We start from the raw sequence: 72,089 nt of genomic DNA, 5'->3' as shown, positions 1-72,089 counted from the left end.
AACAAATAGAAGTACCACAACTTAAAGTAATACTGTATTAGTAATAAACAAATGGGAACTAAATAAGACAAACAATTGTGCCAAAATGGCACTTGAGGACCACTGATTTCAGGAAAGGGTGGGGAGATTGGATGGGAGAAAACTCCTGAAGGGCAAGTGAGAAGAGGAAATCAGATAGAGAAGGAAGGCAAAGAAAAACCATATAATTTATGAAGGAAAAAAACTTCAATAAGGAGAAGTGATCCTTAATATCAAATATAGGAAGGAGGTCCAATAAAATTAGAATTTAAAAATATCTAGTTAATTTGTTGAATAAGAAATTGTGGGTAAAAATGCAATATTTCCAGAATTTCTTGACTGTCCTTAGTACATCTCCATATCAATAGGTGTTTCCAAAGGGTGGAGAGAAGTAGTCCATCTCCATATCAATAGGTGATTACAAGGGTGAACTAGGGCTTATCTGGACCAGAGAGGTTGGGTGGAGTGCTCTTCTTTGGCAACCCGGGTGGGGGGTGGGGGGGCAACGCATGACCTGCTTGTAAGAAATAAATGGGTTTGTTCCACTTTATTTCTCCCTTTGACTGATCTTGGTTTTGAAGGTATTTTGCCCTGGGATTTTACCCCTGGAGTTACAGAAATCTACCAACGAGTTTCAGTGAAATGGTGAAAACAATTGTAATGAATTAGAAGTCAAAAGGAAGTAAAATAACTTGGGAGAAGATATGCAAAATATCTGTGGTATAATAGGAAAATATTTCACTTTTGTCCCTGATTCCTGGCATAGAGCTCCTAAAACCCTTGGAACGTCCTGATAGAAGTATCTTTTGTTATTCAGATGAAATCCCTTTTAATCACACTTGAGTTTATGCTAATGAGTTGACTCAGAGTTGCACCCCAAAGAACCTCAGGATGGTGCTGGTCAACAGAAACACCAAACACTTGTGATTAGAGAGTGAGAATTCTTAGCCAGACTCCTTAATTCAAGGGAGAGAAGGAGGCCTGGGGATTGGGTTATAAAACCTCCTTTGGAGACCTTCCAGTTGGTGGTATACCTGACTCCACAGGGACAGACATTCTTTCACTCAAGACCTTTCCAGATCTTGCCCTATGTTAGTTCTTCACCTGGCTATTCATTTGCTTCATTTATAAAAGCCAGGAAATGTAAGTAAAATACCTTCCTATATCCTGGGATTCATTCTAGAAAATCATTAAACCTTAGGAGAGGGTTACTGGAACCCATTATTTACTGGTCAGAAAAGTGGCCTAAGGGTTTTGATTGGGGTTCAAATTTGGGGCAGTATCTTGCCTGAGGGTTTCAGCCCTGAGCAAATTCACTATGGATTCAATGAGACTGAGGAATGACAATGGAAATTCCTGGGGTAAAAGGGTTTTACACCTGGCTTTATTCTCCCAGCAATAGGTCGATAGGTTGAGCACTAGAATCAAGTCTGCATCCATCAGTCTCCAAGTCTGTAATTCTCCTTCTTCTCTGCCTCTCCCAGAGCACTGGGAAGAGCTCTTTATATAGAGATTCAGTCAATAATAGCTTATTGCCTAGGGTGTGGAGGCATTAGCCTAGCAGGAGGCCAATTACATCAACAAGTAGCTTAGGGTAAGATGAGGATTCTGGCTGTAGAAACTTCCATTTTCCCCACAAGCAGTCTTGTGAAACTGAGCCCTTAACCTGTGGGTTCTGTGGTAACTCCAGGTAGTTAATGTCAGAACTGAGCTGTTAGACATCAGCTGATGTCAGAGAATTAATTGGTGTTAGAAAATACATCACAGTATCCCATCCAAGAAGTTTCTCTGAGATAAAGTGAAAAGAGACCAGTTAGTAACTGGTGGGTTAAGGAAGTGCTTTTTCTAAAGAGATTTATAAATGTTTATAGGTTAAGAGAATAATTAGGAAGAAGAAGATAAAGATACTTACCAGATAACTGATGAAGCTAGATCACTCAGAATGTGGACGTGAAGAAGAAGTCATCAAAAGTAGATTAGGAAGATATAACCCTGAACCCTGAATGGGAAATGGGGGAATAAGATTGTTGCTTTTTTTGTTGTTTTAAGAAGAAGAAACAAAGTTGTCTGAATATACCTCCTGATGACTTAAATTTTCTGTGTAAAGAAAGAAATGAGATCTTACTTTGAAAACAGGAAAAGAGAAATAAAATTCATACAGACACAGGAAATAAGACAGATGATGGATAAAGAAAATAATTCCATGAAATCCCCATTCTTCATGTCTTTCTCTAGCCAACACACCTAAAAATAAAGATACCTGAAAGAAAAGCATAAACTTATTTTACAGTAGATTCTCTAAGGACAGAACTCACATGTTCATAAACACAGAAAGTCTAAAGGGGAAATGGGTTGCTGATAGGGGTATTGGGGGGAAAACTGAAGTTCCTATGGCCAGGATCCTTACATGAACCTAAACTACTTGATGATGTAACTGGCCTAGTGCTAAGCTACTGCTTCCGCACCCTAGGCAATAAGCTATTGCTGACTGAGTCACTATATAAGGAGCTCTGCGCAATGCTCTGGGCAGATAGAGACAAGGAGGATTACAGACTTGCAGACTGTTAGATGCAGACTTAATTCTAGTGCTTGACCTATCTCCAGGAGAACAAAACCAGGTAATAAACCCTTTTACCCCAAAAACATTCCACGGTCATGCCTCAGTCTCACTGAATCCACAGTGAACTTGCCCGGGGCTGAAACCCACTGGCAAGACAGGCATAATGAGAAAATGTCTTGCTGACATTAGCAAATAGCTCAATTTGGCCCAACAAAGATTTTAAATCTATTTCTACTAAAGGAAAATTTCCACTGTATTTTACTTTGAATCTGGATTTAACTGTGTTGAACTGATTTTTATTTCAATTGATTTTTATATGTAGAATGACATACAGGTTCTAATTGGCATCTTACAGATGTATCAGAAAATACATTAATATTCAGGCTTTAATTTACAAGGTAGGCATTATTTAATACATATCTTCAGAAAGTAAGCACTAACACATATTTGATAAATCAATGTATCTTTACTAAATAAGAATGCATAAATAGGGAAATAAACTACTCTGAAAATATTTCAATCTGTACATAGTGTTTTTCATACAACATAAATTAACTTGAAACATTAACTCCAGAAAATATTCTTCTTCGGTTTTATTTTAAAATCATGTATAAGCACTGTTAGTATAATTATATCTACAGCTTGAACTGACTTATGCTTAGAATATAAGATTGCACATAATTAAATTACTCATAAAATTATCTGCTACATTTTTATCATACCTCCAACACAGAAAGTCATTTTTTCCCATTTACACAAAGTACAGTATAAACTATTTCAGTGTCATTAGTAGTTAGGTTTTTAATTTTTTGTCTTTTGTTTTGTTTTTTAATGAGTCTACTATTTTTAAATGGTAGTTTGATTTACTATTTATTCATCTTCATTCTGAAGGAGGATAACCTTCAAATAAAATGAAGGTTAGAATTAAGAACACTTCATTTTCATTAGCTTTCAGGGCACTGCAAATTTTTTTTTTCAGACTTGGATTTTCCATGGCAACTATTATAGAGGGCTTATTACTCTATACTTGATTGTATACTTAGCTATTAATTTAAATTAAAAAGAAAACAACAGAAAATACATTATTTCTATAAATGCATATTTGTGAGATGTTGTTGCAAATGAGTGCCATTAAATCTTAGTGAATCTTTGAAGTGAATTAAAAGGTTTGTTCCAGGAAAGAGATATTGAAATACAATACTTATTTTTAATCTACAGCAGTTCCAAATTAATTTAGAATTGATATTTAATTATATGAATTCAGAGTTAAATGATGGTTAACACAGTTATTGAGTTTAAATGCCTGAGGAATAAAGATGTATGGATGTAAGTCTTGCATATTCAGATCACTGAGATAGTTACAATTATATCTGCCATTGTTTTAATTATGTATGCATATATGTGTGCATGTGTACATATATGTGTGTATATATATGTTTTTTCAATCTTTCCTATAGTGACCAGATTACACTACCCATGATAAAGTTGGAAAACTTATTTATAAAAAACTTAAAATAATTACAAGCATTGAATAGTTTAGCAAACTGAACAGTGGTGAATTACATGGATTATGTACACACACACACACACACACACACACACACACACACAGTATAAGAAGTAAAAATCAGAACTCTTTCAAAATCTTATTTTTAAAGTGGGCCTTCAGTTTTCCCTTAATTAAAAATATGTATAAAGTAAAGTTATAGCCAGAGTCAGTCTTGGTTCTCAGTGTTTTCTATATCTAAGGCTTTTGAGGTGCCTTCCCCTTTCCGAGTCTATGCCGAGTGTGTGTGATCTGAAGCTTTGTCACAAATATGTCCAGAGGATATCAGTAGAGTCCTCGGTACATATCAGAATTATAGAAAATTCTAACTAATGCAATATATCATCTAGAAGGTACTAGATAAAAATTAAGGAATATTAACATAACTGCAGACAATTACATTTGTCTAGGTGACAATGGCAGGGAAGGGTTATCCAAGACTAGATCAGGTGATCCCTACCAGCAGTACTTCCTCATGTTTCCCTGAATGGATTCTTCCTCTTTATCTGGGCAGCTCAGAAAGGAAAAAGAACTCTTTTTTATAGAATGTTAGCAGTCAGGCACTCTGTCTTTAGAGTGATAGACATCAATTTTCTTTCTTAGGACAACTGTGAGTGATAGATACCATCTTCTACAGAAAAAAGTCACTGAGGTTCAAAGATGGTACCTGATAGAGCATGAACTGAAATCCAAGGCTTTTCATTTGAATAGGGCTTTTTAAAAAATTTTTTTAATTACAATCATGTTTTCAAAATCCGCTTTTTCATAAATTTAACAAAAGGAAAATACCAGAACTCTATCCCAGACCTACTGAATCAGGCTCTGCAGGGGAGACCAGGTATGTTGAGAAATTCCTTCGGTTAAAAAGATGCTGGGAGAATTGTACATATGCTATAAACTCTCCCTTCTTCTCCAAATTGCCAAAAATTATACAAAGAACATTTAAAGTCTTATATCAATTTATATATATATAATCATGCTGGAGAAAAATCAAACTATAGTGGATCAAATTGTGAAAATTTCTTGAAAGAGAATGCAAATGGATGAGCTTAAAGAATAAACCGCATATGGAAATAGAGACAACAAACCTAAAACTAATAATATACCATTGACTAAAAAAATGTACATAGAGAAGAAAACTGTCTTATCAGACACCTTAAAACAGTTAAACCAAGTTATCAAAAACAGATGGTGATATTTAGAAGAGTACCCCTCTTACAGGTTATTTGCATTCGGATGTCCTTGGGCTCCCAGGAAACGAAAAAAGCCAAACATATAGGGCAAAGGTTTTATAAGGAAGTAAATTTTATATAGGGACTTCTGTAGTAAAGAAATTTGAGATTTCTCAGATATTCACTTCTGAGATATTCCTGAGCTATTCAATATAAACTTTTTTACTAGAAGAATCATTCCACATTAAATGCCAAGTTGCTAGAATCTTGATGTAAAACAATATAGAAAAAAGCCACATTGTATTAACTCACTTATTTTGTAACTGATAGTTTCATTGAGATCCATTTTGTATACATGCTATAGATTTCTCTAAGTAGACAATGCAGGACCCATCAGAGCATATAGTTTTCTCCTTGACATCTGGGTAACAAGAATAAAAGCAATGGGTCAAGTAGATTCAAAATCCAACACAACAAAAAGTCTTGTTTACTTGACAAGTAACAAGCAAAAGATAGAATATTGCAACAGGCAGTACTGATTTGAAGTTGACACAGGTAATGTCAGAAATGAGAGTCTGTAGGTGAACAGTAAGACTGCTGGGGTGACACAACACAGACAGGTAGATGTTTATACTTTATTTCCCTGGACAGAGCCACTTCTGACCTAGATAACTCCCTTTTCTTTGGAGAACAGGTATGGTAAATTAGGCAGAGAAGGGAGTGTCTTGAGTAGGTGGCAAAGCATGGGAGGAATGGGCAGCCTTCATATGTACCTGAGAGACTAGGCCAATATTCAGTCTTAGCAAAAGACTGGCCCTTGTCCTGTCTCCTGAAAGCTGGGTAGCATATAAGCCACAATAAAACATCCTATCACATTCTGCAAGGGAGTCCTATTATAGTCTAACAGGAATTATAAGCTAACAATTCTACAGCATAGTAGAGAACTGAGTGGAAGCCAATACTGTGATAGGGAAAAACAAAACGAATGCAGATGTCCTTTGTCAGCGTTTGACCCAAAAGAGTATATTCCCGAAGGAGTAGGAAACTCCTTGGGAAAATGGACCAGGGAACAGCACAAGCCCTGAGAGCATGCTCAGGCTCTCTGAACCAAATGGAAGGTCTCCAGATGTCCTGAAGCGTGGTCCCGAGGTGCAATACGGTCCCTCGTCAGGCAGGTGCACCCCTCTGCTTGTGTGGAAACAGGGTTCAAGGAAATATTTAGTGGGACCTTTAAAATGTGAGGCCCAGCACAGCAGCTCCTCTTGCTCGGGTCTGATGTTATTACTGCTCCAGATCATCACCCAGGAATGAAGAAAGCTGAGTCCTCAGATTGATTAAGCATCAAAGAGGATAACTAAACAAATCCACATATAAATGCATCATAGGAAAAAAATCACATAACAGTAACAACAAAAATAATATAAACTTCCAGAGGAAAAATAAATGTTATTACCTAAGACTAAGAATCGAAATGTCATCAAACAAAACATAAGCAATTCCAACCAAAAGACTCTGCTTTTGTGGTTCCTTGGAGATTTGCTCAGTGGGAGAAAGTGGCATGCAGTTATTTCCAGAAATGCCGAAGTAAGCATGAACATTGCTGATGTAAATAAAAAGGCATTTCCTTAGGATGATAAAGGGTATCTGCCAAAACTAGCTGCAAATATATAGGGTGACAATTTGAAATTGTCTTTTAAATTCAGAAATGAGATACAATGTTTACTATTTCTGCCTTTATAGCAGACTGTACTAAAAATCTGAGTCAGTACTATAAAAATTAAAACACAAACAAAATAAATAAAACATATAAGGTAAGAAACAGAGAAACAGAGATGTCAGTACTGTCAAGAGATATGTCTTCTATGTCTTTACAAAGAAAAAAGCCTACACAATCTACCAAGTATAAGAACTAGTAAAAGACTCAATAAGGATAAATAAGGAAGCAACAGATATTATACAAGAGTGGGAACAGATTATGAACATCTGTATGCCAGTATATTTATACAGCAGGCTAAAATGGATGATGCCTTAGGAGTGTAAGAGAAATAAAGAGATTGGATAGACAAGCAACTTTTAAATCAGTGGAAATATTAGTAAAACATTTTCTCTAAAGAAATAAATCTCTAGACCCATATGGCTTTATAGATAAGTTCTATCAAATTTCACTTGGAAATTTACTTCTTTTTACCAGATTAAGATATCCATTGGAAAGGGATTCATGTTAAAAGAAAAAAAAGTCATTCATTTCTTGAAAATAGGGTTTCCCTTTGTGCAAAGTTCATGTTGATAAATTAGATATTGACAGGGAAAAAGAGGTAAGAAATTTCTAGAACATTTATTTTATATCCTTGAATTGAAATGTTTGCCTTCTATTATCCACCTTAAATTTTACTCTGGATAATCTCCTTTTCCTCTAATTTTGTAGGGACTTACATCTGCATGCTGTGGCACTAAAATACACATGAGTCCAGGCTTCCTTTCTGAAATTCTTTCATATATCAGATTACCTGTGTTTCCTGTAGATATCTTCCCAAGCTTCTCAAGCAAAATATGTCCACAAACTCTTACTCGTTCTCTAAAAATCTGTCTCCTCTGATCTTCATCTCAGGGAACAGCACCCCAACCAGTGGCTCAAAAGGGAAACCTGGAGTTACCTTGGTCCCTCCATCTAAACCTCGTTCTACACAGCCATCAGCCAATCGTATCACTTCTATTACAAAATGCACTGTAATCTTTATCCACTTCTATGTTCTACTTTGAACTAGGAAAAGAGCCTCCTGACTTGTTTGCCAACTCTCATTACTGCCACATCCTATTCCATGTAGTGGCTAGGGAGATTTTTTTTTTTTTAATTACAGAAGAAATCTTGCTACATCACTCTGTACTTAAAAACCTTCAAGAATTTCTCATGGATTTAATATCCAAAATTTTTGGCATGCCCTTAAAAGCTCTGATTATGCCTCCTTCTTCCCTATACATTCCTCTCCAACACACTGGCATTCTTTGATATTTTGAGTGTCACGCTATTTCATGTTTAGGGCTTTTGCTACTTAACAGTATATATTTATCCTACTCTTCATGTGAGGAACTTCTCTCCACCTTTCTGATATCAATATAAATGACAATTCTTTTGTAAAATTATCCCCAACCTCTTGAAACACAAAGATCAGCCAGATTATTCTTCATTATGTCACTGTTTTTTCTTTATAATACTCATCAGAGATTGGTGCTATGCAATTGTGATTTTGTTGAAAGTCATTCTCTCATGAGTTTTTAACCTACACCACTGAATCTTAAGTATACAGCACTATCCCTGGTACATAGCAAGTATTCAACAAATATTTCCTATAGTAATGGGTAAATGATATAAGTTAAGATTTGTCTAAGAAAATAATAGTATATTTCTAACTTTTCAGAAGTCCATATATTGAATACTAAGTAGAATAAGGGCTAAGTTTAAAAAAAAAGAAATATAAAACCCTGGCAATGTAATCATTAATGATGAAACTCAACTCAGCTGAAAACAGTGTCAGCTTAACTTGCAAAACTGTATTTTGTTTTTTTGCTTTGGCTTTAAAGTTAAATAAACTGATATCTGTTAATTTTGCTTTTGCTAAATTTTAAAGTGCTAAATGAATCATTCTAAGAACTTCATCATAGCCATCACATATATACAAATCCCTGAAGATAGCATAAAATATTTAAGCATTTAAATTAAATTAGATATTTAAAAACCATCAAAACTTAATTGCCATGTGACAATGTTCAAGTACATTCTTTGAAATATGAAAATGAAGCTTTAACATAATGAAGATTAGTCAGGAGCCCTCATGTGAGAAATAAGTATGAGCTGTTTAAGATATTTAATCACAATATCTTTAGAGGCTATTTTAAATCAGTGCTTTATAAAAAATAAGCCATTCAGTATTTTAGAATATTTTACATGAAAAACTGAAAACCATTAAATATCATCAAGTCCTTGAAAAAAATTCCCTTGAAAGTGTGCATATTTATATATTTTTATGGCCAGACTAATTTCTTTTCAGTCTCTCATTCTCCTTAACTGTGTTTCCAAAAAACCCAGGGCCTTCCAAGTTCTGATACAATTGCCATGGAAATTTAATGTAGCTTTTCTTGTGCTAAAGATAAATCTAATTTTCAAAGTGGCAAAGTCTGTTTATTATCAGTCAGTCTGCAGGCAGATGGGAGACTGGCACCAGAGGAGATCAGGATTAAAAACTTGAATTAAAAAGCTCTGAGAAAAGGTGTGTGTGTATGTGTGTGTGTGTGTGTGTGTGTGTGTGTGTGTGTGTGTGTGTGTGTGTGTGTATAGAAAGAAAGGGAGAAACATGGACTATAAATTACATATGTACACATATATATTTGATTCACTATAGATATATCATAAATGTCTATGATTGACTGTAGAATCAAATGTCCCTGTGTGCCAAATGTTTGAAACATTTACCATTATTTGAAATAAATGAAAAGCTCTGGACTATGTATTTCCATATGAACAAACTACTTATTAGAAATAAATGTATCCAGCACTTTTACTTTTTTGTCATAGAAAGAAGACAGATAAACTTCCCAGGAGTGGTACTTTAGTCTCTGGTCCCTTAAGTGACAAAGCCCTGTTAATTTTACAATAGAATTTTCCAAGATTGTCTGGCTAATTTTAAAATCAATGTTTGCATCTAGTCATAGCTAAAGGAATTATTGTGAAATTCACTGAGCCATACCACCCAACAAATAATCTTGGATACTCTCTTGCTAGAGGAATGGGGTACTTTTCTTATTGTTCCCTTCATACTGTACATGGAGTTTGACATTTTCAAGTGTAAAAATAATAAAATCTTCTAAAAAATAAGAATTTTATTTAATCAAGATAAATGAACATAAAAAGAAATTATTTTAAGCTGCAGTTCTCAAACGTTACACTCTTAAAACGATCAAGGGTCCCCTGACTCCAACTTTGTTTATATAGGTTATATCTATTTCTACTTACTATAATTGAAATCAAAATTTAAAAAAATTAGTTATTTATTCCCCCATTGTTTTTAAACAGCGGTAATAAGCCCATTGCATGTTAACAGAAATAACATTTGTTGTTAAAAACAGTATTTCCCCCACCAAAAGAAGTAGTAGTAAGAACAACAGCATTATCTCACATGTGAGTTAATAGAAGACAGCTAGACTCCAATATCTGCCTCTGAACTCATTTCTTTTGTTACATTTTGTGTTAGTTGAAGCACATGAAGAAAATCCAAGGGCACATTTGTAGCTGAAAAGAAGAGGAATATTTTAATGCACTGTCTGGATAATTGTGTATATTCTTTGATGCTACACCAAAACTCAACAAGTGGTAGTTTTCTGTTTTCACTTTTAACATCAGTTGAAATATGGATTCTTAAACCAAATCAGTAAACATTTCATACCTGATACTGTTACATTCAAATTTCTTGTTTTAGTTTAAAGTTTAAAAATATCTCTTACCCACACATGACTTTGTGACATTATACATTAGTCACTTGGAAATACTGGTTCATTGAGTTATTCAGATTTTCAAATGTTGACATATTTGACTAAACAATGTAAAAAATCACATTTGCTAAAACCACCAATCTCAACTCATTGTGACTCACGGAAGTGTTCTGAATGTCTTATTTTCACATAAAAGCTTAAAATATATCCATGACAATTGTTTATTTTCCTTAAAGCTATACAGACTTAATTTCATTTTTGAGAATGTTCTTGACAATTGTGGAAGTCTAAATAGCCATGATTTTGTTCCTTAGTCATTCTTTCTAGAGTATACCATGGGCAAAAGCAGTTAGCTCAGCTCACAACTCAAAAATACTCAAATGTTTTCCCACATGATAGTCAGTCTAACTTGTTGTGCAGCAGATGTGCTTTATGGCTGCTTCCTATTTTGTCACATATCATAGTGAAAACATTTTCAAGGGCACAGATTTAATAGAATTAACCATTTTTGCTGATGTATTAAGGTTATTTTTATGTGAAACTGCTTTTTTTTTCCTTTCTGGAAATGGTGAAGAATACAATGACCTCTAATACAGTTTGTTGGGACTATCTTGATTAGTGCTAAGTTTCCAGTATTTTTTCTTACCAGATCATTTGCACAATCACTGTAAATGTCACCACAGCCAAAAAAAAATATGATCATAGTGATATTATGATAGCAGTTTTGACCTTAAAGTTTCACTAACAGAGCCTGGGAACACAGGGTCCCACACAAACCACCCTTTGGGAGCCAAAAAATTAAAGAATTCAAAACACGGCTAACTTAAGAAATAATGGGTAAGTGTTAAAAGGAAACAGAAGGACTTAAAGGGGATCCAACTGCCTGGATCTGGGAAAACTTGTGCATCAAGTAATTATAGTAAGATTATAATCTATTGAATAAAATAAAAATTTGTGAAGTCATACTCACTGAATATGTAATATGAGAGAAAAGAAGGCTCTGCTTTACTCTAGAAATAAAATAATAAATGTAGGAGGAATAATGGAATTAGAAATTTAGCATTTGTCTGCCAGCACAAAAATTACTGTGGTTGCTAGAATCCAAGATTGCCTCCAATGATTCTACCTGCTTGTATTCCCACCTTTATGTAGTCCCTGTGTTGCTCTGTAACCAGTAAGATATAATAGAAATGACAGTGTGTTTCTTCTGAGGCTAGGACATATAAACATTGATGCCTCAACTTTATGCTTTTAGATCACTTACTCCAGGGCAATTCACCTAGCATGTCCAAAGGACACACAAGCAGCTCTACGGAGAGAACTAAGTGAGGAGCTGAAACAGTTAAGAAACAAAGGCTTCCTGCCACCAACAGCCATGTGAGTCAGACATCATCTCAAAAGCAAATTCTAAAGTTCTACTCGTCTTCAAACTGACCCCAGCCCCAGCCAACATCTTCATTGCCACCCTATGAGACATACTGAATTAGGACCACCTAGTAAAGCAACTTGTGAATTCCTGACACACAGAAACTGAGATAATAAATGCTTTATTGTTTTAAGATGCCACGTTTTGAAGTAATATTTTTCTTTTTTTTTTTTTTTTTTACACAGCAAGTAACTGATTCATGCAAGCTTATCAATGAATCCTAGAACTAGGGTCAAAAATCTGAAGACAAAGGTGATATATGTGCATAGTTTCAAAGTTTCATCCCTCAAATTGTATACTAATTACAAGGAGAAAATAGTAACTTTTCTGGATATAGAAAGGGCCAGAGCCAGAGAGAAAGAAAGAGAAGAGGGGGTAAAGAAGGACAGGAAGAAGAGGACGAGGAAGAAGAAAAAGAAGGAATGGAAAGGGAGGAAGAGAGAGGTCTTGCACTTTTTCCATCAGATTAAAAGTATGTCAAAATAAAAAGTTTAACAAAATCCGTGTATGCAGTAGATATTACATATATATCTATACTTAGGTATTTTATATAAATATATATAAATCTAAATATACACCTTATTTGCAGGTCGGAAGATACACTGGCCCTCATGTGATGAATGTGTAACTTCACAGAAGGTAAGGGGATTCGATTATAAATCCGTTCAAACAAAATGGTTGTTGGACTTAGATTTTTTTTAGCTAATAAACATATAATTCTCTAATAATACTGATCATAGTTATCAAAAATGAATTTTTAAAAATCCAAGCATGTATATTCCAGAAGAGAGAGAGCCATGAACATAAAAATACCAATTCTGGAGGCCAAATATCTGGGTTCAATCAAATCCTAGTTGTTGTTAGTGATCTTAACTGATTATGAGCACATTACATGATTCCTCTGTGATTAAGGTAGAGATAGTCATAATAGCTACATCATTGTCTTGCTGTGAGGATTAGTGAGTTAATATATGTAAAATTGCTTGCACAGTGCCTAGGACACAATGAGTAATATATTACCTATGACGTTGATTTTTTTTTTTTAACAAATAAACTTAATCAAATTTAGGCAAATGAGAGTAGCTGTTCCTAATCGCAAGGACTCTCTGACATTTCTGGAATGCCTGGTCAAGAATGCTTAGAGTACCAACTGTGCCACTAAGTTGGAACTTAAGTTACCCCAATCAAGCATAAGCAACCCCAGCCCAGCACCTCCCCATGCTGACATCCCTCCTCAGCACTTGACTTTAAAGAGAGCATGGGAACTTGAAATGATTTTACTGTCCAGGTCTAGATTCTACTTTAGTAATAAATATAAAAATACCTTTGTTTCAATCCTACACTAGAGAACTAATACTTAAAATCTTGTTAGATGCTTCAAGACAATTTCACATATTTTGAAAATCATTATAATTCATTTATGTAATTGGACCTTTTGAAAGGTGCATATAAAAGTTGTACTTATTTGCCAAGAATTAGCATCTTCAAATGGTAATATAGAGCAGCGGTTCTCTACTAGGGGTAATTTTGCCCCTGGGGACATTTGTCAATGTCTGGAAACATGTTTGGTAATCACTACCTGTATCCATTGGGATCTAGTGTGTAGAGGCCACAACACCACCACACTATTTCTCACAAGGACAGCTCCCCACAACAAAGAATTATCCAGCCCCAAATGTCAATAGTGCTGAGGCTGAGACACCTTGTTGCATACAATTATAAAACAGCGCTCCTGCAATTCAGACTGTACACAACAATCTAAAAACACTATGTCAATATGACTTCTTATATTTGCCTTTGTTTTTAGACACTTTTAATTTCCTGAGTAATTTTTAGCTCTATGGTTATTTTTCATACATTCCTCTTCTTTCTTTCATTTTTTTAGGCAGGAAGGGTGTCTGACATACTTTTTCAGTTCCCATGTCTCAGAATAAAGCTTTGTAACCAGTAATCCTGGGTCTGCTTCTAAGCCATTATCCTTGCTGAACACCAATTTCCTCTTTTCTCAAATGAGGGAAATCTGACAGGATTAGTGGTTTCCAAACAGATCCACAGAACCCTTCGTGATTATTTTTAAAGTACATTAGGGCCAAGAAGCAGGCTTAGCTGAGGGGCCTCAGACCACCCACTCCTGCTTCACCAGGAGGAGCTGTTCTATGCATACCTGATACCATATTAGTTTCCATTTGTTCATAACAGAGTTTCAAAATGACTGTACCACACTGTAATTAAATTCACTTTAATTTAAGATGAATTACAAGTTTTTATAGGAAACTTTTATAAATAAATGTTTTCAGTATGCTGCAATTTCATTATTATCCTTTGGAAACTCCTTTATATTTAAAATCTTACTGTACTTGGTGATGTACTATATTTTTCATTGATTATTTCATACATATTAAAAACCATGGTACAATTATTAAGTGTCTTCTATTTATGAAGCTTTGTACCCAGCATTACAAAGGAAATAATATTTTTTCTTAAGAAGCTGACAGCAGTGAGGAATTGTTCACAAATAAATGTGGTAAAAGTGGGTAGTATTTGTAGGAATTAATGTGCCTTAAGAAGACATGTGAAGATGTTCAGGAAAGGAGAAAGACTCCATTATTCTGTGCAATGTGAGCTCAAGGTTGTCAGATATTCTAATTATTTTTTTTTTCAGGAAAAAGCTGGAAATACAGATGTTGTGTATAAATTACTCCAGCTTTATGTACTGTCAACCTACTTAACAATATTTTTAAATGCTGTATAGTCCAAGCCAAACACATCTATAGGTCACTAGGCTGCTGATCTGAAACTTCTGAATGAGGAGTCATCCTCTAAACAATTCTTTTTAAAGTTCAATTGTGGTTGAGTCATATTCTGGGTCACTTCCCTTTATAAGTTTACTGAAATTACTTAATTACAATGTGGCTTGATGGATAGGAGAAAAAGAGGACTGGAAAAAGTCTTTTAAATTTGAAGCAAAATTCAAAGTAGGTTATTCTCTTTCCCCTCCTTTGAGGATTTTGACTTGCAATTCACATCATTTTTGCATTTGAGGCTAAGTCATTCCTATGAACAGCTAAAGAGCTATTACCTGACCTTAAGCCTACTTATTCCAATTAACTGAGATGCTTTTCTCACAAAGACCCCTTTTCCCTGAGGACTGCTCAATGAACACCAAAATATGTTTTTAGAATTCAGGGCAAAATCTCACAGCTGTGAAAAACAAATCCTTTATCCGTTTTTATTCTTTGTTCAGCTTTCTAATTCTGAATTTTAGATTATAATAGCATTCACAAAAAGGTAATTCTATTCGCAAGCAATGAATTGTGTTAAATTGTCGAGGGTGGGTTTGAAATTATTTCCATAAATGAAAAACAGATTATAGTTTTAATATTTTAGCTACATATGAGGCACTCACAAAGGAACAATAGGTTAATCAATATATCCAGAAACTTTATCTAAAAAAATAAAATCTACTCATAATAATTACCTGGGGTGGGTTGTTCAAGATATGAAATACAGCAGAAAAGATGTTGATTGATTGCTATAAATTTTTGGTAGCTGTAGCCTTTGAAGCATGAAACACATTCACATTGTCTCCTATGCCTTCAGTAATTGTTCTGAGTTGATGTTTGTCTTATGAAAAAGGTGCTTAATTTATTCACAAAACAGCCAGTGGCTGAACCATTTAGCATGCACAAATAAAATGACCTCTGTATTTTCAACTGACGCTTAACCAAAGGGCAATGTCAGAAATAACTTGCACCACACATAATTGATAAAGGTGTAATTTAATGCTCGTTGAAGTATTTTTGGCCTTTACAAGTTTTTAAATATTACCAGCTTCCAGGAAAATTTATTGCATCATTATATTTGCAGTAGAGAGTCTTCTGTTGTAAAGAATAACCGCCATGCAGTTACAGGAAATAAAAAACCAAAGTGCATTTGGTTGTTAGGTGAAAAAGCATTCCTTTTTTTTTAAGTTATTCTAGTTATTAAATGATATCCAAAGAAAGACTGACAAAATCACAGACTTTATTGCATAGCTGGAACATTTTAAGTGGAGTTTTCCTTGAATATAAGCTGGGAGAAAAATAAGTGGTTTATCACAATTAGAAAAAGTTTAGATATCACATTGTTTCAAACGTATGTTTTATAGTTTTATTCATTTTTCTCTTACACTATGAGTAGGGAACTGTCTGATTATTTCACATTGCAGAAAATCCTGCAACTTTAAGTACATTGCTTCTCTTAAGTAAGACCCACCGAGATAACAATGTTTGGAGGTTTAGTCATTACATAAAAATATAAGGTATTTTTTTTTCCTAATAATATGTTTGCATGTATCATTAACTTGTCTCCAAACCACACTCTAAAACTTTGCAGACAGATATTATTGCAGTAACGGGATTCACACCTCAAGTTTAACTTTGCTTTCTGTCCATGCTACCAGCATATTTATACGTTATTTAGTCATACTAATTGCTGTTTCCACATTTTCACTAAACTTTTCAGAAAATTGAAATTGTTGAAATCTTTGCTTAGATAACTTTGAAGTGGCATGTGTGTATTAATATGAGACAGAGGTTGAGAGGAAGGAAGAACTTTAGACTGTAGAACTAGAAAATAATAAGCATCTCATATATTTGACCCATTGGAAGCTTGAGACTTTGAGAAGAAAAGGACACACCCAAGACTGCATAGCCCATGCCTGACAGGATAGCAACTGGAGGTCATGAGATGCCTGGGCCCACATATGGTGCATCCTTGTGCTTAACCGCTGCTAATACATTACAAACAAAGGACAAAATGTCAGAAAGGACCATATAAGTAACTAACAAGAAAAACAAATCGCATAGTTATGTTTGTGGTAGATACCTCACCTATATGCTCAATTCAAGAAAAAATTATTTTTATATTGCCTTCTAAAGAGGAGGGATCTGTTTACTGTAGGATTCTTGGTTGAGAAGGACAGCAGCCATTTTACAATGCATATTAGGAGCACGGTCAGAACTAGCTAGCTGTGTAGAAAGAAGGCAAACAAATGTCAGTTCCTAGAACAAATGTCAGCAAAAAGGGGAAGAAAGCCAGTGGTAGGCTTGGGAGAAGGGGAGAGTAAGGAATCCCTGCTGGTGGGCGGGAAAGCTAGAAATGCCAAATGGACATTGACCTGTCTGAATAACTTTAGTTATGCAAACTCTTTTTCTAGAACCCCTCAGAATCTTCAGTTTTGTGTTTTTGATGTCTGTGTGTGTGTGTATGTGTGCATGCGTGTGTGTGTGTGCGCCCATGTACATGAGAGAGAGAGAGACTGACAAAGGAAGAAGACAGAAAGGGACTAGTTCTGTTGAGTAAATTGTGCTGATTTCTGTTCTCTGATTGATGTGAAGTTGATGTTCATACCACAAAAAAAATTATTCAGGGCTTTAAGGCTAGAGCAACAACTAATATCTGAAAAGCCTGTTTGTCTGTCTTTCTCTAACTCCCTATCCCTCTATTTTTCTGTCTCTTTATCTTACACTCCTAGAACACAACAATATTCCAGACCCTGTACTAAATAACTCTGTATTTTAAAAACTAAATTTCAGATAAACAGAAATGTAACTTTTTAATCCTGGGTAATTTTTAGTTTCTCTTTTCAACAATTTCACATTTTTCAATTATTAATAATAAACATGAAAGTGTTTTGAAGAAAAATTTTAGGATGCCAAGATTAAAAAAATAATAAGACTCCCCATTTGCTATGATCTCAGTGTTTGTGTCTTCCCAAATCCGTATGCTGAACCCTATCATCCAGAGGTGATGGTATGTCCCTTGGGAGGCACATCAGTCTCGGGGGTAGAGTCCTCACCAACATGACCACTACCTTGAGAAGCTGCTCCAGAGACAGCCCGGCTCCTTCCACCACGGGAGGACCAGTGAGAAGGCGTCGGCTGTGAACCAGGGAAAGGGCCTTCCGCAGGACACAGCCATGCCGGTGCCTAGATCTTGGACTTACCAGCCTCCAGAGTTGTGAGAAATAAATTTCTGTGGTTTTTAATCTACCCATCTGTGGTAGTTTATTATAACAGCCCAAATGGACTAAGACATCATTCTCTTCTGATTAAGTACAATTCTTGTCAGAAATAAGCTAGGAAGGCCAAAGCCTCAGAAAAGAACTAAAATCTAGCTAAAGGGCAGCATAGTCTTTCTTAAAATCTGAAGGGCAACAGGATTTAACTGTTGAAATAAGAGTTTTGAATAATTTTGTTCACTTTTATGAAACTCAGGGAGGGCTCTCCTACCTCTGGCTTTTATTTAGTACTATAAGGCTGAAAGCTTAAAGTCCTTCTCAATTAAATGCTGAACAAAACAGAAAAAAATAGCAATGCATCCCTCACAGGATTGTTTTAATTTTAAGATGAAATGCTATATGAAAAGAGCTTATAGTATCTGGTCCATGGTTAGTATTCAGTAATTATTAAATATTTTAGTATTAACAAACAAACTATTTCAGACCAGTAATTAACATATATCTCTTTGGAAAACAAACAAACACACCACATGACTTTGCTGAACTTTGACAGTCTAATTTATCTGTATGAAGAAAATAGATGGTCATAATATTAGTTTTGTCGACCCACTAGGATTTTCTACCTGAAATAGTTTTTGCCTGAGAACTATCTGCTGGTTATTTTTTTCTTGACTCATTCAGCAGCCACCTAAAATTAGTCCCTTTTATTTAACTAAGCATATGCTTTTTTGTATAATTCTTTCTTTTAAAAAATATCAATTCACTTTCCTTGATAATTATTTTAGTGCCAGTGAAAATGGTATTGATTAGCACAAATTTTGTCCACTTTTAAAGTATTCTTCTCTAATGAAGATATCTGTTTAATTAAAACCTAAGTCAGTCAGTATTTTCAAAAGTTTGAGTCAATGAAAACAACCATTGAGTAATTGATAGAGGAAGGATTTAAGAATGTCAAATAATTGTATTAATTAGTTAAAATGGTTAACGAATCTGAGACTACTTCCACAAAGAAAATGAATGGATTAAACTAGATTATCTCTAAGATATATGTCAATAAGAAAATGCTATAAATACATGGCTTTGTAATATTCCCATTCTCAGGGTTCTAACACAGTGCAGACACTACATAGAAATGCCATATAAAAATTACTGAATCACATTTTCCTAATCCTAAACCCTATTTGGTCAGCCTGCTTATATGCATCATAAAATAAAAATAAAATTATATGACCAAAGCCAAAATTCAAGTATTCAAAGTCCCTGAATATCACCCTTTTTAGATATTAAATGGTTATGATTTCTGTACAACTGTTTCTGCATCAAAGGTAGTCACTAAAATATGTTTAAATCATCACTCTCATTGATATGACTTCTATTGGAAACAAAACCCCTGCCATTCTAGGCTACAGGGAGGATAAAATCCAAGCTATGGTGTTTACAAAGCATATTTTTTCTGACTTCACTGCACTTTGAGGTATAATTTGTAACTACATTATAGCTAAAATCAGAGTGGTATGCTGAAATAAATTGCACAGTATTGTTTTTCACTTTTTCCTAGCAAAAAAAACCCCATTTTTGCAGATTAAATTTTTAAAGACTGAAAGTATAGAATTTTTTTAAAAACTTACACCTCAGTATCACATACTTTAATAACAGTTTGCATTTTTCCTTACCTTGTTTTTGCTAATGCACCATGTTACAGATACAGCATTTTAAGAGTTGAAGTGACAAAAAAACAGATCTGTATCTGCTCTTGAACTTGAACTCCCTCATCATTTTGATGGCAAAGTTATGCTCTTGATTTTTAGGGAAGTCTATCATATTAAAAATGTTTTTATTTGTAGAATGAGCTTTCACACTGAATCCAAGCTTATAATTTCGATATCATGCCATTAGAGAATGTTTCCACATTCTGGGAGACATATCATTCAACAATTAAAATCTTATGTAAATGTCTCAGGCACAAGGATTTATACTTTTATCTATTTTTGTTTGTTTGCATTTATTAAAATATATTACCACTTAATAATTATTAACATTAAGTAGAAATGTCTATATGGTTCTGCCCAAATCATTAAAAGTTGGATAATATAGTTAAGGCCTTTACATTCCAGAGATTCTTTTATTCCAAAAGAGAAGACTTCAAAATAGGAGTTTCTTCATATCGTTATGTTACTGCTATAGGTTATCTTTTGTTATTTTATTTATTTTAGTTTTTTCATATTTAATAATCTACATTATAAACAGTGTTGCATTAGAATTGGAAATATCAGATAAGTAGTTGGTATAGAGAGAATCCATTTTATCCAACTACTTAATCCAAAAACATGAAAGTGTTTATTTTTTTGAAAATATCAAGTATCATTGAGAAGAATATCTCTACAAAGTCCTTCAGCCATGAAAATAAGCAAAAGATAGAGGCTAATTCTTTTTTTAGCATTGAATTAATCAGAAGTATTGATATAACACATCTAATTCACAAACCTGTTACAACACACCACAGCAGTTTTTGAATTCACTGAAAATTAAATATTCCCCCACCCCACCCTTATCTCACAACAAGGATATGATGAGTCTTTAAAAAATTAAATTTTGGTAGTTGAACTTTCTGATGGAGGGGTGTGTTTACTGATATAATTAATTTTTAATCTTTAAATTTATAGATTAAATATCTTAATTTTACTAAAAATAAGAACCAAGGGGATATTTTCTGAATTTTAAGCAGTCTCACAAAAACAAAAAATGCCATTTATTAGTGACATGATGAATTTAAACATGGTGGGAAGAGAGAATAGCTGTGTTATCCTCTGGATTTCTTTCTCCTTTCTCCTGTTTCTTCTCATTCTCACGTACATAAATTCAAAATCCATTTCTAAGGTGAACTTATAACTTACAGTTCTTACAGTTCTCCATATAGTAACTCAAAGAGCATGTCACTTATAAAATTAATAGGTACATATTTATTAAGTAAATACTATGGCTAACCTGTGAGATACTAAACCATTGCAAATTGTTGCAATATCCACATTACAAATGCATAAGATAGGTTTACAGAGAGTCTGTTCATTTAACTAATATGAGCATATTTTGTTCCAATGACATTAGAAATAGAAATGGAGCAGCATAAAAATAAAGAATCTCAGAATGATTATGGATTTTTGAAGATACAGTTAAAAATGTTGAGAAAAATGAGACTTTCTATTTTTAAAAGTCAGACATAAGGAGTTCCTTAATGAAACCTTTCAAAAGGCTTCTTGAAACTCAAATAAATAATTAAAATAGTTTTGGTAAGAGCTAACTCTATGGGAATCAGAAACATACGGATTGAAGAAAAACTCCTTGAGGCTAAACTCATTAAAGGTTTTGCTAATGGAAAACATTTGAAAAACAAGGAATAAGCTAGCTGAATCTAAAACAACTCTGATTTTCACTAGATTTAATTACCGAGCAAAATGAGTCCACATTTACTCCTTTTTAATGCCACCTTTTTCTTTACAAAACTGTACAAAACATTCAGTAATTCATTCCAGAAACATTTATTGAGAAGCTATTTTATGCTATGACTTTTTAGACTTTGGATACACAAGTGAATTAGACAAAATACCTTCCTGAAGGAGCCTACATTCTAGTAAAAAAGAGGATATATCATAATGTCATATAACAGTATTAGTGTGTGTATTTTTATTCATATAATTTACCTCAACAGACTCCCAAGACCTGCTACAACACAAAAATCTTTAAGGAGGAAAGAAAAAGAGGCAGGGGTATGAGGAATCATACTGGTACATGTGATCTATCTAAATGTGACTTACAGTTTCCAACTAAATAAGTTTTTTACATTCCTTAAGTAACCAAACATTTACATCCCTTAAGTAACCTTGCATGCATTTTTTGTTAATATTTGGTACTTCTTGCTCTTAAATTATTGTACCTCAAAAAGGAAGTTCTTTTAACTATTAAAACTTTGTCAGCATTTTTGCTGTATGCAACGTTTGAGTAGCATCAGTTCCTCTAATATCTGGTACTTCTCACTCTTAATATCTGGTACGGCTTCCTCTTATTGCACCTCAACGAGGAAGTTCTTTGAACTACAGTTTCTGTAACTGAGCTGGCTAAACTAAATGTGGTTGGGATGCATAGAGAATGGCTAGAAATAAGAAAAGAAGCCAAGCAGTGTTTCAGCACTTTTTAACCTGTGCAGGTTGTTGATTTGTAAGACATTCTCCTGCTCGAGGGTAAGCATAACATTCCATTTCAAAGGCAAACCTAAGCACGTGTAGAATTAGTCCTCTTGAACCTCCCTTCAAGAAATTCATTGAAAAAGGGCTGGAAATATATAAACATCCTGATCATCATTTACAATGTGGTTCCTAAGGTTGATAATTAAATAGGTATTGGACAAAATTCAAATCAATGAACTTTTATTGAGTTTTTATATTACTACAATTTTTGTATTACTAAGGTACTATATGGAAAATAAGCGTAAGCAGTAAGTGTATCCTTCCTTCCAGAAACTTAAAATGACACAAGGCTATGCAAGAGGTTAAGTGGTATAGACAGTAGCGGCTCTGCTCCCCTTTGCCGCCATGACGCTCTGTGTATCTTTGGGACATGCCACAGTTAGTGAGGTTCAACACGAGAGGGAAAGGTAGCTTGTATTTATAGCTACACACCAATTCTTTGTAACATGTAGAAATAAGCACTGAATAAACATTTTCTAACACTGAAAGTCCAGGCCCAGAACTAACACAAACTAGAATAATTGGGCAGTGTTCTGCAGGGAAAATAAACAATGAGGAAAGTGGGGAGGAAAAAATGAGGGGATGAGTCAGTAGCGGAGTTACCGCATCAAAAGGTGGACATGGAAATGAACAAGGCACATTCACAGACTAGGAAGGACTCTGTTCCAGCAGGAGAAAAGGATAGAGAAAGAGTCAGGAGATGTTTGGATAAATAAATGTGACTTAATCAGTGATGGCCTTGCTAACCAATCTAAGGAATTTTGACAATTACTAGAAAGTAATGTGGTGTCACTTAAGGACATGATGAGGAACTTGAGTAGAGTTTTCACTACTGTGAACCACGTTGAAATTAATAAAAAAAAAAAAAAGAATAATTAGAGGCAGCTTGATAGTCTAAATATGAAGATTTGACTAGGGGAAATCACAACTAGAATGGAATAGAAGAACAGATATACCGGATAGTCCGAAGTTTGTAATCACATATTTTGTGATGAATTCATGGTAAGTAGACTAACTTAGCAGAGATTTTGTTTTCAAGATGGAAGACAAGGCAAAGCTATATGATGGATGCAGTGGAAAAATACAGTATTCCATTAGCAATGTAAGTAAGAGGTGAGGGATCAAATGTTGACTTGAAGTCACCGGCATTGAGTGGATCAGTTAAAGCATCGTCCTAGATCTAAGCTCAGAGATAAAGGTCTTGATAAAGGTCTTAACTTGCAGATAATCAAATAAGACCCAGAGTATGTCCAAGAAAGTTAGATAATGTCCAAATCAGAAAGATTGGAAAAGGGAAATAGCTTTGCTTTGTCTTAAAAGTTCAGCTTAGTTTAGAGTGAGACAGGAGTCATCCTCATTTATTGAGTCTATAAGCACCCATTATGTAATAACTGTTTCTAGTTATTATGTAGGCATCAGAAATAATCACTAAAACATAATCCTGGTTCTTGAAAAATCTCAAAGTCTTGTGAGATTTTCAAAGCATTAATGGATAAACACTTCACTCTAATTAGAAATGTGAGGAGGAACTTAATTGAAGTGGTGGTTCCTTTTTTTTTCCTTCTGTTGTCTGTGCAGGAGAGGAAGCAGTACGGCAGGCACGCAAGAGCTGCACCACGGGCTGAAATATGCAACAATAAGGACGCATTTCTGTTTGAAGAACTACCAGTTATTCACTATGTACAAACCTCTCCTGTCATCTGTACAACTAGTTTAGGACATATGAATACAACCCTCACTTATTGATTATACTGTCTATTTTTCAATTATCTGTAATAAATTTAAATGGAAAGTATTATTTTTTCATTATCAATATTACTTAAGTAAAAAAAATTATGTCATTAAACCCTTAGCCAGTGGGCTTTGACTAAATGATTGTTTAATAAGTGAGTAGTTTGCCAACATAAAAATTCATTTCTTTGAAACAATAATTCTTCATACAGGGCTAGTAGAAACAAGTGAGTGTTTTCTGTGTGTGTGTGTGCTCATCAGTCAGATCTCAAGATAAAGGCTGCTGAGCATCAGCCATGTATTTCATTGCTGATAGTGTCCATGGTATTTGAGTAACTATTAGAATGAATTGGTAAGTAATAAAAGTACATGAGAAGTAGCCATTCTTGACAAAGAAGTGTAGGATATTGTTCAGCAAGCTAACCACGGTCTCCAAATTCCAGCATAAAGAGGAATCTGTTTTTTTGTGACCCAGAAGAAAAAAAAATAACATTCTGTCATGTATTTAAAGTGACATATACAACCATAGCTTGTGGAAAGGGAAATACTCACCTTTTGGAGAGAACTTACTTGCTGTAGGGAGCCATTACCTACAGGTAAGTGAGATTTTCAACAAGCATTCACTTAGTCACTCAGCAACTACTTACTGAATGTGCACTTCTAGGCATCATTAAAAAGAAAAATTAGATAAGACCTCTGAAGCCAGGATTTAGAGAAATATCATTCCCCATAGACAGTAGTGAAATTGTGCTTCCGACTGATGGACTAACTTACATCTGACCGAACATCATGTCAATGCCAACTTGTAAATCAGGAAATACAAATTTAAACGTCCTGTGTAGTCACTGGCGATTACCAAAGCAGCGAAGAGGTGAGGGGCCAATGCCCTGCTTACAGGTTTGATTTATTATTTTAAAAAGTAAAGAAGTGGTGCACCTTGGTTACCCTTACCTTTAGAATACAAGCAGGACAGGGGTCGACAGACAAACCTGAGAAGGACCGGAAAGAATAAACTAAAGGTTGACAATAAGATCCATTTGTAGATCACTAAGGCAGTAAGCTAAAGGCTTCATTTTGATCTCACTAGGTCCTCACACCAGTGACACAGTGGATGGCAGAGCTGAGTCTGCACACAGGTATTGTATGCTAACACAAATGCCTGATTTCTTTATCGCTCTACCATAGTGTTTATCAAAATTTATGAATTCAATCTTTTTATAAAATTAATTGGTATATATATATATATATATATATATATATATATATATATATATATAAAATAAAGCCATGTATTTTCCATATTATAAACACATAGCTATCTAGGTTGTGCAGATACTACCTGTTCCAGAGACAATACAGGGTATGGGAGGAAAAACAATCTCCCTCTATCATTTTGAGTTCTTGGCTGAGACCCCTTATAAGAAAGACAGATTAATAAGAAAGACAAACAAGTTTATTAACACATATGCCTCATATATACATGGGAAATATCCAAGAAAAGTGAGTAATTTTCAAAGAGGTAGCTTTAAAATTCAGGATTAAATACCATCTTAATAGGGAAAGTGGTGGGTGGAGGAATGAAGGCTTCTAGGGGAGAGGTAATGATTTCTAGGAAAGAAGAATGAGCCCTTAAAAGAACAGATGGCAGGTATGATAGTTTGTGACAAAGTTTGTCTGGTTGTGGTGCCAATATCTACACTCCTTTTCTACAATAACAGTTAAACTTGCCCAGTTAATCAAATTCCCAGGGAATGGATTTGTAGCAGTTGAGTTAGTTTTGGAAGTTCTGTATTCAGGCACATGAGGGGATTTGCAGTTTTTCAAGTGCCTACAGATCAACATAATCAATGTACCAAAGCATATTTTGGGATGGAATATCCTGAACTTCTACAGCCATGTTTTGGAGAGGCATATTCTGCTGCATTCTTCATGTACAACCACCTCTATGAAGATAACTGGTAAAATACATTTATATTATTCAAATTTTAAGATTCTCACTTGGTAGGGAGCTTGTAGATACTTTCATTCATGTAACTCCTTTAAAATATCTTTTCACTTCAATTACATTAGACCAAAAAGCAATTTTTATTCACTCATGTTATTTTTATCACTCATATATCTGATATCTCTTGGTTGTTATTTAAAAAGTAATGAAAAACTCCCATTTTTTTAAGTAAAGTTTTCAAGTTTTTAAAAAGTTCATAGTAACACTCATTCTTTCATTAAGAGCTTAAATAAAAATCTGAGTAAACTTGCTCCTTATAGAATTGCTCCTCATGCCATGTTTGCAGCAAATGCCTCTTCTCAAATAGCTTACAAAGGCTTAACAATAACTGCCTTACTTTCCTGGGCTTTACGACATCCCATAAACCTGCCATACAACTGTACAAAGCTGAATAAGCTCAAAGTTGAATGCAATGTGTAAACTGTAGAGGGAACAGAAAAATAATATACAATTACTAAGAGATTTATGGGCATATTTAATGTAAGACAGTGAATCTTTGCAGGAAGAGCAAAACAGCATTACAAAGCAGGTATTGCAGTTGAACCTCACACACTATTTCTATAGCAGTTGGGATGGCTGGAACCAAGGCAGCAGTTCCGTCCAGAACGGGTAATGCAGCTGCAAATATCATCCAGGGCTCCTCTTCCTTATGAGAGAGTAACACATTCGTCAGCCAGTTTGCCTCAAGATATTAGAAGACATAAAGCATGTCATCGTAGTATATTTTGTTTTATGTTAAATGAAAAAAATTGTACAACCCTTGACACATAAAGGTCTTCGGAGAAAGATCCATCTTCTGAAAACCTGTTATTATTTTCACCTTGAAATTGCACCATGTGTATATTGAAGCATATTTCAGTTATGGTTCATTGACATATTTAGTCTACAGAGAAAACTGCTAGTTATTCTTGCAAAACTCAAGTGTTTCCTTGTATGAAACCGTAACATAATAGTAACAAATTTTCATATACTCTTCTTAAAACACATTTAATACAGTGATTTTCAGTGGTTCATACCAGAATATTTACTGACACTCCTGTGAGACAAATCATTTACAACTATGGATACATTAAACCCTGGGGAGAATGATGATCTAAACTCAACAATAAACCAATCTAAAGAATTGTAACAACAAACGCAAACAGGAGGTAGAAAATGGTATTAGCCTAGTGCAATATTTCTCTAAGTGCAATGGTGGAAATTATCTAAAAGTAAACAATGTTCAACAATTATTTCAGGGGATGGTTAGCTGATCATCAATACATAATTCTGTGATAATTTACCTTTCCACTATCTCCTTCCACAAAATAATAAACTTGTTTCCACCTATATTTCCTGCTTTTAGTTTATCCCTATTTATTAGTTCCTACAAGAACAATGGACTCACTGCTTCTTCCCTGTTCGTTATTCATAGAAGTCCTGAAATCAAACTGTGAAGATAAAAAAGATATATTGTTTACTCTTTTTAAAAAACACACACAGTTAATATTCTCCCTCAAGGTTCTTGAAATACTAAATGAATTATTAACATTCCATTGAAACTCCTGAAGTTGTTACAACCTGTTGGCATTCTGAAATACTCTCTTCCCTGTGGCATCAGGCTCTTGCATGAATTCTTAGACCAGACCTAACGCCCAGTTCCTACCAGTACCCCCAGTGCAGCTAATGAAAGAGATAAAGGACCACAATTTAAAGAACTGCCCTTTGAATCTCATGAACAATGGCAACTATTATAAACTTGTTTAAAAACATCGTTTCATTTTATTTACTATAGACTGCAATCCTACTTGAATGTTTTGGTCTCTCAGTCAAAAAAAAAAAACCCTCAAATAATACTTGAGGCATATTCCTTATTAATATTCTGGATGTTTGTAACATTTTAGTTAACGTAAGACCATTCATATGCCTGGATCACTGAGGGTTTGAGAAACTCTGATTACATGTATGTATAGAAAATCAAGCCTAGTTCTCACCAAAATATATATGAGAATAATATACTCAAATGTCAAATCAATCATACCATGTATTATATTAATGGTTATTCTGTTAGAAAAATCTAACAGAAATCTAGTGTCTACTAATTGCACCAAAGAATTGAGAGTTTGTTACTGTTTGTTTTCAAATAAACATTTTGCTTATAAAATTTAGAATAATTGGAATAATATTTCTGTGTTTTCCTAAGAACAATATTATTTTGTTTTAACTCTCAATATTAAAGGAACACATATTGTAAGATGTTTTAATTATGCAAAAATGATCACTGTATTTAATGACATGCTATAGCAAATATAGCAAAAGAAAATTATGTTCTGGATATTTTAAAGCAATGAATGCTAAAATAACATATTCATGTCTAATGAGTTAAAGAAATTTTCAAGGAACCACAATATTATAAAGCTTTGTTGTTGTTTTGGTTTGATTTAAAATACAAAGCTCAGCAAACTAAGTTTATTAGTTATGTTAAGTGAAAGTGTCTTTCTTATTTTGTATATACTAGCTAAACCCAAAATGTCAAATTAACATTAATTAGAAAAAGAACTGATATTAAATCATGGAGAAAAATCATATAAAAGGAATATTTGAAAACTAGAGTTGAAATGTTTTATACAAATACATGCTCCCTAAACGGACCTGATCATTTTTAAAGGCTTTAACTAGATTATCCAAATACAGCTTATTACATGATAAGCTAAATGAAAAGGGGATGCTCAAATTTACATATTTGCTAAACACCTGTGCATAAATGTTTTTTTAAGCTTATTTGATAGAAAATTCAAAATATGGACAGCTTTGCTTGAATCCCTCTCCAAGCAAATACAAAGCATCAAGGAACAATACTAAAATAAGTTATTCTAACAGAGTTGTTATTCCAGTTATTAATATGTTAACCACCATGACATTTAAATATTTCCAGAAACTTAAAAATATGGAAGAAAACCTTTCCTCCAAAAGAGGTGTCTAAAATAGAAATGTAATAACTTACCTCAAAATTTAATGATGAATCATCATGCTCAAAACTGTCAGAAAATTCATACCACATCATTAATATGAATACAACATTTTGAATTATTTATTTTTATACTATATAAAAAATTATATAATTAATTTATTATTATATAATTATAATGGAAACTTTTTTCTCCAATAAAGCTTATGAATGATGTATTTTTACTCATTCTTTGAAATTCACTGAAAATAAAATTTAAATTTTATTTTTTCTTTGAAATAAGAAGCTCACTTTTTCTACATTTACGTATTTTATAAACACCTTTACAAAATAAGTTTTAGAATACCTACACATTTTATATATCCATTTGACATTTATATATTATAATTAATTATATGCTGTCTCTGCATTTAAATAAAGCACAGAATTTGGGCTTAACCAATAATATAAAAGTTATTTAGCTCTAGATAATATGGCAAAGAAAAATTCCTCATTGAGCAAATCTAAAAAAACTGCTTAGATAACTGAGTTATACTTGCTTTTTTTTAGTTTTATTCAATTAGTATCAACTTAGGCAATATTTGAAACAATCATCACATGCACTTATTCACTTAAAATTTTTGAATATCTGCTATGGAAAGGAAGATGTTAAGTACATAGAGATGAAAATGAACTTTGTCCTATTTAATAAATAAACTGAAATTAAGGAGATGAGTTCAGGGGCTTGCAAAGACATAAGACAGTACTTAACAGATCACGGACTCAAACTTAGTTCTTCCTACTCAGAAAGGATATTTTTTAATGGCAAAACACATTAAGATGTATGTATCAAAGAACCTTGATAGTCATTTACTTCCAGGCTCAAATCCATCATGGAAAAAATTGGCAGACATCACTTTTATTCTTACAATAAGACAGCTGGAAAAAAAATTTAAGAATGACTTTAATTTTACCTGTCAGAGAGAGAGATCTTATGTTGCAGAGTAAACTGCTATGCCAAAATCTGGAGAAACAGGCACATCAGAGCCACAGGTAAGTTCTGCTTCTGAGCTTACTTGGAGCAGAAGTTGCTGGGGTTATGAAGAGGTAGGAAAGTGTGACTGGAATTTTGACAAATTGCCTGAGACTGCGTAAGGACTAGCGTTACAGTGAGAATCTTCAGGGAAGCACAGTCATAGGTAGCCCCAACATTTTCATGGGCTTTACCTCCAGACTCTCAAGATAAAGATCTGAGAAAGGTCCTTTCCTGACTCTGGAATGGAGAGAAGAGTAATGATTGTGAAATATGCCCAGAATATTCTCCATATCAAAGTAACAGACTTTAGAAGAGACTGAGCAGAGCCTTATGTCAGCTGGGGCAGAAGGCATTACCCCCACGCCATTTCCTTCTAGCCTTCTTGTTGCCTAAGGGGAGAGGCGAGGCTGTAGTGCTGGCGAGGCACTTGTAGAGGTCAAAGCCCTGAGACAAACACACACTAAAAAGATGGAGATCTAATCATAAGCTTACAGAACACTTGTCCTCCCCCACACTTGACCACCACACCAATAGAGCTCTAGGAGGTACAGTGATTAAAGCTTAAAAGGGCTGCAAAGTGTCGACTCACACTCATAAAAGGTGCTTAAGGAAGCCCCAAAACAACTCCTCCAGAAGTACTTAAGGACACAAAAATAAGAACACTAGGGCCCCCAGCACATTTAGCTACAGCAAATGTTAAACACAGCCCAACTTCTAGACACATTAAAATAGATCCTCACTAATTTACCTCATTTCTGATTACCCCAAATAACACATCCACTTATCAACAAAAAGTACAAGGCATACCAAAGGCCGAAAAGTCTTAAAGAGACAAACCTAACAGCCAGGACCAGACTCAGATATGACAGAGATGTTGGAATTATCATTTACAATTTTAAATTACTATGGCAACATGTGAAGGACTCTGATGGAAAAAATAGTCATTGTGCAAGAGTAGATGGGTAATTTAAGCAGAGCGATGGAAACTAAGAAATTATTTTATGAGGAAATGAGAGGAACCAAAAAACTGCAATAGAAGTTAAGAATACCTTCAATGAGCTCATCCATTCACTAAATACAGCACAGGAGGGAATTTGGGAGCTAGAAGATAGGTCAATAGCATGAAAAAATGAGACAAAAATGAAAACACAAAATGGCAGAAGTATGGGATGAATTGAAAAGGTGTAGCATATGTCTAACGAATGCCAGGAGAGAAGAAAGCAAAAGAAATATTTGATATCACTACAAAGGCTGAGAACTTCTCCAAATTAATGACAAACACTAAATCTGAGAGAACACTAAGCAAAATAAATAACAAAAGGACAAAATCTGGGCATTTGATACTCGAATTGGAGAAACTCTCAGACAAAAAGAAAATCTGAGACAAACCAGAGGGAAAAACCACCTTATCTACACAGGAAAAAAGGGTCAGAATTACAGCATGCAAGAAGAGCATGATACAAAAATTTTAATGTGTTTGATGAAAAATAAATGAAAAATACCAACTTATACCCAGTGAAATTATCATTCAAAAGTAAAAGAAAAAATACTGTCAAACAAAACTAAGTGAATTTGTTGTCAGCAGAACTGCCCTGCAAGAAGTGGTAAAGAAGTTTTCAGGCAGAAGGAAAAGACACAGGTCAAAAAATTGAATCTACTTAAAAAAAATGAAAAATGTGGGAGACAGAATAATGAGGTAAAATAAAACCTTCTAATTTTTATATACCTAATCAATCTAGAAGATAACTCTTCAAATCAATAAAATAACTAGGCATTGGGTGATACAGCATATGGATAAATGAAATAAATGAGAACAAAGTTAATAGGGGCAAGAAGCAGGAATTGGGAATACATAGACAGAAGGTACCTTCACCACCCAAGAAGTGGAATACTGTTATTTGAAGGGGTCATATAATAATTAGGAATATAGATTGTAAAGTCTTGAGCAACTAATAATTTTTTTAATGTGATTAATACATACACTAAGAGATGACATACAATAGAATTAAATAAAATGCTCAATTAAAATCAGGGAGGGCAGAAAAAATGGAGCGGGGGACAAACAATGAATCCAAGAAATAAAAGACAGTTACAAAAGAGTAGCTATTATTCCAACTATATTCCAGTAAGCACTTTAAATGTGAAATGCTAAATATAGCCATGAAAAGATAGAGATTGGAAGAGTGGGTAAAAAAAAAGGTGTGACTGTGACTACATATTCTTTTTCAAGAAATGCTCTTAAAATACAAAGAGTCATATGGCTTAAAAGTAAAGGGATGGAGAATAGGAGAAATATATGCCATGCTACAAATAATGAAAAGAATGCTATGCTATTAATTTCAGAAAAAGAGAAGTTTGAATAAGACTACGGGGACAAAAAAAAGGCATTACATAATGATAATAGGTCAATTCTTGAAGAACACATAAGGATCCTAAACATTTAGACACCTAACAATGGAACATCAAAAACATGACACAAAAACTGATAAAGTTAAAAGGAGAAATAGAAAATTCCACTATTATATATGAAGAAATTGGACTATCAGTAATTGACAGATCCAGCAGGCACAAAATTAGTACGGACACAGTTGAACTGATCAGCACTATCAATCAACTGGATATAATTGACATTTATGGAGTACTTCATCCAATAATAACAAATTATACATTTTTCTCAAGCTCACAGAGAACACTCACCAGAGAGACCACATTCTGAGTGATAAAACACTCCTTAACAAATTTAAAGGACTAGAAATCAAAGTATTTTCTCAGATCCCAGATGAATTCAACTAGAAATAAATAATAGAAAGACAGCTAGAAAATCTTTAGATACTTGGAAATTAAACAACACAGTTTGAAATAACACAAATGTCAAAGAAGAAATCTCAAGATAAATTAAAAAGTATTTTGAATTACATGAAAATAAAAATAGAGCTTATCAAATTTTGGATATAATGAAAATGCTTTAACAGTGAATTTATAGAATTAAATGCATATATTAGAAAAATACACCTAAAAACAATAACTTAAGCTTTCATTTTAGGAACCTGGGAAAATAAAAGCAATTTAAGTTCATTACAAGCATAAGAAATAAATAACAATAAAAAAATAGCACAACTTAATAAAATTGAAAACAGGAAAACAATAGAAAAAATCAACAAAATCAGTAGCTGATAATTTGAATAGTTCAACAAAATTCATAAATTTCTAGCCTAATAAATCAAGGAAAGAGAAAAACATAAATGACTAATAATGTAAATGAAAAAGTGGTCTTTATTACTGGCTACATTAAAAGAATATAGGAATACTATGATGAGCTCAGTGCTCACAAATTGGATAACTTAGATGAAATGGATAATTCCTTGAAAGACAAAAACTACCAAATCATGCACAAGAAGAAATAGATAATATGAAGAGCATAATATGTATTAAAGAAATTGAGCATTCATTAATAACCTTCCAGGAAAGAGAGAGAGAGGAAGGGAGGGTGAGAGGGAGGGAGGGAGGGAGAACGGGAAGTGGGGAGGGAGGGGGAGAAATAGAGAGAACAACAGACAGACAAAAAAAAGGAAGAGGGGAGGGAAGTAGGGATAGGGAAGGAAAGGAAGGGGGAGAGAGAAGCAAGAAGGAAGTAAAAAAAAAAAGGAAGGAAGGAAAGAGAGAGAAAGACAGAAAAAGGATCTATAGACTGAAAAGGAAGAAATAAAACTATTTTCTTTGCCATATAATATAATGGACTATATATAGAGAGTTCCAAAGATGTTACAAGAAAATTCCTGGAATTAATAAGCAAGTATAGCAAGTTTTAGTATATAAGATCAATTTATAAAAGTCAATTTCTTTCCTACACAGCAATGAAAAAGTAGAATTAAAAATACTTTTAAATACCATTTGTAGTACTCTCAAACTGAAATATTTAGGCATAAAGCTAACAAAATATGTATAGAATTTTCATGTAGAAAATTAAAAAATAACTGATGAAAGAAATCAACGATCTATGTGGACCAATATATTATGTTCATGGGTTAGACAATCAGTATTGTTAAGATAATAATTCTTAATGGATTCACAGGTTCAATGAAAATTCAATCAAAATGTTAGTGAACTTTTTTGTAGGTAGCTATAAACTGATCCAAACATCATAAGGAAAGGCAGAAGACCATAAACAGCCAATGGAAGACTAAAGAAATAGAACACAGTTACAGAACTTAAAAGATCATGATATTGGCAAAAGAACAGACATAAATCAATTCAAGTAGATAGGGAATTCAGAAACAGATCCAACTGATCTTTTATTAAGTTGCAAAGGCAATTTGATGAGAAAAGATATTTTTTTAACAAATGTATATATATATATATATATATAATAATCTAGTCACTTTTCTTACACCTTGCACAGAAATGGATTTAAAATGAATCATGTAAATATAAAATGCAAAGCAATAATATTTCTAGGAGAAAATCTATGTGACCTTAGGATTGGTGATAAGTTTAATATGTAATATTCAAAGAATGATATATAGAAGACAAAGTGATAATTTGGACTTTTTAAAATTAAACATTTGAGCTCTGTGGAAGAATGGGAAGACAAGACGGACTGGAGAAAATAGCTAGAAATCACATATCGAATAAACAACTTGGATTCAAAATATACAAAGAACACTTAAACTAATGATAAGAAAACAAACTAATTTTAAAATGATCTGAACAACTTGCCAAAGATACACAGATGGTAAGTGAACATATGAATATATATTCAACATTATTTGTCATTTGGAAATGCAAATTAAAACAGCAATAAGATACCACTTCATCCCGATTAGAATGACTAAAAATCCAAAAACTTACAATATTAATTTCTGGTCAGGAAACAGAGTAAGAGGATATCTTTCACTGTTTTGGAGAATGCAAAATAGTATAGCTGCATTTGGATAAAGAGTTTTTGCAGTTTCTTACAAAATGAAAAATAAACTTAGCATAAGATCCACTAATTATGCTCCTTGGTATTGACCCAACTAATTTGAAAACACAAAACCTGCATGCAAATATTTTTTAGCAATGTTATTCACAATCACCAAAAGATGAAAACAACTAAGATGCCCTTCAGTAGGTAATGGATAAACAATTGTACAGCATTCATAGAAGAGAATACTTTTCAGAAACAAAAAGGAATGATTTATCAAGCCATGCAAAAATATGAATGAATCTTAAATACATATTGCTTAGTGAATAAGTCTGCAAAGGCTACATACTGTATTATACAACATTCTGGAAAAGGCAACACTATAGAGATACTAAAAAGATAAGGATTTGGTGGGGAGCAGTGGGGAAAGATGAATAGGTGAAATACAGTGAATTCTTGAGTGCAATTAAAATATTCTGTCGTGGCAGATATGTGATACTGTAAATCCATAGAACTTTACAGTGCAAATAGTGACCGTACTATATCCAAATTAAAAGATAAATAATTTTTTAGGTCAGGAGATTTCAATGCAGAAAGCAGAATATAACAAACTAACTGTATTACAAATATAAGAAGGAACCTTATTGAATGGAGTGAAAGAAAAAAAGATGCCAATCTATGGAAAGAAGATTAGAGGTAAAAAGTATACAAAAAAGCACTGAATTCTAGTTGATTAAATTTTCCCCATTCAGATAGAGGTAAACAATTCTGAAATGACTATACATGTATAGTAGAACCGAATAATTAAATAAATGGATAGTCGATGATGGGAACCATGTTTCTCACTGTAGGAATGAAAGGTTATAGAGAAGCAGGAAAAGCAGGCTACAATGATCCATGTAATGGATTTGAATTGGAGATGCCAATATGAACTCATGTTCAGCTTGATATAGATACAGATAGTTACATGTATGAGTATTTATAGATATCCAGGTTAGAATACCCACATTTACTTTTTTGCTCTTAGCTGAGAAGGCTTAGAACCAACAGTACTTCTGTAGCAATGAATATACTTGGCATCTGAATCTTACCAGGTACTAGGCAGGGCTCCTTGGATAAATGATGATTCTAAAATTGGGGTAAGATACATACAAAGAACCCAGAGCTTCCTGAAGTGCCAAAGAGTAAGAAAGTGCTAAAACACACATGTATTAAACACACACACACACACACACACACACACACACACTTATGGGTATGTTAAAAAGAGCACAGAAGCTAATTGCAAGTGCTCCCATTTTTGAACCTGGCATGATTTGAGAAACAAAGTAAATGAATTAGAATTGGATTGTAACCCAAAGTTTAAAACAAATATCCACAAGTTCATATTTAGATAAATGCTTGAAAAAGTGAAAAAAATATTTGGAAGAAGACAGATCTATGAAATAGAACTCTAAGTACTTAAATAATTCATCCTCAAGGAGTTGAAGCAAAACTCCTTATGTGGGCTGCACATATTGACTTCCTTCAAAAGAATATACCATGGAAAGGAGGATAAAAGAGTAACTGCATCATGAACTCGAAGTAAATTTGCAGTAACTCTAACAAACAGTGACTGAACCAAGTGGTCAAGGGTAACATCAACAGTGATAAGTCATATTGTTATAATGTTTCCTTGGTATAATGAAAATGGCATTTTACTTCTGTGGTCTTTCTCCCTAATCCACATAATTTTAAACTAATGATGAGAAAACATCAAACAAATGCTCTGATTGAGGGACATTCTACAAAATGCCTGACTGGTAATCTTTGAAACTGCTAAGGGCATCAAAAAATAAGGCAAGTCAGAAAAACTGCCATAGCTGAGAGGAGCTTAAGAACATGAGGACTAAATGTAATTAATAGGTTACCCTGCATAGATGATATCTTGGAACAGAAAAAGAGCTTTTGTTGAAAGCTAAGGAGATTTCAACAAATGTGGACATAAATTAATAATATGTAAATACTGGTTCAGAAATTGTGACATGTACCATACTAATATAAGATGTTAATAATAGTGGAACCTGAGTGTGGGATGTGGTAGGCAGAGTAAGCTTCCCCACAAAACTGTCCACATCCCAATCTCCAGAATCTGTGAATATACCACCTTATATGGCAACTACAGATATAATAAGTCTAGGGATCTTGAGATGGTGACATTACCTTGGATTATCCCAATGTAATTACAGAAATCCTTAAAAGTCCTGGTTGTGTTGAGAGAGATAAGATAACAAAATAAGGGCAGAATATATTGAAGCATGAAAAGAACTTGACCAACCACTACTGGCCTTGAAGATGGGGGAAGGGACCATAAGTCAAGAAGTGTGGCATCCACTAGAAGCTAGGAACCACCACAAGACCTCACAGATCGGGAGACTGGGATGTGGACACTTTTGTGAGGAAGGTCTCTCTGCCTACCACACCCCACGCTTAGGTTCCACTATTATTGACATCTTATATTAGTATGGTATATATGTCACAATTTATATTCTTTCCTATAGACTACAGAAAAGAACTCAGCCCTGTGGACAGCTTGACTTCAGCCCGTGTTGGACTTCTGGATTTCTTATTTACAGAACTATAAAAAAATAAATTTGTATTTTTGAAAGCTACTCAATTTGTGGAAATCTGATATAGTAATAATACTAGTAATTAAAAAAACAAATACAGGCTTATAAGGGAACTCTACTAATTTCACAATTTTTCTGTGAATCTAAAACTATTCTAAGAGGCTTATTAAAAACAGAATGCCAGAAGCTAAATCAAGAATAAACTTGAGCAGGAAATACATGTATTATTTGCACTTAATGTATTTGTGACAGCACTGGGCAAATAAAAAGTGATTTACTTAAGAGTGCTACAAAACCTCACTGGCATCAATAACAGCTTAATCTCTTTAAAATAATTGCCAATGTTTATTTCCCAGAAACATCACATTATGAAGAGTAAGACTCAGGCTTGAATAGTCTAAAGTCTTCTGATATTCTGGGGCCACCTTCCTTAAAACATCCACATAAAATAGCTGAATGCTCATCTCTTGAGCCATGAGAAGTCCAGAGACCTTCTGTTTTATCTCCACGGGCCTGCAGAGGGGATGGCTCCTGATCCAGCCCCTGTTGCTGTCCCAGCCGGGACTGCCTCCCACTCTCACTATCAGCCTCACACTGCCAGTTTTCATCCTCTTTTCGTTCCCACTCTACTCCATATTGGAAACAGCTGTGCTTACTGCATTTCAGCAAAGCGATATGATCATTTTCTTTGTACCATACAGTAGAAAATGAAAAGTGACCTCAATTTCAGTGTGTCTGGCAGTTGCCATCTATCCTGCGCCATGGATTTCTTAGAAACCAACATCTTCTCAAGCCATAATGATGAGGTCACAATATCTCTCCTTTACATTTTGCAACATCTTTCAACCCCTTACTGCAGGATGATCATAAAAATCTCAAAATTATTCTTTTTTATGTTATTCAGAGGAACCCATTTATCCTTTTGTTGTCCTCTATTTCAGAATACTCCAAAAGAGGAAGAGTTTGTCTACATCTGGATAAATTCATCAAAGTTGTTTTCAAAACAGACTCATCTATTCTGACATGAATCATGCTACTGCAATAGTGTATTTTAAAAATCAGAAACATATAATTACAAAAATACAAAAACAGTTCATCCATTCTTCAAATATCACATCTAAGATATTGAAACTAACATTTAGTATCTGTGTACACTGGATTTCCAACTATGTACTTATAGTTATTGTCTGCATTAGACCCACCAATTCCTTGATTTAGATCCCAAAACTAATCTTGCCTAACTTAAGTCAAAAGAATAATTATTGAAAAGATAGTGGGGCAGTTCAAAGAATTGAAATGATAAAGGAATCCTTAAAAACCAGGCAAGTTCTGAGGCAAAAGGTAATGGAAATTAGGGATCTTCACCCATTCACCCAGTGGCACTGCAATGATGTAAGTCAGTTTGCACTTCAAGTTTTAGGTCACTTGTGCAAATATCAAACCTTGAATGAGAAGATTTGATTCATCAAACTTGGACAGTGATGCTGAACTTCGGAGCTTTCAGTCATGGCCACAGACTATGGAGACAAAGGGAAGAGGCTAGAAGCACTAACGTGGCTGTAGGAGAAAAACCTCTGACAGCGAGGGAGTCACTCCAATTTGTATCTGGTAAGCTCAGCAAAGTGACTGTGATGATATGAATACCAGTATTTTTACATATTCTAAGATCATATGTGAAAATCATTTCTCTGTTAAGAAAGAAATTAGTTTTACTGCAATAAATTGCCATTTAACAATAAAAAGTGATCGTTTGAAATAATCTCTAAAGACTCCAGACTGATCTGAAATTAAAAGAGATAAAGTAGAACACATAGGAAGCAAAGTCAGACTAAACTTCCTCATAAGCATATTCACATGACATTATATATTAGTTTGAAAAGGGAATAAAGTTGGCAACGGCACAGAAGAAAAATAAAACATAGTGAAATATTATGACAATTTTGCTGTAGATTTTAAGCAAAATTAAGATGAAATTTTTAGATTAACATGCTTTAAATTTAAAGTTAAATGTTAAATATATTTCAATTAAAAAGTTGCAAAAAAAGACACCAATATCAAATATTCTCAAAATTTACCTATTGACAGTTATTTAAGAGAAATGTATCTAATTATAGAGTTTGTGTTTACAGACATGTGTCCTGATTTTATTTAAAGATATCTTTGAATAACAACAAAAGCCAATAAATCTGTTTTCCATTTGATATATGAGTTTTGCATAATCAATGGAGTCATCCGAATTATGTACATAAACCACAATATCTGCCTTTATGTACTTCATGTAGACTTGGCTAAAGGAAGCTGTGAAACAGGAATATATATATTGTTCCCAGCTTACTTCCTAGACAGCACTTCCAGTCCTGTGAGTGAGATCTCAGGTAGAGTCGAGTTGAGGAAAGAGAACTGAGAGTTTGGGGACACAAATTCACATGCAGAGCTCTAGGAAAAGTGCACACAGAAAAAAATGTAAAGATCCACAGTAGGTCTCTATCAAGAATTTAACTGAGTACAGAGCAGCAGATATATGTGAGGAAATCACCTGAGTCCAGAGAATGCACCACTATTAAAGAATTAGAGGTAGTACTGCCCAGTTCTTACATGCAACTGGGAATACTTGCACCTAAAGCCAGAAATGGAAAATTCCATTATTCACAAGTATTTGGGAAGAGCACATTTGCCTCAGTACTGCAAAATAATTATACCCAGACTGATTGCTACTCCTGTGCACCCTAAGAAAATCAAGAATAGCATCTGAAGGGATTCCAAGTTTCCTAACTTGTTTCTGAGTAACTTAACTGCATCCCAGAATGAAGTTCAAGAATATCTGTAGGAATATAAATTACCCAATACCCAACAAATTAAATTCATAAAGCATGAAATTCACAAAGACTGAAATAAAAAATTATGAGGCTTTCCAAAATGGCATGAAAATACAACCCATAATGAGGGAGAAATAATTAATAGGAAGCAACCCAGAATAGATGTTAGAATTGCTTACAAAGACATTAAAATGCTTTTGTAAACTATATACTATATGTTCAAAAGTTCAGTGAAGACATAGAAAATGAAGAAAAAACCCAAATCAAATTTATAAAGAGGTAAACTACAATACAAAAGATGAAATAAGTGGCCTAATATACACATAATTGGAATCCCCAAAGAGAGAGGAAAGGAAAGGACACAGAAATATTATTTAAATAAATATGGGTTTAAAATCTTCCAAACTGGATGATAATTATACATCCATGGATCGAAGGATCTCAATAAACTCCAAAAGAAGAAACAGAAGAAATCTACACCAAGGCAAAATCAAATCACTCAAAACTAGTTTTGAGAGAAGTCCTTGAAACCAGCCAGAGACAAAAGAAATTTTATACACAAAGGAACAAAGATAAGATGACTACCTATTTCTTGTCAGGAACATGAGACAACAGTAGAGCGACATGTTTAATATACTGAAAGAAAAATGTTGTCAACCCAGAATTCCATACTCAGTTAAATGATGTTTCCTAAGCAAAAGAAAATATTTTTGCACACATACAAAACCTGAAAATATTAATCACCAGCAGATGCACACTTCAAGAAATATTAAAGGAATTCCTTTAGATTACAAGAAAAGTTACCCTAGATAGAAATGTGGATTTTCACAAAGGACAGAAGGACACAGGAAATAGTAATAACACTGGTAATTACATAATGATTTTTAAAATTTTGGTATTATTAATCTACAATTACAAGAAGAACATTATGTTTACTAGGTTCCCTCCTTCAACAAGTCCCCCACAAGCCCCATTACAGACACTGTCCATCAGCATAATAAGATGCTGTAGAATCACTATTTGTCTTCTCTGTGTTGTACAGCCCTCCCCATGACTCCAAACACACATTATACATGGTAATCATAATGCCCCCTTTCTTTTTCCCCGCCCTTATGCCTCCCTTCCCACCCATTGTACCCAGTCCCTTTCCCTTTGGTAACTGTTAGTCCATTCTTGGGTTCTGTGATTCTGCTGCTGTTTTGTCCCTTCAGTTTTTCTTTGTTCTTATGCTCCACATATGACTGAAATCATTTGGTACTAGTCTTTCTCCATCTGGCTTATTTCACTGAGCATAATACCCTCTAGCTCCATCCATGTTGTTGCAAATGGTAGGATTTGTTTTCTTCTTATGGCTGAATAATATTCCATTCTGTATATGTACCACATCTTCTTTATCCATTCATCTACTGATGGACATTTAGGTTGCTTCCATTTCTTGGCTATTGTAAATAGTGCTGCGATAAACATAGGGGTACATCTGTCTTTTTCAATTTGGGCTGCTGCATTCTTAGGGTAAATTCCTAGAAGTGGAATTCCTGGGTCAAATGGTATTTCTATTTTGAGCTTTTCGAGGAACCTCCATACTGCTTTCCACAATGGTTGAACTAATTTACATTCCCACCAGCAGTGTAGGAGGGTTCCCCTTTCTCCACAACCTCGCCAACATTTGTTGTTGTTTGTCCTTTGGATGGTGGCCATCCTTACTGGTTTGAGGTGATATCTCATTGTGGTTTTAATTTGCATTTCTCTGATGATTAGTGATGGGAGCATCTTTTCATGTGTCTGCTGGCCATCTGAATTTCTTCTTTAGAGAACTGTCTATTCAGCACCTCTGCCCATTTTTAAATTGGATTATTTGCTTTTTATTTGTTGAGGTGCATGAGCTCTTTATATATTTTGGATGTCAACCCTTTATTGGATCTGTCATTTATGAACATGTTCTCCCATACTGTAGGATACCTTTTTATTGTATTGATGGTGTCCTTTGCTGTACAGAAGCTTTTCAGCTTGATATAGTCCCACTTGTTCATTTTTGCTTTTGTTTCCCTTGCCCAGGGAGACATGTTCATGAAGATGTCACTCATGTTTATGTCTAAGAGATTTTTGCCTATGTTTTTTTCTAAGAGTTTTATGGTTTTATGACTTACATTTGTCTTTGATCCATTTAGAATTTACTTTTGTGTATGAGGTTAGACAGTGATCCAGTTTCATTCTCTTACATGTAGCTGTCCAGTTTTGCCAGCATCATCTGTTGAAGAGATTGTCATTTCCCCATTGTATGTCCATGGCTCCTTTATCATATATTAATTGACCATATATGTTTGGGTTAATGTTTGAAGTCTCTACTCTGTTCCACTGGTCTGTGGCTCTGTTCTTGTGCCAGTACTAAATTGTCTTGATTACTATGGCTTTGTAGTAGAGCTTGAAGTTGGGGAGCAAGATCCCCCCCCCTACTTTATTCTTCCTTCTCAGGATTGCTTTGGCTATTCAGGGTCTTTGGTGGCTCCATATGAATTTTTGAACTATTTGTTCCAGTTCATTGAAGAATGCAGTTAGTAATTTGATAGGGATTGCATCAAATCTGTTTATTGCTTTGGGCAGGATGGCCATTTTGATGATATTAATTCTTCCTAGCCAGGAGCATGGGATGAGTTTCCATTTGTTAGTATCCTCTTTAATTTCTCTTAAGAGTGTCTTATAGTTTTCAGGGTAAAGATCTTTCACTTCCTTGGTTAGGTTTATTCCTAGGTATTTTATTCTTTTTGATGCAATTGTGAATGGAATTCTTTTCCTGATTTCTCTTTCTATTAGTTCATTGTTAGTGTATAGGAAAGCCACAGATTTCTGTGTGTTAATTTTGTATCCTGCCACTTTGCTGAATTCCAATATTAGTTCTAGAAGTTTTAGAGTGGAGTCTTTAGGGCTTTTTATGTACAATATCATGTCATCTGCAAATAGTGACAGTTTAACTTTTTCTTTACCAATCTGGATTCCTTGTATGTCTTTGTTTTGTCTAATAGCCATGGCTAGGACCTCCAGTAGTATGTTGAATAACAGTGGGGAGAGTGGGCATCCCTGTCTTGTTCCCAATCTCAGAGGAAAAGCTTTCAGCTTCTCGCTGTTCAGTATGATGTTGGCTGTAGGTTTATCATACATGGCCTTTATTATGTTGAGGTACTTGCCCTCTATACCCATTTTGTTGAGAGTTTTTATCATGAATGGATGTTGAATTTTGTCAAATGCTTTTTCAGCATCTATGGAGATGATCATGTGGTTTTTGTCCTTCTTTTTGTTGATGTGGTGGATGATGTTGATGGATTTTTGAATGTTGTATCATCCTTACATCCCTGGGATGAATCCCACTTGGTCACGGTGTATGATCCTTTTGATGTATTTTTTAATTTGGTTTGCTATTATTTTGTTGAGTATTTTTGCACCTATGTTCATCAAGGATATTGGTCTGTAGTTTTCTTTTCTGGTGGGGACTTTGCCTGGTTTTGGTATTAGGGTGATGTTGGCTTCATAGAATGAGTTTGGGAGTATTCCCTCCTCTTCTATTTTTTGGAAAACTTTAAGGAGAATGGGTATTATGTTTTCTCTGTGTGTCTGATAAAATTCCGAGGTAAATCTATCTGGCCCGGGGGTTTTGTTCTTGTGTAGTTTTTTGATTACCACTTCAATTTCGTTGCTGGTAATTGGTTTGTTTAGATTTTGTGTTTCTTCCTTGGTCAGTCTTGAAAGGCTGTATTTTTCTAGGAAGTTGTCCATTTCTTCTAAGTTTTCCAGTGATAATGATTTATTTATTGTATAAGTCTCTCTAAAATATAATAAACAAAAAGTCATGGTGATGTATTGTGTGGATTATAACACATGTTAAAAATGTATTATCATATTAAGAGAAATTCAAAAGGGAAGAAACTGATATATACTATTTAAAGTTTCTTATACTTTGGGAGCCTACTATTCTTATTTCATACAGTCTTTATGGCAATCATTGTTATGATGTAATGGACGTGCTTTTCAGATGATAACTCTCTGTACAAAAGTAAAATATAATTAATGGACAACATATGTTTTAAAATTTGTTTAGAAGGGCAAGTAAGCTCCTAAAATCTAGAATGGAGGGGACATGCTTCTTTAAAGAGGTAGGACTTCAGCCAAACTGATGAATGCTTTTGATTTTAGTGGAAAAATAAAAGGAAAATAAAAATAAATAATACAAGTAAAAATAAAACACATATTCATAATACCTAGAATGAAAACTGCTACTGTGTATTACTATATACTCTATGCCAGCCATTGGTATCACTTTTAAATTCATTTTTAAGTCAGCAAACAATGGTTTGATGTAAATAAAGTTATCCAACTCTTACAGGTAATAAAACTTATACTTGGAAAGGCTAGGCTTGCCCAAGTCCACACAGGTGCTACACAGCTGATAAGAGTCTACCCTGGATACACCCTGTGCTCCTCAACTCTCACAGTGATACTCTTCAGATGACTAACAGCTTTCAAGGTGGAAATGTATACAGCATAGTTGAAAAGTTATTAATAAACTGGTCTTAAAAATGTAAAGGCTGTGTGGTCAGCGAATAAGAAAAAAACAAGCAAAGGCATTTCAAAAAAAGAAAAGAGGTAACAAATTGGCAGGAAGAGAATCAGGATAATGTATTTCACTAAATCTGTGAGAGGAGAAAGCATCAGTAAGGACGGTATGATCATAGTCAAGGTTTCCAGAGATGTCAAAGAGAGAGAAGAATAGAAATAGGCTCTTTCATTTATTAGCAGGTAATCAATAGTGTCCTTAGTTGCTAAAGACTAGCCCTTAGCCCTTAGGTTAAGATTCCTGAAGCTAGTGAGGGGAAAAGAGAGCACAGAAGAAAAGGAGAGAAATGGGAGTGGAAATGGTTGCTCGTACTACAAATCTTCATGGGAGTGTTTGGAAAGGGTCAATACTTGACTCATTACCCAAAAAAGGCAGGATATTCAAATAAGCTTAATTTTGTTCCTGATTTCAAGAAGAGAGAACGTTTGCATGTTTTATGGATACAAGGGAAAATGACTTGTGAAACCAAGATTGAACATGCTGGGACAAAGTGGAATGGTTGAGATATGAAGACTGCAGAAAAAGTCAAAGGAAATTTGTTCCTGATCATTGGTGGGAGTTTAGTCTTTGAAATCATAATTGTGTTTCTGCTTCCATGCCCTAAAGGAAAAATAAAAAGTTCTTTAATTTATCTTTACATTCCACAGTATAATTTATCTCACAGTGTGTAATGAATGGTTTAGCAGACACTGGTGCTGTAACCAGAGAACAAAATACATGGTCCTTTGTCTCAGAGTTCACAGAGTACAGTGGGCTGAGATTGTTAAGGGGAGTTTATTTGCACTTTGTTTAGATATGCAAAGGAAAATATCCTAATTCAGCATAACTAAAATTATCCCTTTTAGTAGCTCCTAAACTTGTGACAAGCGGTAGAGACATTTTGGAGTTTAGGAAACTGGATGGATTTTGATCTGGTAATCTCAGCCTAGTTCAGTAATTTGAATATCTCTTTGAAAGTCGGTGTCTGCCTAGATGACTCAGTTAAATGCACATCCTTTTAAAAGAATTCCCACTTTCACTTCTCTTTTAGATGTTATCTGGGTATATGGGGGATGGTGGGTATGCATGGGTATAACCACAAGAACTTTAAGGGAGGAAGCTACTGAGATCCATTTAGAATCTTTGGGTCACTTGCTAGTCTCAGCTGAGGTATTACAGAAGCCATTTAAGAGATTCCTTTTGGCTTCTACTGCTCAAATCTGAAGTTAAAGTAACTCATGGTCTATGTTCTTAATTTAGACTTTGCTGTTGAATCTTTCATCTTCTGCTGACCCCACTGATACTTCTACCTGCTCTGATTTCTCTTTGGCACCTGGTCTAGGAAGCCCATCCTTTAGCCCTCACCTCTAGGGGCATTTAGTCCCCTAAGACATTTGTCTCCGACACTCTCAATAGCCAGGAGAATAAGCTGATATCCACATTACCTGCCCCATTCACACACACACACACATACACACACACACACACACACACACACACACACACACACACTGGAATCATGATGGAACATACAGGTCATTTTCCAATATTAGAGAGCCAAGGAAGACTTAAGATGGCTACCTAGGTCCTTATCTGCTCCCTATACAAGGTTAATACATATGACTACATGCAGAGGGGACTTGGTTAAAAAGTCCCAAATTGAAAGGGAAGTAAAATATCTTTTGCCCTTGACAAATTGAGAGTCTTCCTAACAGGACTCTCTTCTCTGGAACTCAGGTCTGAAGACGTAGTCAGCAAATGCAGTTCAACACACATTTATTCCCAGGGGTCATTTTCATGGCTATTGGGGAAATTTGCTCCCTTGTTCTTCTTTTAGCCTGAGACATCACTTAAAAAAAGAGCTTCAGTCCATTGTCCTACTCTAGATACATCAAAAGAAGGCAATAAAGGCAGTTTAAAAATTTTCCTGTCTCTCAACTACACTGTTTCTTTTGTCACTATTGTCCAATTAAAGCAGTCAAAAATATGAGATTTGAGAGTCAAAACTGATCAGCTGATTTGTACTTGGCAGTTCTCACCTTTCTGCAGGGTAGAGACTCTTCCTGCTCTGACCTGACGATAAACAGCTGCAAGGGATATTTAAAGGATATGAAAAATAACATTTTCCAAACTTTATGCCCTTTGTATATGTAGTCATCTCACCTGTAAAATTAAATAATAGTGCCTATCTTAGGATATCGTTGTACCTGGCAGTTGAAAATAATGGTAAAGTCGAAAATGAGGCTATCCACTGAAAGCTGGTGGAAAGGCAGGAGCTACTTGATAAAAGGAAATTATGGAATTACTCTTGATAAAATAATAAAGGATGAAAGAGCTATGAAAAATGCAGTGGTTGTGTAACCTCAAGGAATCAGTTGAAATTTGATGTTACGACTATACAGCATGAATCAAGTTCTTATAGCTTTTGCATCTCCTCCATATACTTTAAATAAAAGGAGAGGAGTAGCAATTTGGGGATAGTGCCTAGGTTTGGGGAACAGACCACTAACACTAGGGAAATTGGAGTGCTGAAGGGCATTACTGGAAGGGGGCATGTAATGAACTGATTCTCAAGTAGGTGAGGGAACAAGTGAAGCCAGAAGGATTCTGTCATATTCTAACCCAGTCCATTTTGGGACTGGGGACATTGAGAACAACTGTTCTTTGATATTTAATCATATTTTATGAACTGTGGTGAGAATTGGGAAAATGGTCCAAGTCTTAAAATTCCATGCAGGCTACTCTATTCTGAACCATGTGAATGGGATCAGAATTGTAGAACAGTGCAGCAAATCTGTGTTCTTGGCACTTCCCTGATGGGAACATAGATCAGACATTTTCTGTATTTCCTGTGAACCTTTTAGTAGTGATTGTCATTCATCATATATCAGGAAGGTGTTGTGTGTATGTGAGCATATTTATAGCATAAACAGTCTTTGGAAATCAGTGCTTTCTCATGCTTGCTCTAGTTTAAGATAGTTTCATAATCATAAGACAGTTCTTTTTTTTCTTCTGTTGATTCTTACATCACACAGATGTCAGGAAGCCAGCTCTCCTCCTTGTGTTCCCATCTAGATGCTTAGTTTCTTCAAATGTATCCCCATATCCTTTTTCCAAGCTCTTGAAGCCATGACCGGTGAAGGAGAGCTAAACTGGAAAGGCCTTTCCATTATTTTACTCAAGAACCATCTGCTACTAAAGGGAAGAGGATATAACGGGAAGTGCACTATGCTTATAAAAGGCAATGTTATCTAACTACTCTGATAGGCATTTTGCTTACCCAGCGCTATGAAATTAGAAATGTTCATTACAAATTTCTATTTAAGCATTTGAGTCGATTTGAAGACACAACGGAACCAAGCTTAATTTTGCCAATCTTTCAGGTTAAATTTTGATATTCTTACCAAATGCCACATCACATTTAATTATGTTCTTTAATAAATTATAGACAGTGTATATCACTGGAAAGATACTCTCACGGTAAATTGCCCATTCACAATGGGAACAACCATTATTTGAATTACAACTATAGAAAATATTCTTTCAGTAATTCCATATTATGGAAATATTTTCTTTCCCAAATTTCTAATTTTTGAAAATGAAAGACATCCTAATACTCATACAGGGGAAACTAGTAATACATGCTTTTCCTTAACATTTGATATGAACTTAGATTAGTTTTCCAATGCAAGAGTTTTTTAAAAAACTAGTGGACCAAGGTTACTGAAGCAGATCAATCCTGTATTTCCAAGTATTCGAAGAAAATTACTCAAGGGTCTACTGCCAACCAGTAACTGTTAACATCTCTGCAAATCCTGCCTTTTCTCCTTGTCCTTGGCATTTGATGAAGGTGAAATCCACAGCTCTGATGTTCAAGTCATAGTAACACACACACATATATGTATTTAAAAAGTTCAACCTAATGGAGTAAGGCAGTGTTTAGAATAGTTTTGATTATCTGATCTGTAAATAATTGTGACACTGGAATAAGGATAGAGAACCAGTGTGCTACCTTTGAGATCTGCAGCGGTGGGAGAGGCACTACTGCGAATACTGGCAGAAACATGGCTCTTTCTCTTTCCATTGCAAGGAAAGCAAAAGAACAGAGATACAGGCTTTAGGTGCAATAAGAGGGCAGGCTCTTTGCTTATCTGAGGAGTGGTACACAAAGAGGACAGAAGAAAAGATGGGCAAAAACTGAAAACATTTTAATTTTAATGTTAAGACAATCAGCATAAAAGTCAGGTATGTCAAAATGTTTTTTCACATATTTAGTTGAGCAGGGAAATTACATGCGATTTGTTTGACTATAAGACTGTGATATTATACATGCTGAAATTTTAAATGGCTCCCTTCAATTTAAAGATGAGATACATACCTTTTTTGTTTAAAAGGTAGAAAATTCTTCATATTGTGGCCCTATGCATCCAGTATCACCTCTCACCCCTCTCCCCTCACACATCACAGTCCACCATTTCTGAACCACGTGGAGATTCCTAAATAAGTCACACTGTTTAATGCGGCCCTGCCTCTTGAGCATGCCACTTTTCTGCTTGGAATGCTTTTCTTCCTTCTCCCACTCTCCTCCTCCATTCTCAGTTTGCCTCCCTGGACATTCATTTTTTTTAAGCTTAGTCTTCAAGTTCCAGTTTAAATAGTGCATCTGCCTCATTGGTCATTACTTTGTCAATTCTTCTGGGCTCCCCCTGCATATCATGCATAATCTGTTAGCGACATTATCTCCTTCGATCCTCTACAGCCGCCTGCAAACCTGCAGCCCTGACTGTAGCACTTCAGAGTTAAAGACTTCTTTCTGGCTTTTTGTCTCCTAGCAAATATGCTCTTAAATACATTTGCTATATTAATGAGGGGGGTGTTCTGAGTAGTTTTTAATAGTATTGCAGAGATGAAGGGAAATGGTTCTTTCTGGAGTTCTCAGAAAAGTGTTTTTCAATAGAATTTTAAAACATCAAAAACATGTGTGAGGAATCTGCTGTATTTTACAGTCTAGCCTCGTGAGAGAGAAAGACTGTCTTCTCCACTTCTCTCCTGGCCATGAGACAGGCTGCCCTTGCTATTCATACAGTGAGTGAGATTGATATACATGGATAGCTGAACACTGCAGCAAATTTTTCTCACCTGCCATAAATATATATTCCCATTTCCCTGCTGGCGGCCGGCCACTGAGATGTAATGGTTAGTCATGGTACTAAGGAAATCTTGGATGCAATTGCATTTACAAAACACAAATTTTAGTCCACATCCCAGACACGATGTAAATATTTATAAGCCAGTTATTGTATAAATATGCTAACTTAAGCATTATTTATATGTAGATGACTTTTTTTATATTGTGTGTAGGCAGGAAAAAAAATTCTGGTAAGTTTGGCCTCCAGGATATTAAGTTTTTTCAAGACATTCATAAGAAAACAAGAAAGCAAACCCAAAATGGGAAAGCAAAATTTACTTGCATGTAAAACAGAGGGAGTAAAAGATTTCAGTTTTGTTATCTTTCCATTCTATCATTCCATAGTCTTAACTTAGACTCTTGTTACTCCAAGCATAGTCGGAAGACTGGAAGAATTATCACATGAGAACTTGTTAGTAACACAGACTTACAAGACCCATTTCAGACCTACTGATTCAGAATCTGCATTTTAACAAGATCTCTAAGTGATTTCTCTGCAGATTAAAGTTTCAAAGTATGGTCTGGATTATCATTCATCATACCTGTTAAACCATGCCTTTCCTTTTAAGAGTATCTTAACCATCTGAGTATTTCTTTCCCCTTTTGAAATTTAGCCAAAAGCACTAGACCAGGAATAATGTCTGTTGCTCAGACTTGTCTCTTCTTTGTGTACATGTATGTATGAACATGCCTAAAGGGGAAGAAAAAGCATACACATACAGAGGCTTTATTGTTAAACACGCACGTTTATTTTATTTGATGCCTGTCCCAGAAGTTGGAAAGAGAGTTTTCTCAAGGCAGGGGACCACCCCACTGTGTCACCCCACCCTCAACAGTGCAGTCAGCCAACATTAATGGAGAAAGAGGATTAGAGCTTACTTGAAATCCTTAAGGTTTCTTTCATCGCAAATCCACCTTCTTTCTTCTGTCCGTGGCTGAAGATCGTTTCCATCAGAAGCCCCCAGCAGTGGCATTAGGCAGCAGAAGCAGGCACGCACCCCTGAGCTGTCAGGTAGAGGGCAGTTCCTTCCTTCCTGGGAGGGAAATGGTATGTGGGTTGTGCTTATCACTTCATATCAGATGTGCTCAGCTCTTTCACTGTCCACTTTACCCCAACTAATGAATTAACCTTGTTCAAAATTCAAACCAACACTCAAAATGTTCAACAAAGTGCCTACATTTTTATGCTTAAGGCTAATTTGGCTAGTATTTCTGGGAAGATCTAAAGTAAGTCTCATTTCATGAAATAGGCTGAGAGATTTAGCATTTCCCTTGGCATAGTCATGAACCCTTGAGTGATTCCCTTAGTTTCTTCCTATCTCAGTGTGCATCTGTATAAAAATAAAGACAATAGTCCACTCTCTGAGTATAAGATGAAAAAATGTATTAGAAAGTCCTTTGAAAGATACAAAATGTTATGCTAATGTAAAACATCAAAAATATCTTAAATGAAAGATTGTGAGACAACCAATTATTTACTAATTCATTGTTTGCCAATAGTAGCTATCAAACCAAAATAACATGAACAACATACTATACTTCTTCCTCATACTTATTTGAACAGAAACTATTTCACTGACAACAGCAAATTCTAAAATGGAATCTAAGTAGCTTAACCCCTGGTGATGGGTGACAAGCTAACAGGCAAAGCAGCTTTCATTAGCAAGAACTCTTGGATCAATGCCCATGGTAATAACGTTTAGATTTCTGGGTGTGCTTCAGAGTTTTTAAGAACATCTTTTAAAGATAAGCCAAATTATTCAATCATATTTTCAAAGTAGAGTGAAATATAAAAGTCATTTAAATTTAGTTTGTCCTTGGTGCTTTTAACACTCGATGTTTATTTTTTAAAAATGGGAAGGAGAAATGGAGCTAGGGAGTGAGTACCCGCTAAAAATAAGATCACAGGGCTGAACCTGCTTTGTTGGTCCATTTATTTCTCCATTTTATTCTTATTTGGAGCTAGAGGAAATGGGAAGAAACAACTGCAGTAAGTTTTAGATGTGTGGACAACACATGTACATAACTCTGTAGGAGGACTTCTACTGTGCTGTTTCTACTCTTCTTTGTGGAAAAGTAAATGAATCAGAAAGTAGAAAAGCATTCTGAAGTAATTTTATTGTGGAGATCTATTGCTTACAATGATAGCTCTTACTGTTCAAGAAAATTGTATTCCTCTTGTGCCAGTCTGGACCAAATTGAGAAACATAGGAAACAGGCATGTAGAGATCAACATGTCAGCACCGTGGCTAATAAAACCTCCATTGTCGGGAGTGACTAAAGTGTGTGGCAAATGGGCTCCTGAGCCCTCTTGGTTCCTTCCTCACTGTACCCCAAGTCTAGACCTTGTGTATCTCACCTGAGCACATCCTCTCTGCTTAAAGGATGTTAGAAGAATAGCTCTACTGCACCAAGAATTGGAGATCATTCACTTCTTTACAAGAGATGGAGTGGAACAAATGATCAGGGATGTTACTCTCAGAGAAGCCCTCCACACATACCCAGAGAGTGGGAAGAAGTAATCTCCTGAAAAAAAACTACACACAGGCACCCTAAAACGCACTCAAATACACACCCATCATAGAAAACTGACTGTTTGTATTGAACCCACTGGGTTTCATAATGCCTATGTAAAGGAAGCAAGAAGAAAAATTGTGCTAATTTTTGAAACATTTATGTAGCATTGTAGAATTGACAAAAAAGTCTCACATATATGAATTTATTAGATAAATCTCAAATCTTTAAGGATTACAACATAGAAGGTGCACTTCCCACCCTTGGGCAACTGTGCCATAATATCACTTTCAAATAGAACACTGGGCTGGGTGGTAAATGAGATAGCAGAATGGCATTTCAAATAGATCTTGGAAGTAATATTTACAAATTCCAAGTAAAACCAAGACTTTGTTTATATTCCTTGTATTTTTGTTGCATTAATTATTGTCTCTAATTTCATTAAATTAACTTTAAGGGAATGTTGTTCTTAAATGTTTACTTCTATATTTTAGTAACTAATGTTTTGCACAGCCCCACACTCAAATAAAATAGCTAAAAGTAAAACTCCATTTTCATAGTCTAAGAGTAAAATCTGATATCTCCACTGCATGCATCTGAGAATGTGAGAATAACTCGATCCTAGTGATGAACGTTGTGTCTCCTCCTCAATGTCTTATGCGCTAACGACCACCTGCATCATTGTGGCCATTCTGTCATCATGCTCAGTCAATACTAAAGAGATGGTTTAAAATTTTATATTTTCAAAACAAATGGTGCAAATGTGCCATTTCCTTTTTAAGTTCCTTAACTTATTACACCACCACTACCAAATTTTGTTGCTCATAGACATGTCAGCTTTCAAGATGGACTGATTTCTGTTTTTAGTTTATTATATGTCCTGAAATGATGGAAAAGTTTTCAAAACTAATTCATATCAGAGAAATCTGTTGGTACAGCATATTTTAAAGATAAAGTCTTTCTTCCACAGTGAATTTCTTCAAGCATTATAATATAATATTCTAGACTGTATGGTCTGTTTTCTGGATCTGAAACTCTCAGAAATTTATTAGGAAGTTTGGCTATCTTGGATAATACCGTAACAAGATGCATTAACCCCTCCTATGTAATAAATCTGTATGCTCATGATAGCTTTGTGCTATCTTAACTGCAATGCATCATTACCCCTAGTTTCTGCTTTCTCCAATTTATGTGCATTATGGTGGTTGATTCAAGTTGATGAAATGTCCATTTTCTCAGAACATAACCAACCAACATGGACCTTTCTAGGGCTGCAAATATATTTAAGACAATCTATAAATTATTGCTTGTCAAAGAGTAAAGCTAATTTAAGCTCACTATCTGGAATCTCTTAAAGACTTTTTTCTTTCAGTCACTCTCTTTTAAATAAGGTGCCTCATTAATGAAGTTTAATCAGTCCTTAGCAACTCAAGGTTACAAAATGGTCTTTGTAGCAACAGCTTAGGGGTGTAGGGGGTATGAGGCATCAAGCGTAACAGTAAGGATTTAGTAACGACTCCACTGTTTATAATCCACAAAAATACGATCCCAAGAGATGAAATTGCTTTTATGAAAGGTGTGTAATTCTTTTTTAGCATTGTTCAGGAGTCATTCAATATTCTGGATTCAGTAATTAAAAGTCCGTGTAAATTTCAAAATTTAAACTATATGTGAACAGTTATCAATAGACCTTTTTGGCTGAGTAGTATTAGATTTGAAGGTTTTCTCTCCTTGTCTTATTTTTTTGAAAAAGCACACATTTGAGGTGTTTAACACAAGGAGTATTCAACTAGAAATAAAGAATTTTACTGTGGCTGATTCACTATAAATTTAAAATGAATCCCTTGCTTATTTATTTATCAATCCCTTGCTTATTTATTTATCCTCACTATCCACAAGCTGATTTAGCCAGGTGTATCATAGATACTTCATATGGTAGGGGTGAAAGTATATCTAGTATTATCATTCATTCATTTATTCTTCCAAAAGACAAAAATTTCACTGCTCCTGTATGTCAGGACTTCTGTGAAGGTCAGTGTCAATCCAGGGGTGTCCTCAGGGTAGCAGACTCAAGGACTCTGGGCTCTCCATTCTTGTTGGTGTGTGTTTGACAGCAGCAGGAGACTGTGTGATGAAACCCAGCTACTGAAATACTAATTGAAGACAGCTTAATCATCTATATCAATATATCAGATATATCTGTATACATGCAGGAAGTCCCTGATTTACAATTGTTTTTCAATTTCCAACTTTACGATGGTGTGAAACTGATATGCATTCAGTAGAAATGATGCTTTGCATTTTGAATTTTTATCTTTTCCAGGGCTAACAATAATGTGGTATGATACTCTCTTATGGTGCTGGGCAGCTGGCGGCAAGCTACAGATCCCAGTCAGCCACATGGTTGCTAGAGTAAACAATATATTCACACCCATTCTGTACCCACATAAGCACTCTGTTTTTCACTTTCAGTATAGTAGTCATAAATTGCATGAGATATTCAACTTTTTATTATAAAATAGGCTTTGTGTTAGATGATTTTGCCCAACTGTAGGCTAATGTAGGTGTTCTGAGTTTAAGGTAGGGTAGGCTAAGCTGTGAAGTTTGGTAGGTTAGATGTATTAAATGTATTTTTACTTAAAATATTTTCAACTTATGATGGGTTTATTGAGATGTAATCCTATTTTAAGTTGAAGAAGATTTGTGAATGTCTGTGTATGTATAAATAAATAAATAAATAAATAAATAAATAAATATACCCTTTAGTTCACATGTGCATGTGAAACATTCAACTGCTTCAGATTTATCCAACTTAGAAATCCTCATTCCTCCTTGATTCATTCCTGCTTCTTACATTATTGTGGTATCAATTCTACTTCACGTTCTTCTTTTATAGACCTCATGGTCTCTTTCTATTACAGTGTCTGCCTAAACACTCTCTTCTACTTCCATTCATTTGCCTCTTCAAACCAATCCCCCCACCCTCACACACATGCACAGACTGAGGTCACTTTAATAAAACATGGACATGACCGCATCAGTCTGCTACTTGAGAACCCTCCGTGATTCTCCATCTCCCTATAAGCTAAAATTAAAATACTTCAGCGCCTTTAAACTCAGGCCCAACAAGTCTCTTCAAATAGAACCGTGATATTGTTTTGTCCCTTTCAATGTCTAACAGACGTACATTTCATTCTTCCTTAAGTATTTTGTACATCATAGACATGGGAGTGTTAATATTCTTTCATCCTTGTCTATCTGATGAATACTACCCATATTTTAAGCTCTTTCCTTAATGAGAAAATTCTTTCCTCAAGACAAACGTTTCTTTTATCGGTTTTCCCACACAGAACTTATGGGTTAATTCATTCAGTCAATCCATAAATTACACATTTACTAATTATTTATCATGTGCCTAATAGAGCTTTGATCTTTTCTTAGTTCTTCCTTGTGTCACCTGCGTGACCAGAGAATGTTCCTCAGAATCATGGGACTTTAAAGCAGCTCAATAATGATCACTTGCTCTCATTAAATGTACATAATGAGCTCACATGTGGTCTGAAAAACAATAAGAATTCAATACCTATTTGCTGAAACAGGTATCACCAGTCTCTGATTGATTCATCCTTTAAAAAGGTGACAGATTAGCTTTGTCCAAATACCATGATTTTAGCATAGTGAGTGGAGAAAATAAACATGAGACTACAAATGTAACAGACACTTGTAATCAGGTTTACCTGTTCTGAAAACAAGCTACATGATATCATTGTATGGCATATTATGCACACTTCTCATACCACTCTGGGCCTATACAGTGTTGCACTTCTGTTGATGTCTGTGATTCAAGCTGCATTCTAAAATAAGACACAGAAAGAATGCCACAGCAACTGAAGTTTTCCATTAAATACCAAAATGTATGTAAAATCACTTAAAATTATTCATGAGAGGAAACTGAGTTTAAGCAACAGGTGTTCAAATGTGGTAGGTATCCAGATTAAGACGACCTTTCCTCTAGAATCTGTAGTTACACACAAGAGCAATATCTCACTGCTGGTCATGGCGGCTACCAGTTCCAGGAGACTCTGCCTTGAAGCAAAGGGAACATTACATGCCAAATATCAAACTAGTTGCCACCTCATTAAAGTTGTCTTCTTCAATGTTAACAACTATCAAGGCTTATCAGATTAGGAAAATGAGGCTCAGAGAGTTTTATTTATTTATGTAAAGTACATTAATCCAGTTCATACTGTACAGCCCAATACTATAAGGTGATCATTGAACTGAATCAATGAGATTGGAGTGTAACTGTAATCTCCAGCTTCCACTGAGAGCAGAACCAACTTCAAAGTCACTGGAAAGTGGTCAGAGATTTTTCTCCTCTATGAACTTATTATACCCTCCCTATTCCAGTGACTATGGTCCCATTTCTCCCAGTTTGCAACTTGTTCCATTCAAACAAATACCAATTCTCAGCAGGCTTGCTGTGTGGAAGAAAACGTTCCACTAATCCATTAATAACTTATCATGTTGCTCCTTCCTGATTTATAAGCAACTAATAGGTTGCTTCTGGCTCATTTTTAAGAAGAGCTTTAGAAGATATATATTTTTTAATTCCTTTGCAATACAGAGACAAATTAGTAATAGTGAAATTAAAGTAACAGTGACATAAGATAGGGATACAATTTGTGAAAGGTGTGATTTCCTGATATATCTGTATTATATTTGTGATGTGAGTGCACTTACTTACAAGGAGAAATCAAACCTCACTCTACATTAGGGTTGTCCCAGATGTTTTAAGTTTCCGTTCTTGAGATCTTCAAGGGCGTGCCATTTTTTAGCACTGTGAATCACGGGCACTGCTCCCAGATGCCTTGTTTATCATTATTTGTGACCTTCTCATTGGAAATCATGTAACTCTCCTGACATTGAGGCTACTGAAATTTTTAAAATCTGTAATGATTACAGCCTTTGGCAAGCAAGGAGAGCCACAAATATACCTACAATTTAAAAAGTCAAGTACTAGCAATAAAAACTATACTATTGTTTCCAGTATTTAAAAAAAAAGAGCTATGTGATCTAATGGTTAAGTCAGATTTTGGATTTAATATCTATTAATTCCACCAGAGACAACACTATTCCCCAAACTAGTGATGATCAGATGCATAATGTGAGAACTTCTCTCAATTGTGTCTTTCAATTTGAGAAAGTGTGGCCTCTCATGTGTCATTATAAAGGGCACCTTTAATTCCCTTTCCTTATCTTCTCAGTATTTACATTAGTCACTTTGCACCATAATTGTATTTTATAAAGCCCAAGACTCATTTAAATGCCAGAAAATTATGCCAAAGGGATTTCATTTACCACTGGCTGTGTAGGGGATAGAGTTATACAACCCCTATTAATGCTAATGGGAGTTCATGAATAAATCTTCCAGAATACAGAGAAAAATGTATCCCAAGAAGGACATGAAAAGGAGACAATAGGCTCACTAGAGCAAAATTAAATGGCAGTTTGATTTTCTGAGCTAATACCTCATAAAAATAGAAGTCACTTGCACTTCAAATTATTTAAGAGTAATGATTTCCTTAGTAAGAATTCTCATATCTCTTTGACAACTTAACTCATATAATTTGCACGAATAACAATTTTTATTATTGGCAATTACCTATAGCTTTCTAATATGTAATGATCTGAGTGCTTTTTATCTAGTATCTTATTCCTTGTAATTGTCATTGAATGAGTATTTAAGTCATAAAATACATTTTTAGAAATAAATCACCATGAAATTATATAGTTGTAGTTTTAATGCCATGTATTAGAAGGTGCTGCCTATGTGAACTTCCATAGATACTAGAAGAATGAAACTTTTTACATGATTTATTGGTAAATGGTGAAGTTATTTTAAAAAATATGGTGGCAGTCTTTTTAAACCAAAATATGATTATGAATATTATGAAGTCATTCTCATCAGGTTTTAGTATGTTAAAAAAAGCTATAAATTTAAGATTTAAGTTTTCTATTTTGGATAATTCTTCTATTTATGTTTTTTCAGAATAGAACTGAATTGTTTTCATGGAGCAATTGGGACTTTTTCCTTAATTGATTTTGGTGTTTCATCATTTTAACAGTCTCCATATATAATAAAATGGAGGTGTAAGTATATTTAATGTCAACTTTGTGCATACTAACATAATCATATTTTGTAAAAATTGGTTCTATATAAATTTATTAGCCTTTACTAAAATCACATTTTCTAAGTAAGTCAATAAAATAAATGATTTTTGAATGTAGAATGCCTTTTATTAAGAAAAGTTTGAGTCACTTAATGTCTCTCCAAATAATAGATAATTTAATATTTCAATTCTTAGCACTGTATGTAGCCTATCTATTTTCCTATTCAACTTGCCTTTATGAGATAGGGATTGGCTATATAATACACCCAAATTTTAAATGTCACCTCTATCAACAGATTAATAAACAATTTATAAAATAGATCAGGTGCATAAGAGCTTTATTAATATATTCCTGTCAAGATGAGGTTTAAATCTCTTAACTTACAACAATAATAACAATAAAACAAATGTACTCAACTGCAATAACAAATATAGATATAATATATTTTAGGTTTGTATTTTTTTTAATATTATTTGATTTGTCAAACATAAACTGAATTTAGCACTGGAGGTATAAATTAGGTTTGCTATGATTCACCATTATCACACCATTGTCACATTGCCATAGTAAGTGTGGTAATGGAGGAGAGCAGGCCTGCCAGCCGTCACCCGGAGATGACATCCAGGGAATATGTTGGAATCTAGAACTCACACCCTGACGACTCCCATGGCACCTCACACCCTAACTTCCACAGGCCAGATGGACTGACGGTACTACAAGGTCAAAGGGAAGAAAAAGGCATCATATACAAAAGGCCATTGTTAAAATACACATTATCTCATATCCAGAACTGTACAGCAAGAAGAGACAGGGTTTTAGGGTAGGACAGCCTGACTTGAGTGTTAGATGAGGAACTTAATAGCCGTGTCACTTTAAGCACATACTTACACTGGCTGAGCTTCACTTGCCTCATCTTGTATATTGGATGAATAGTATCTCTCTTATAAGATGATTAAATATAGAAATTATTTGCTAAAAGCTTGGAGCAGAATAGGTGACCAGTAAATGAAAATTATTATTCAAACCTATGTTGATTGTACACAGTTGTACAACTATGTATAAACATAAGTTGATGGCTGCTGTATGGTATCAACTTCCCTCATGAGATCAATACATACTAAATTAAAATCAGCCTGATCTGAATTGACAAGAGTTTACATTTCTTTTACCCTTTATTTTCGGCCTCTGAAATACCTCTAACTTATTCAATAAGATCAGCACCTGATAGAGCATCATCACACATGGCGATCTTCTATTTGCTGTTTCCAAAATCTGAGTTCTCACCCTAGTTTTAATGGCACCTCAGATAGCAAGAGGAATAGCCACTTATTCTGCAACTTCCTAGTGAGTACTTTAGGCATGATCAAATTGTGCACACATTACATTCAAGCTGTTTAAACAAATGACTATGAGGAGCAGAATGGAAGAAGAAAACAGTGAATTATTTTAAAGAAAGTAGCAATAACTCTCTATTGATATAATTGTCCTTCAGGAAGAAGAAGAAGGAAGAGGAGGGAGAGAAGAAAGAGGAGCAAGGTGGGGAGGGGGGAGGAGGAGGAGAGAGAGAAGAAATCCCTCATCTGGGAACCCAAGACGCCAAACACTTTCAACAGTCCAAGTGCAGTCACCGAGATGAAAGAGGTGGGAAATGACTTCCCTTGAAATGTGGCTTACACACTGCAGGGCTACTTCAGTATCTCTTTAAAGGGGAGAAAGCAGTGTATTGAGTCTGGAGTTAGCATAGAATGTACACTGCAGCAGTCCCAGCCTGTAACCAAGGCTCTAGCTAATGCGCTGGGCCTCACTTAAATTCACTGCCACCAATGGCAGTCGGTGGACAAGCATCCATCTCCTTATGGTTCTTATATTAGCGTTCCTAATTGCTTTACCATTTCTAAGTCCATGTCATTACAGGAAGGGGACCATTTTGTTATCATTTCAACTGATTTTCAAGTGTTAGAGTCAAGTGTGGAATCCTGAAATGTCAGAAGGAAGTAAGTAGTAATATATGCAAAATTTCATCTACATCTTCACTCTGAAAAGGCCATTGTTTACAAAACTATTTTTATAAAACAAATTTTCAGCTTTCTCACAAGCCTTATTTCCCTTTTTCCCAATAGAGATAATCATAATGAAATTCTTTAAGAACTCCCCCATACTCTCTTTGATGTGGAAAACAGTCCAGCTGCAATTTATTCCCTCTTCCTTTTATCTCCAGGGAAAAGGAGAATCTGGCTGGTTTAACCTAGTCCTAGCCTTTGGGAGAAAATAAAACACATAAGTGATGGAATAAGGGTGGTGGAGCAACCTTGCCCTGAATACCAGTGCAATAGTCTGTCTGGTCTTTCTAAATATCATACCTAATGTATTTACTTTACAGAAATCTACATTATCCCACTTCTGGTTCTTAGGTTTATCAGAATAGGCATATCTTCTTTAGTGGGAAATGTTTTAATATAGAAAGGAATATAATGAGATCTGGAGGTCACCACTAGCTTCACACAGACCATTAATTACTGCTTATAAAGAGACAGTGGTTGGGAGATTGTATCAGTCATAGAAGAAAAGCTGTCCAAGGGGTTAAACAGCTGGTTGACGCATTAGATGAGCAATGACTGATGATCACTGGCGAGAAAACACAAGTATGAGTCCAACAGCACTGGCAGTATTAAGTAGGAGCAATAATAAAAAGTAATCATGTGCTAGGTAATCATCTTTTCAGTTTAGCAATCATCTTTTTAATGATACTTTATGGACATAACTTCATTTTACTATTTTTAATTGTTTTACCTGTAAGAGAAATGTATGTGCTAGGTAGTAAAATCCAATTGGTAGTGAAGGATATAATATGAACATAAAAGTCTACACCCTTTCACTCAGAGCAATTTCAAATAATCTGTTTTTAGGACATGAGATAATTATCTCAATAACTATAAATGTTATATGCACACATCTATTTACTAATGTGTCAATATTTAACATGATCTATCCTTTGCTGACACTTATACTACTGAAGTTCCATACTTTCCTTCTACAATTCTAAACCTTTGCTGACAATATATATACAAATATTTATTTTTATTTTTATTCTAATATAACCTTTATATTTGTATATATATCACACTTAAATATCTATTTCTTTACTTGAATATTTTTAGAAAGTTTGTTAGCTTTTAAGAGAAGAGAGGCAGAGAGAAGAAGCATATTGGATTTATTTACTTTACAGATTTTATTAATATACTTGTTTGCTTATTTATTTTCTTGTGTTCTCTCTTAATAGCTACCATCACTTTATGCTTAAAGTCCCCTGGCTCTTTATTCATATATTTATTAAAAGAACCCATTTTTAAAGGCATTTTTCTGGAAGCCCAAAGAATTCCTATTTTAATTTGTAATAATTGCTTTTTAGGCCAGCTTCACAGTTTTCATCTTAGAACTGTTCTTTCTTTTGCCCTCCCACATTAGGCCCCCGTCTCATTGATGCCTTGGACTCCTGACAAGAGCTATAATATTTCCTAAGAAAATATAAAAGGCCTGTGCGTGGCATAATATCTGAGTTCTTGCATATCCAAATTAGTGTGTTTTACTCTCATGTTTGATTGATCTTTTGGATGATATTGTGACTCCTCTGTGTTAAGTTTGTCCATTTGTCCATCTTGGTCCATGTTTTTTATGCTGTTTTGCTCCTCTCTGGTGGCTCTTGGTCATCTATTCATGTTTGTTAATGAAGGAATCTGATACTTAATAGTCACTGGTAAGGTGAGTCTTCTCTCTAGCAATGTATTTAATAGTTAAGATTTTATTTTTTTAATATCCTCCACTTTAGAATCTCAGAAGCTCTTAAATTCCTCCTTTCTCATATCCATATATATTTATGACATGTTCTTTATAATTATAAGATTTTGTAGAAACATCCATATCATTTTATAAAGGATTAACTATACCTTCTTTCCATTTCTACTGGGCCCACACCCTGTTATCATCACTTCCTGCAGAAATATCATATCAGCCTCTTCACTGATGTTTTTGCCAACAGGTAGCATCCATTTAGTTCAAATTAGAAAATAGCCATTTTAGAAAATAATTCATTGAGGCTGTCATGTCCAATCCATCCTGTGGTGATATAAAGGGAGATGAGAAATGCCACTTACTTTTCTCATGTTAGTTTAAATAACCTTTGGAATCCCTCGAACTATATTAGTAAATACAGATCATTACGATGTTGACCTGAGGAGAGCATATCATTGTTTAAAGTAATTTCTTTCAGACATAGTTTCAAGTAGGAAAGACTGAATTTTAAAATGAGAACCTGTATGTTGGGAAAGATGCATTATAGCTGCCCAGCTAACCAATTGCTTTCCATCAGAAAAAATGGAAAAAACTATATGTGCAAGTAACTGCTTAAATGGATTTAGTTTCTAGTAGCCTCCGCAGATGTTGTGATTACCCTGTTAAGGGTGTTCCACTGGAGGACTAAAGAATTGTATTTAGGCCTATTTCCATATTAAGTTTTAGAAAGTAAAATAGCTCAGTAAGTGTTGTTCTCATTGGGAGTCATTCCAGTTCCCCCTAGGCTTCCATATAAAGACAGAACTTGGGAAACAATGAATAAGATAATCCCTTTAAATCTTTCTCTTGATTGGAAGCAGTTGAAATTTATTCCAGAAGCAGATTACTGTGAAAGAAATTCTACATTAAACTTAATATGTCCTGCTCCTGGAATCTCTAGAAATATTTTAGAATATTACACTTTGACATCTATGGGAATACATATAGCTTTAATCTGTCCCACATCTTTTACTCTTTTTTCCCAGTAATTACACTTCATTTTATTTGGGGGAACTCAAACATTTGCCCTCCCAACTCCAGCAATGTGGGGATTCTAATTCTATAACCTCCTGACCCCTGTCCTAAGCTTTCGTGAGTAGCTGAGACCGCGCTCTCATTGCGTCTTCCCGTGTGGGGTCAGCATTTGACGTGTCGTCAGAATCTCCCCCTGGGACTTTTCCTCTTTGCTCAGAGATCCACGTACATGGTGAGCATGGAGCATGCCAGTTTTGAGAGACTGAAAATGGTACTAAGAAGAAATAAGAAATGTAGGGTTACAAGAGACTGTGCTGGCAGTACACCGTCTCCAGGCCTCTCCAGCTCTTGGAGTCTCTGCTTCTCCTTGTTCATTCCTGAACTTTTATTGCATGAATTATCCCAGTTTCCTACCCATCAACCCTGTATTTTCTAAACCTAGTATCATTTCTAAATAAAAACTTTCTGACATTGGAAACATACTCTAAAGCATCTCATATTTCAAAAGGCAGCTTCACAGGGAAGAAACTATGGGTCTAGAATGTAGATAAAACATTGTTATTGAGACTGCCACTGCCACTTTAACAAGCTACTTACTTCATTGTTAACAATTTCTTAAAAATCTGTTACTGTTTATTTTAAAGAAGAATGTATCTCAGAATACTTAGAACTGAAGGATCTCAAAAACAGCACCACGTGTCTATGTTCTAAGCATGAGGAAGCAAAGAACAAAAGCCCAATTGTTACTGTAAAGCTGATTACAGTTTAAGAGTCATGGGAAGTAAATGATTTCGATACAATCAAAGTGCTGTAGGAAAACTAGTGAGGAACCTGACTTAAACCTGAAGCTACAGAAATAAGAATTTAAAGTCTGTGTGTTGATTTTTAGCAAATAACAAACAGCATTGCAGGCACACACGGATAGGTGGAGTGTGGAAATGTGTGTAGAAACCATGGGAAGAAACGGGAAAATGCACCACCAACCATCAAGTGCTGAGATACCCTGTGATATCATTTAGCTTATGACTTACTACTCTTGGGATGAATTTTTAGCCTTGACTAGAAATACGTGATCTCCATCCACAAAACTAGCTGTGTCAAGAAAAGAAACAAAAACAAAAAAATCAAAAAACAAAACAAAACAAAAACCACTGCATTATTTAAATTAACTTTGTCTCAGAATTAACTTCCTGTTTGCTAGGTGGGAAATTAAATCTAGTTCCCTAATTCCCAAACTTTGCTCAGTCCCTGCCATTTCTTCATCCTGTGGTATACACTGGTGTCTCCCAGTCTGCAGGGTTTCTTCAAGTGCATTTGGCTCTGTCTTGACTGTACAATTACAGGGACATGCCAATTTTTGGGGAATCAATTCCCTGAGGTCCTACCATTTCCTCTCACCAATGCCCGTAAGCCCTCTTGCCATAAACCCCTCTGACTTTCAACCCTTCATAGATTTTGAGAATCTCTTTTATATTCAAGAAAAGCCTTTTATCTATTTAAAGCATGGGATCTTAGCCTTATGCTAGAGCCTACATTCGAAAAAAAGTGAAGTTAGATCAAAGGAATAGGATCTATCTGCAGTAGTTTTCAGGATTCTTACAGGGCCTGTGAAAAAAGAAACTAACATAATATGTTCCCAGTATTTCAAAAATTTGTTTTAACAAATATTTACTGAAAGCCTACTATGTCCCAGACATTAATCTAGATGCTGAGATTCTAACAGTGGACAGACAGTAAACAAAGAAAACAATAAATTAAAAATTATTAATGCATTAAAGTGGTAAGTGTTATGATAAGAAATAAAAAGCAAGTAAAGGGTGGTAGATGGGTGAATTTCAACTTAAATAGGGTGGACATGACATGATAGGCATGAGTGATTGAGACTTAAAAGGCAGAGTAGTTAGCTATGAAGTTATCTGGGGAAAGAGTATTAAACAGAAAAAAGGGTCTAAATTGGAAAAAATTTTTATGAGGAATATCAAGAAACAGTGGCTGGAGCTGAATAAACTAGAGGCAGAAGGAGGAGATGAGGCCAAAAAGGTACTGAAGGCGAGGGACCGGTTCACAGACTCCCTCTCAGGCCACTGCTCACGGACGTTGTTGGAAGGACTGTTTCTCAGCGGGGCCACTGGAGAGTGTAGCTCTTAAATCTGTTATACAGAGTTGACATAGTGCCCCCCCAACTTCCTGATACATGCGATTGCCCACTTTAAAAGGGAAAAGAATGGAAACAAGACAATTATTTTTAAAGTTTATGTAATAAAATTCAAATAAACCCTAAGGATTATATAGCGCCAAGTTTCTTTTTTCTAAACGTAGAGGGTGATGGAATATTATTTAACAGCACTTCTGAGTAGCTTGAAAAAGAAAGCTGCATGTTGTCCCTAAATGAAATTTTCAAAGGGCCCAGCTGCAGGCAGGGCCCTGCTGCCACACAGCAGCCGAGAGAGTCCCTATGCTCCAGGTAGAGCTCGCCTTTAACATCTGGAGTCAGCTGGCAAAAACAGATGAGCCAGGGAATTAGCCAGCTGCTACTTTATTGGCTAAGAGTCATTATTACAAGACCTTATTGTATGTAATACATTTAGGAGAGCTATGTGCAATATTATCAAAATCACAGAGTAGGATGTTAACCTCAAAGGGTCAGGAATAGTTTGAATGTTTAAGTAAGAATTAGATAACAATCTGGATAGTGTTCAGAATGTGTTTATTTCCAGATATGGAAGACAAGAATAGCTGTTTATCAAAACAAGTGTTGTGATTAGTGGTTGATATTTATTCTGCTGAGCTGTATCCATATTTATGTGAAATACTTAGAGAACTTCATTAGCTAATTATGAAATAGATTTATTTAATTTAAACTTCTGCAATTACTAAATGAACTGAGTTATAACTTGTTATAAAACTACATAGGCTGAGAATTTCTTTGCCATTTTGTCTAGCACCTGTTTTTAGCATTTTTTCAAATACTGTTATTTATCAGTGTTTAAATTACCTTATCTCCAACTAAATTGTAATGACACCAAAATAAGTTGTTCTAATAATTGTTTATATTACCTAGAGAAATTTAACAAGTCTGGAACACAGATGCTAAAGAAATGTTAAAGGTAACTTTTAATACGCATACAGGCTTTGGAGATGTATGAAATGCTAATTGTTTTTTTCTAATACATTGCCACTTTCTGGGGATAGTACAGATCTGAAAAATCTCCTACATATATAGGTAGTCCTCTTCCACCATGAATTTTCCACACAAAACAAATGAGTTAGGAGGATCTCAAAGAGGGTAAAATACCAAAAGCAAAAGAAAGTGAAAATGAGAAAGGTCTATTAGTCGTTCTTTTTATTAAAGAGCAAATTGGCATAGAAAAGTATCAAAAAATTGTTTAGACAGAAAAGCTAAAAGTAAGTCAAAGAACAGACACAAGCACCAAAAATAAGAGTGAAAGGCAGTCCCATTTCATCAAGAAACAGAAATCGTTCATTGTCACTTTTTCATGGCAAAATTGACATGAGTGGTTTCTGGAAGAATAACAACTTAAGGAATTCATCTTTTATTGTGTAACCCAGGGCGATTAAAAATGAGTTTCATTTTGGATTTAAAAATCACACTTTTTCTGTGTTTGCAAAGATTTCCAAACTAAGGATAATGAATGTAGCAATACACCTCTAAATGTGTATGTGAGTCAGCATCTCACCCAACTCTTTCCGCCTCTCTGTGCACTTCCCCTTGCACTGTATTTTCCTGGCTTCCATACAAGCCACAAAGGTCATGATGGTAGCAACCACTGCGGACAGAGTTTGCAAAGAACCATGGTGGCTCATGATTTGAGAGTTATTGTATTTCTGGAATTCTGAAATAACTACTGATTTTTAAACTATATAGGCAAGTGGCTATGAACCACTTAAGTATAGCCTACTAAACCTAACCAAATATCCTTAATTTACCTTCACCTTTGTCAGAGTGACCTTTTGACAACATCAGAAAGTGAGGGGAAGTGAAATAGAGGGACATGATAGTAGGGAGCAAAAGCAATTTCAGCCAACTATTGTTAAAAATCTAAATTTACAGCATTTATGTTTTTAAACAATCATCATGGTCATATTAACATATTGCTGGTTCCACTCAAAATTCCTCAGAAGAAGCCTGTGCATATGATGGACCTTGAAAGCTAAAGTTTCATTTATTACCTCCCAAATCCACTTTTGATCTTGTAAAACTAGACAAGTACCTCCATGTGCTAAAGGACATGGAAGCAAAAATACCTGGAACTTAAGGGAATTACATGGATACAAATGATGAAGACATCAGCAGCATTTATGATGGACGTCAAAGTAGAGGCCCTTCCTCCAATTTATGAGCACACATATGACACTGAGATCCTTGTGTGACTCTGTCTAGTGAAAAGAATGAAGTCTCAGTAATTATAACATTTGACTTGACTACTAACCTGGAAAATTGGGAGTTAGATTTAAGCTGACAAAATATTTTCATTCCAGATCCAGATTTGTAGCTACAAGTTGATACCCACTAAATAAGAAATGAAATGAACATATTCCCCATCCCTGTATTAATAAACAGTACTGGAAATTCTCTTTCTTCTCTTTGTTAAAACAATACTGAGCATAAGTGAAAATAACCTCATTGCTTGCTCCAAGAAATACCTTCTTTTGGAATATAAGACTGTGAATTAACTGAACAGCTTACTTATTAAAACTCACTCATTATGGAATGATTGAAGACTCTCTCCTTGCTGTGTCCTCAAATCCAAAGTTTGTATGTCCTCAACTTCATCCAACCCAACTTGCAAGACATGCCTAAAATCCATCCAGGCTAGACCCAGAGAGCCTAGTTATCTCCCAGGAAAAATGGCAGACAAATGACATAGAGACAGAAGGCACTTGCAACAAGTCCTCGAATTTTAAACAGGTGTCTTTCTCATTGAGATATTTTGTTCTACGCTCTCTCACGGAATCAACTCCAACCAAAGAATTAGCTTGAATGGAACCCACATACAAAGCAGTTAAGTACTGCTTGATTAAATTTATGAAATGGTTTAAAAATAATAACAAGGTGAACTTTGTATTTTTGTGATTTGTTGCACCAGATACTCTTAGGAATGTAGTAAATGCTTTCTGTGGTAGCTTTTATTGAATAAATTTTATTGAACAATATAACATATATTAACTTTTTCCCCATTTTCCAAGGTCAATTAAACACAAAAAATATTTTAATTATCTGTGTTTTAGTTTCTTCATCTGCATAATCACAATATTCTCTACCCTCTAGTTATGATAAAGAGACAATATGATATAATTAGTTTTAAAAACTTTCAATTATGTAAAAATCAAAGGAGTCTATATTAAAACTGAATTATTAAAAAACAATGCTTCTTACTCCTAAAATAATTAATGAAGACATTTTATGTTATGATGAAATGTGGTATTCACTAAATACAGGAAAAAATAACTGAAAACTATTTTCATTAAACATTGAATTTCCAGAACTGAAAAAAATTAGTTTTGCCGAGCTATTTGTATACCCCCAAAATAGAATTCACAAACTGAGATTTGCTAAAGGTCAAGCATAAAATGAATCAGTTCTTAAATACTAATTGGTGCTTTACCAGTGACTGCATGTGAACATTTATGGATTCAAAATTGAATAGTAGAGATTAAAAATGGAGAGTGTGGGTAGATTTAGTAATTTATTCCTCCTACACTAATCAGGATTTCTATTTCATTTCTCAAATACAATTAGTATTTCCTTTCTCTATTCTTTTTTTTCCTTTGTGAATGAGACTGTTGATAAAACTTTTAATTCGTCTATGTTAATAACTAAAGGGGGAATATTCATAATTGAGAGGGGAAATAGTATTTTGAATTCAATTTAAAAGCTTTTTTACTTGTTTATATACCACACTTCATTATTTTGTGTCAGTGGAGTACTATGTTCCAGAATACAGTGGATTCTCCAAGGCAATCAATCCTTTTACCAGATTCATTATCCGCTCCCCCTGCCTGACCCCTGCCCCCCCAGGTTTGCTTTCAGAGTGGCAATTGCATTTGTAGTTAAGGTCATTTGAAAATATGACTTTAAAAATTGAAATGATTTCAGTAGCAGTGAGAAGATTATTTTTGGATAATAAACTCCTTTAAAAACATCTCATTTGTGAGGCCGACATCAGTCTTAATGATGTGCAAACACAGTAGGTACAGAGACATAATATGCATATAGTTCTTTCCTGGAAAGGACTGTAGAAATTGAGGTCTCAGAAGAACTGTAAAAGGATATGGATTCTTTTGGGAAAGAGAAAATAAAGCAAAAAACAAAGAAATAGATTTTTTTATTTTTTTCCTCCTAGGATTGTTAGAGTAGGTAGACAGACAGAAATGAGCAGGGGAGGCAGAGGAGGACTTTCGCCATGTTTGCATTCAGGCACATGTTTGCTTAGATTCTACACATTCCATGTAAGCTGTTCTCGTGGAATGTGGAATGAGGGTATAGATAACCACTGGACCATAGTTACAACATGGAGGAGAAACTGACTCAAACTTCACCCCAAAATGCAATACTGGAGTAAAAATCCTGCTTTTCTGTCATTGCATATTAAAAACCACACCTCCCTGCGCCACGACAGTCTGATGAGGACCATCAAAAATCCTCCGCCTCACGTGAGGGTGGAGCAAGCCTGAACTCCAAAAAAGCTCCACCTGTCCCCTTTGATACCCAGTCCTATTTGGTGACTATTCATCTCCCTTCACATAAAAGATCTCTGTCGTTCCCTAGATGCGACTCCCTCTGGGTCTGTCTGTGCTCCAACTCTCAGACATGTATTCTTGTGTTTTTCTGAGCTTTATTCTCCAAATAAACTCTTAATGCTTAATCGCTTGTTGAATCTATTCTTGAATTCTTTCTCACAACGGCACCAAGGACCCGCCTCTAGTAACAGATGACTTAACTTGGAAAAAGAATAATTTCCACCAGTTTCCCAGTTCCAACTATCTTCCTTACCACCCTGTTTTTAAAGAATAGTTTTAGATTTATTTTTTAAAAATTGAGATTTTACAGCAAATTCCTCTGTTGCACCCCCCACTACACACACACACACACACACACACACACACACACACACAGTTCCCTCTATTATTAATATCTTGAAATTAGTGTGGTACATTTGTTACAATTAATGAACCATTATTGATGCATTACTATTAACTAAAGTCCACAGTTCACATTAAGGTTGCTCTTTGTGTTGCACAGCTCTGAGTTTTGACAAATACAGAGCATCAGGTCTCCATCATTACAACAGTGTAGAGAATAGATTATTAATATGCTAGTATTCTCCTGAGCTTCACCTATATTCATTCCCTACAGCCTCCAACCCTTGTTAACCACTGACCTTTTTACTATCTCCACAGTTTGCTTTTTTTCATACAGTTAGAATCATATGGTATGCAGCCTTTTCAGTTTGGTTTATTTCAATGAATATTAATTTCATATATGAAATTTAATATGAATTAATATGAATGCAAAGTGAATGTCTTTTTGTAGTTTGATAGCTCACTTCTTTTTCCTGATGAATGACATCCCATAGTATGGAAGTATGTCTACAGTTTATCTATTCACCTACTGAGGACCATTTTAGTTTCTTCAAGTTTTGGAAATCATGAACAAAGCATCTATGAACATTAGCGTGCAAATTTGTGTAAAGACATAAGTTTACACTTTATTTGGTAATTCCTAGGAATGTGATGGGTAGATTGCATGGTAACACTATGTTTATGTTTGTGGGAAGCTGCCAAACCATCTTCCAAAGTGGCTGTACCATTCTGCATTCCTACTAGCTATGGAAGAGACTTCTTTTGCTCTGTCTCCTTGACAGCATTTGGTCTTGAAAGTTTTTTGGATTGCATCCATTCTAACAGGTGTGTACCAGTGTGTCATTGTTATTTTCATTTTCATTTCTTTAATGGCATAATATAAACATCTTTTGGCACTTTCACATGTCATTTATATATCTTCTTTGGTCAGGTATCTATTAAGATATTTTGTCCATATATACATATTTTTAATGTTTAGGAGTTTTAGGAATTCTTTGTATATTTTGGATATAACTGGTTTATTATACATTTTGCAAATATATTTCCTCAGTCTGCCTGTGGCTTGTCTTTCCATTCTCCTAATAATGCCATCCATAGAGCAGAAGTTTTTAATTTTAATAAAGTCCAACTTACTTTTTTTGTCATGTGTTATGCTTTTGGGGCTGTATCTAAAAACTCCTTGCCCATCCCAAAGTCACATAAACTTTCTTCTATGTTGTTTTATAGAAGTTTCTTAGCTTTGTATG

Source organism: Manis pentadactyla, chromosome 1 (genome assembly GCF_030020395.1).
Source record: "Manis pentadactyla isolate mManPen7 chromosome 1, mManPen7.hap1, whole genome shotgun sequence".
Lineage (NCBI taxonomy): Eukaryota > Metazoa > Chordata > Mammalia > Pholidota > Manidae > Manis > Manis pentadactyla.
This window is presented reverse-complemented; position numbering follows the sequence as displayed.